Below are 70,996 nucleotides of genomic sequence, written 5' to 3' on the forward strand. Positions count from 1 at the left end.
ATTTTTCCAACCCTACAATTCAAACGAGCCCTTCCTCTTTTATGCGAAAACAAAGCATCTCTTCACCGAAACTATTAGGAAAGGAATCAATTGAAGAGAGGAGTTTTTCGGAGTATTTACAAAGTCAGAGGACTAAAATGAAAAAAAAAGACGAACGCCCCTGATATTTATGAACCCATCCCCAATTTCCCATCGGCGTTCGAAACAATCCATCCGGCCACGGCGAGTCGGTGACGCTCCCCCAGCTCCCCCTCGGCACGGCGGCGGCGGCGCTCCCCCAGCCTCCATCGGCGCGGACGGCGGCGGCGCTCCCCCAGCCTCCATCGGCGACGACGGCAGCGGCGCTCTCCGGTCCTCCCTCGGCAGCGACGGCGGGTGCGTTTCCCCATCCCCTGACGCTTCCTCTTCTCCCTCGGTCCTTCCACCGTGTGGGGGACGACGATTCGTCCGCCACCCCTGACCCTCTCCGTTCCCGGTACGAGGAACGCTGCACCGTCCCGCGATCCTAGTAATAGAGGCCTTGAGTATCTTGCTTTGGCATCGGAAATCCCTAAATTTGATAGGATGAAGCATTTACTTGTGCCCATAGGGGGACACCGTAACAGCAGCTCAAATATGCTATGTCATTCTGGGACTGGATGCTTCAATCTAGGAATTATACTAAGCTGTGTTTATCTTAGCTATGGATAATCAATAAGAGGCATACATAAATTACAAAGTAGAAACAAGATGGAATTATCTCGAAATTTTAGAATGATACGTATTCAGGAATGTAATTTGAATGCTAGATTGACATATTTAAGGAACAAAGGAGTACCTCTATCTATGTATTGCATATGAATTTAAGGCATTGTATGGTTCTGCAGTTTTTGTTACGAATTTGTGTGCTAAAGTCTCTCAACGTGGCATTTTTTCTGAATCGTTATCTTCCTTCTGCTATGTAGATAACATTATGTCTTTTGAAGATAAAGCAATGGCTAGCCGTGTCGCTTCACCCTCACCGAAATCTATGGCTTCAGAATCAGACCCAAGCATGATGTTGGCTATCACTTCGAGTATGGAGCATTCTCAAGCAAATAACCATTCAATTTCAGTCCTTGGTCCAGTCGCTATCTTTTGGGATATTGAGAATTGCCCTGTTCCGAGCGATGTACGACCAGAAGATGTTGCTGGAAATGTCCGGATGGCATTAAGGATGCATCCTGTTGTTAAAGGTGCTGTGACAATGCTCTCTGCGTATGGTGATTTCAATGCCTTCCCAAGAAGACTCAGAGAGGGATGTCAAAGAACTGGAGTCAAGCTTGTTGATGTTCCAAATGGACGGAAAGATGCTGCTGATAAGGCTATACTGGTCGATATGTTCCTATTTGCATTGGACAATCGTCCACCATCATCCATTATGCTTATATCCGGTGATGTGGACTTTGCTCCTGCATTGCATATACTTGGTCAGCGTGGATACACTATTGTCCTTGCCATTCCATCCTCAGTTACTGTATCATCGGCATTGAGCAGTGCTGGGAGTTTCGTCTGGGACTGGCCGAGTCTTGCTCGTGGTGAGGGTATAGTAGCTCCTAGATCCTTAGGACGCCGCCTTGCTGATCCTATAGGATATCTCCATGGTGTGAATTTGGGGCCATTCCCTGACACGCAGAATGAAGAGGAGGCCATTATCTACACAGGAACTTCAAGGAATGAATGCGGTGGCAGATCTACCAGCAACCAAATGTACTGCTATAACTCTTCTCAAACCACTAGAGAACCATGCAAAGCTTTCTATGCTGTTACTGACGGGAATTGTGGCACATCATCAAGGTCAAATAATTTAGCATCTAGTTTGAATGGAAATCCAGACATAGAGCAAGGTTCGTCAGATGATCGATCATGGTGGGTACGTCCTGGTGATCTTCAAGGCTTGAAGGGCCAATTGATACGCTTGTTTGAGTTATCGGGTGGATCTGTTCCACTTGTCCGTGTCCCATCAGAATATCTAAAACTCTTTGGAAGGCACCTCTATGTATCAGAATATGGAGCTGTTAAACTTATTCATCTCTTTGAAAAGCTTGCTGACTCTTTTGTGGTAATAGGGAAAGGTCATAGAAAGGTGATTTGCCTTCGCAATTCTGGTGAAAGGAACCTGAATAAATATCCAAGCACGCCAATCATTTTGAAAAAGGAAAATAGAGGTGGTTCTGTTCTTGATGAAAGCACTATAGGAACATGTCAGCAGTTGGGAAGCTCATCAGATGATTTCTCTGAGGATGAACAAAACATTAACCCTGATGTAGATGGAGCGTATGCCTTTGATAGCCACCTAGACAATTTCAGACAGGAGATTCAGGAGCTTCTGGTTTGTTACTCTTGTCCTGTCCCACTGGGTAATTTCGAGTCTCTCTATGAACAGAGGTACAAGAAGACTCTTGTATATGAGAGCTTTGGTGTTGATGGTCTGGAGGAGCTCGTTGAGAAGTTTAAAGATGTCGTGGAATTGTGTGAGGATCAAACCAGCAAAAGGAAGTTCCTCATAGCCAATTATCGCAGTTAAGCCTTTCTGTTGTCCAAATGTCAGTCACTTGAGTAATTTAGATTTGAGCAAGCTCTTTCGATGCCACTGAATGTTTAGCACTTACCCTTAAATGACATCTGTTGAGAAGGAAAAAGAAGTCGTGGAATGACACAAGGATCAGGCCATCAAAACAAAAGAGCTTTCTGTTGTCCGAATGTCAGTAGTTCAGTAACTTCAGCAATTTAGATTCAATTTCCTTACTAAGAATGTGTTGAGCACAGGCCGGCATTTGTTTTTTTATATCATGTCGGTTGGACAAGTGCAGGGCACAGAAAATGCATGTAATAATTTACCATTGTGCTAATCTACAGTTCTACACAGATAGATGGTTCTTTCGTCTATGCAGAAAGATTGTTGTGAAACAAACCAATGTTAACCATTTTCCAGTTACCTGGGAATTGAATAGAGCTAATTCTGCATTCGGATGTAGCAAGACATAACCTTTGTGTCACGTTGCTAGTGTATGCATTAGGTGTTGTCTCCGCTCATTGATGGTAAATTATTATCATTAATATTCTTCTACAGACAAATTCATTATGTACCCATACTATGTGCATACTTGCCCTGACATTTTCTAAAAGCACACTTTCTTGCCTTAAAATAACAGAACTATTATTGTTCCACTTTTGCATACTTTTATGATGGTATGCATTCTTTTGCCGTGGAGGAATATGAATTTGGTATGTGATTAATAGACAAATCTAATGCACTAAGCAATTTCATTTTGGCAGCTGGCATCAGATCTCTGTAATTTTTTAGCATGCTCCTTTTTTTTGTGAAAAAAACAAAGGCAGGGAGTTCTCAATGTTTCAATTAGAAGAAGAGAGCTGGCTCAATTTATTATGAAAAAAGGGGCTCGAACACCTCAAGATAGCAACAGTTATTTTAAGCAAAAACCAGCAAAACTGTTACACCTAACACGAAAACCCGAGGCGACGCAGTCATCAAATCTGGGAACAACCATACGTGGAGTAAGACCTTCTTTCCATTGGAAACACTACGACAGTGCATCCAAAGAAGAATCTAACACCCTTAGGTGTTGGCATAGTTGGCATCGGCCAGATTTTGAGCAAGGCTTTCGCGTAGAGCCTCCACAAGCTATCTAGCATAACAACTCTTACAATACAACTAAACAAAACAAAGAAAGTGTAATCTTAGCCAAACATGTCATCCTCAGTGACAACTCTAACTTTACTAACACCACAAGTGTATGGCCACAGAGCGATTGTGATTAACACCGCAAACCGATGCACACGTGCCACTACCACCATTGCTAGGAAAAATCAAAGGAGACCTAAGTCATTGTTGCACAACTCGTCACCCCAGATGCAGTAGATCCAACTCCACCTCATCCCCTTGCGGTAGAACGAGAAGTCAGAGGGGCTGACATGTGAGCCCGTGGGTGGTGGGGCCCACGTGTCAACGACTCACGTCCCTCTGACTTAAGTCAGAGGAACCGCGTCCCAGCTGTACCATGGTTGCAGTCACAGCATGCCCTCAAGCAAGTGTCGATCGACACATAACTTTGCCAACCAGCTCCCATCAAGCAAAGCCATTTGTTCCCTTCGGAGAGCTCTACAGGACTAGAAAGGACTAGGGCCAGTCTTAATAGGGGAGGAGTTTCTAAGGGAACAAAGGTAATGTCAATAAGGAAATACGTAAACGTCCAACCAGCCAATTACATGAGCCAACATCTCCAACCTAACACAAAACTGGTCAGATTCCATCGTAGCTTCATCCACAAACTCCAACTATCAACATTATCGGTGCCACCATGGTCCGCTAGTCAATGTGCTCTGTCAGCGCCCACCAGATCTAGCCATAGGAGGCCAAATCGACACCACTGACACACCCCTCAACTTGCCGCCTCTCCACCCTAGGAGCCTCTAGTTTCCACTAGCTCTGGAGGGGGTATCTCCTCCTTCTCGGCCAATGCGCTGCCACCATGGCCAAGCACCTTCTCAAGGTAGCACCGTGGCTAGCCACCTTGCATCGCTGCCTCGACTAGCCACTTTTCGCAACCACTGCAACCAAGGCTCACTTCTCCTCTCGTAGCCATGACGGCTTGCTGCCATTGAGGCCCACCTCTTCTCGCGCATCGTGTCTACTCCACCTTGCGCAGACATGATCATCTTTTAGGATGTACTAAGCACATAGTTTTCAACTTTTCATAAACCTATGGGTTACACACTTACTAGTAGGATGATAAAACGATTGTAGAAGCCACCTTAGGTTGCATTGGCATTGTAGATCGACTTTTAGTGGTAGAAGTGGGCATTGTGCAATGGCAAGGCATGGATTAGAACAAGTGGATAACAGAGTTGTTGATTGTTGTGTGTGTGATGGCAACTTTGGAACCATCGCCCTTCTTGGTCAACAATCCGATTCACTACACAAGAGTGGAATGAGGTGGAGGTCGCCCTTTGATCTGTCTGCAGCCCTAGACTTAGGATCAATAGGTTTTTAGGGTTTTACGGTGACAACGAGGTGAACGTGAGAGCAAGAGAGAGGGTCATCATCCTCTTTCTTATAGTGTAAGGGACTTAAGGGTGATTTCATTGGACTTAATCATGTTTGACCCAATCAACACGTGTGGTACAGGAACGCATGTCTGAGCCCAAAGACTCACACATCTTGTTAGCAAGAGCATGGGCTTATGGTGAGTCTTGTCGTGCCTTCTTTTGGCTCAGTGCCAAGAGATCAATTCCAACATTCTTCTTTAGGGATACATGTAGGCTACAATAACATAAAATAAAACTTTCTACCACGAAATATGGATTGTTAACACATGAGGTGTTATGCAGCAGAAGAAGGCACTAAAAACCTGAAGGAATGTCAGCAATTTGATACGCATCGACATACAGGAAGTAGTCAATCATTATAGCACGTTCATATCCTCCACATGTATACACCTTAGTGTGCAACTGTGTCGATTAGCACTGCAATCTAGTAGTGCATCTACTAGTATTCACACATCTAGGGAAGGAACACCATGCGCGGATGTGCTAGCGTCCGACTGCAGCTAGGGTTTGGCTCGGGAGGATGACGACTAGGGTTTTCTCACGCGCAAAACTTCCCCCAATCCCTTCAACGCCCCTAAGATTTTTCTGATTAGGGATGGCAATTCGGGTACGGGTACTGGGTACCCACCGGGTACCCGACCTGACAGGGAAGGGTACGGGTACGGGTGTAATTTTTTACCCGCAGGTAGTACCGATACCAGACCCGAATGGACGTGGGTATGGGTACGGGTATTTTTCCCACCCGCGGGTAACCCGTCGGGTACCCGAACGTAGCTCACATATTGAATTTTGTCTAAAAACTTATTCATGTAATAATATTTGTGATGTACTCTTTTTTAGCTAAAAACTTTGATATGACATATGTATTATGAGAAATATGTTGTATTTGCTGAACTTTTTATGTGTGATGTAATATTATATTATAAGCAGTATATTTAGTTTGTTGTATATGTTGGAATGGCTATTTTGATGTGCTTTTGACATGTGAAATGGTAGACTTGACGGGTACCCGATACCCGCCCGGTACCCGACGGGTACGGGTATCAAATTTTACCCGTGGATACGGGTACGGGTAGAAAATTTTACCCATAGCCTTTAAATTGGCGGGCGGGTAATTGCTCTAACCGTACCAAACCCGACCCGTTGCCATCCCTATTTCTGATCTCTTGTATACCTCCGAGTTTTTACTTGGATCCCTTATGCTCGTTCCGTTAATTGACCATTAGTTTGACCGTTAATTATTATAGAGATGACTTTAATTTTCTCGGTATATTGTTGTAGGCTAGAAATATTTGATGTGTAAATTATCTGGGTTATGAATAACAATAAGAGATAAATTACTAATATTTTTTAAAAATAAAACATAACTTCAGTAACAATTAAAATATTTATTGTAAACAAATTAAGCTCCACATCAAATTTGAAAATTACTTTTCACCGAATATGCAGTGAAAAAAGATTCATTGTAAAAAAACAAAGGGAATGGAATTATTTCATCACAAACTAAAAAACATATTTAAAATTAATGTGTGGATTTACGCATAATTACTTTAAATTTTTATTTTAAAAATAAGTTTTATTTTTTAAGTTTAGCATTAACTGATTACGTCCCTTTAATTTTTAGTATAAGTTAATTTTTTCATATGAAAATTTATCGAGTAGGTAGCACATAGGTGTAAGAGGGGTAATATAGTTATTTTAAAAATATTTAAGGGCCCTTTGAATCGTAGGAATCGAAAAACAGAGAAATAGAAAAAACATAGCATTTTGACAGGAATGCAAGTGTAAAACAGAGAATTACAAAACACAGGAAAAACGTGCGAATGACCGTTTGATTGGACCACAGTAAAACACAGCAATTTGAGGAGAGATAAAGACTCATAGGATTTTTTCTAAGAGGTTCTATCTCTTGTTATAATTTCTCCAAAAATTTGCATAGGAAGAGGCAATCCATAGAAATTTCATAGGATTTTATAGGGTTCATTCCTTTGATTCAAAGGGTTTTGCAGGAAAAATTCCTATAGGAAGAAAATCCTCTAAAAATCCTATAAGTTTCCTTTAAATCAAAGAGAACCTTAACGGTCAACTAGTGGTTGACTAACGGAAATGATACAGAGAAGATCAAAATAAAAACTCAAAGGATATATAAAGGATGAGGTAAAATTAAGGGATATAAAGGGGATTGAGTAAATTTTTACGGGCGTGTAAGGAATTTTTTCTAAAAAGATTCATGGCAGCGGAATGCAGCACGTCCAGACAGTATTGTTTATTTTCGGGCGCAGCGAGCAGGTGGGAGATAACAGATGTGAAGATTGAAATAAGAGCAAGCGAGGCGAGCAAGAAACAGCTTGCTCCTGCTGGTTCAGAAGTCCACGCCCTCCCGTCGCCGCGGCGGCGAACTCCAGTCTCCAGGAGTCCGGATCCCGAGAGGGGCCGCCGCAGCCTGTCGAGATGGAGATCGCGGTGGGCGCCCTGTCCGGCATGGTGGACGCGCTGCCGGCCAAGCTCGGCGACCTGCTGCAGCAGGAGTTCGCGCTGCTCTCGGGCGTTCGCGGCGACGTCGGCTTCCTCCAGTCCGAGCTCGGCACCATGAACGCCGCCCTCCTCCGCTGCGAGTCCCTCGAGAGCCCCGACGCCCAGACCCGGGCCTGGGTCGCCCAGGTCCGCGACCTCGCCTACGACATCGAGGACTGGATCGACCTCTTCGCCCACCGCGTCGACGGCGGCGCCGCCCCCGCCCACGCCACCGCGGCGGCCACCTCCACCTCCTCCTCTGGGCTCCTCTCGTGGGTGCGCTGCTGCGTCAACAAGGTCGCGACGCTCCCCGCGCGCCACGTCATCGCCAACGAGCTGCAGGACCTCAAGACCCGGGTCGTTGCGCTGAGCGAGCAGCGGAAGCGCTACAGGTTCGATCCGCCGGCGGGTCACGCCGGCGGCCGGAGCGGCCCAGCTGGCGTTGACCCCAGGCTAATTGCTCTCTATCCTGACCCCGGTTCCCTCTTCGGCCTGGACGCGCCAGTGGAGAAGGTGTCCAATATGGTGGTTGACGGCGGCACGACTGGGCTCAGGGTAGTCTCCATCTCCGGGATGCCCGGCTCCGGCAAGACGACACTTGCCACGGCGGTGCACCGCCGTCTCAAGGAGCAGAACTGCTTCGACTGCAGCGCTTTCGTCTCCGTCGGTCAGAAGCCTGACATTGCAGGTAAGACACTGAAGGGCATACTCTCGCATATGGGCGATCTTTACGGAGGAGGTGAAGACGTTGGCCGATTGATTGCGATGCTGAGACAAAATTTGAATGATAAGAGGTAGGCCTAATGAATGAATTGAATTTTTAGCATCTTTGCAATCTTTAGGCCAGTCTTAATGCATAGTTTATGACATAGTTAACAAAACTGTAAATTAGGTAACCGAGCCAGATAAGTTTTATGGAGATGAAACTTTACTCTCGTCTTATGAAACTCTCTTATTTAATTACCATGTAAACTCAGCAATTTGCAATTTTGCTGATGTGACATCCTATTTAATATGTATGGCACCCCCGTAAAACATGCATTAAGACTGGCCTTATGGAGCGAGCTATTTCAGAGTTCAGGATCATGTTATGATGATTTGTTAATCTGCTACATTTTTGCGCCCTGTTTTATTTTCCCAAACAGGTACCTTATCGTCATTGATGATTTATGGAGTAGAACAGATTGGTCAACGCTCAAGTGTTGTTTCCCAGATGACAATCTTGGCAGCAGGATAATGGTCACAACCAGAAATGATGTGCTGGCAAAGGAATGCTCTTCCAGTATGGGTGAATGTGTTTACAAGATTTGTCCCCTTGGTGACGAGGATGCCAAAAAATTATTTTACATCAAAGCTTTCGGCAAAGGGAATGAATGCCCTACACATTTGAAGGATATCTCTGCTCAAATCATGGAACGGTGTGGTGGCTTGCCGCTTGCTATATCTAGCATAGCTGGCGCTCTAGCACATCGGTATTCAAAAGATGAATGGGAGAGGTATGAATCAAACTTGCTACCTTCACATTCAGATGGATTGAACTTGAAGCAAATACTTAATCTAAGTTACAGTGATCTACCTTCACATCTCAAGACATGTATGTTATACCTAAGCATATTTCCAAATAATTATGAGATTGACGTTGAGCGCTTAGTGAGGAGATGGATTGCTGAGGGGTTTATCGCTGATGAACGTCATGCAAGCAAAGAGGAGACAGCAAGAAGCTACCTTGGTGATCTCATTAGCAGAAACCTGATTCAGACATTGCATCTTAGACATGATGGCACCCCGAGCTGCTGCACACTTCACCCAGTAATGCATGATTTCATTGTGGTCAAGTCCATGGAAGAGAACTTTGTCACTCTAGTATATGCTAAGCAAGAGGCTCCCCACAATTCCACAGTCCGGCGGCTTTCTCTTCAGAACAGTGTCAAACAGGACCAGGCTGTTGCACGAACTGATACAATCAAGCATGCTCGCTCAGTGACTGTCTTCGGTCATGCTGGTGGGGTGCCTCGCCTGAATGATATGAGTGTGTTACGTGTTCTGGACCTGGAAGGCTGCAATGGTTCAGTATGCCTCGATGGCCTCTGCAAATTGATACTTTTGAGGTACCTGAGCATCAGGGGAACTGATGTCAGTGAGCTCCCAGCACAAATTGGGGAGCTTAGGTGCCTGGAGACACTGGATGTGAGATCTACGAAGGTCAAAGAGCTGCCTGCCAGCATTGTCAGGTTGGAAAGGCTAATGCATTTGCTTGTTGGAAAGGCTAAGTTGCCCGGCGAGATCAGGAAGATGCAAGGCCTTCTAACATTGTCGTGCACTGATGTCTGGAAGAACACAGCAAGTGTCTTGCCAGAACTTGCTGATCTTGCCAACTTGAGGGAACTGGAATTGTTTTGTGATGCCACTGAAATCTCTGGTAATAAGGAAAGAGCCTCTTTCTCTAGCGATGGATTTAAAAGTCTTAAGCATCTCAGCATCCACGGCAGGTTGCCATCAGTGGCCTTTGCTAACAGATCCTTGCAAGAGGTTGAAGTGCTTGAGCTGAAGTTCGAGAAAGACATTTCAGATGGGTCACGGTCAGGTGGTGTGTCTGGTGTAGAGCATTTGCCAAGCCTGAAGTACATATTCATTGAGTTTTCGCAGAAGGATGCTGGCGCTGCTGCAACGATCGCGTCCGTGAGGAACGCTGCCGAGATGCTCCACCCTAATCATCCACTCGTCTCTTTCAAAGTTGGAGCGGCCAACTGATACACTCGATTTTTGAGTAAATGCCATTCTTTTTCACTTATGTACTATAGAAAAAATATATATATCTTTGTTTCTTCCGTTTTACATATGGAAAACAAATTGTGGAAATATACATGTACTGGGAAGGGGCACGCAGCACCGGCGCCGTGGCGCTGCAGCAATGGCCAACGGCGTCAGCGGAACACACGGCGGTGCCGCTACCCCCACCACACGGCACCAACGCAGTGTGGCGTCACCTCTTCGTGGTATATGCATATTTCTGCAATTTATCTTCCCATAATATGTATATTTATGTAAAGTTGAAGACAAAATTATATTTAAAAAATTCTATGTATGACCTTATTGACCTTGTATCTTCGTGGTTGTTTGGGTTGAACTTAGTCTTCTTAGCACGTGTCCCACTAGGCGTGCTAAAAATGTATTAACATTAAAATATGAACGATGACATGTCACACACGTAGACCTAGGAGTCATTTCTCAGAACGCTATAGTGCAGAACCTAAATTTTTAGAAACCAGGCGTGCTAATCAGTTTGATACTATAACTGACAAGATATGAAAAAAAATTGTTAAACCCAAAGATTCTATCGGTCGGATAGCTTTAGGACCCAAGTCGATACGTTAAACAATCCTCATGACATCATGTGGCCTTATCGGCTAACACTAAATATTTCAGCCGATTCATTTATCTTAAAAGATTGGACCTAACCAAGACAATTTTAAGAATAACCAACCGATCAGACCAATTTAGTTCTATCGTATATGCAGTCAGCAGCTGATGGGACATTGAACGTGTAAACCAAAGTAAAACTGGATTGCTAGACTAATTACCAGCATAAAACAATAATAAACACCCGCATACATATTCATGTTAAATCTAAAAGATCGAACTAAACCAAACCAGTTCAGCTTTAAACATAACTATGCATGAAATCAATGTAATATTGTGATGTGTAGGAAATTAACTATCAAACCAACGTAATACATCGACTCAACCATTAAATCTAGTAGATCGGACAAGCTTCTATAGGCGGATCGGACCGAACTTACATAGACTGGACCAAACAGAGACAATATGCAGTCTGATTCAATACAACTATAGAAAGCATGAAGATCTATAAACTTAGCAAATAAACCGATGAATTACTTAAGACAATGTTGGCTAGAACTCCGGCAATAAGATCTCATGAGTACTTGATCCGATCTGCTAATACGAACCTAGCCGACTACATTGATCGGACTAAACTGAGACAGAATCAAGTCGACCAAACCCACATGTCAGAATGAGTTCGTCACGGAAGATCACATGTGTTGTAGTGATCGGCTGGCTCAACATAAGCAACCAAGGAACAACTTAGTTCAGATATATGAAGGTTTGCACATGGAGCAAATTCAAATTACTATTGACATACTTGTCAAGATAGAGTTCAAATAAGTATAAAACCAATTAAAAATTAAAGCATGGAGTTGTAACATAAAGGCAGAATCGGACTCTTGTTCTAAGCTCTCTAGAGGGGCACCACCAGTTCTAAGTGCATGGGACCCACCAGTTCTAAGGACATGTCCATCAGTCTAGGCACATGTCTATTTGACATATACAGACAATTAAATAGACAAGTTTTAAAATAAATTATCTATTTTGTTGTTTGTAATATATTTAATACATCATTTTTTATATTTTCTATTTCTTGCATGCACACCAAGATCATTGCATGAAATTTTTCTGTAAAACAGGTTACACATAGCCTAGGAGCACGTACGCAAGCAATAGACGATCGAATAAATGGCGACCAAGTTTTTTTTGTTGAGTTAAAAATATCACGTGGGATAATTAATCTGACATACATGCAGACTAGGGTTGTATCACCGATTTATATGCCCCTGTTGCATGGCAACAGTAGAATAGGCAAGTAATGACTAATCAGCGGTTAAGCCGGTTGATGATCACAAATACCCTGTAGTTACAATGGGTGAGGCGGGAGAAACGTCTTCTATAACCAGTGCCATATGGATCGGGCTAAATGGACCTCGGCAGAGGTAGGCGCCCGGCCGGGCATGCAGATGCAGTTAGTCCGAGCACGCAATATATGCAGGCGTGTGTGCGTGGGAGCACAGTACGTGCCCAATCGAAGTTTTTCATCGTGTCGCTCGCTAGCAGACGACGAATTAACCGCGACGATCGATGGATGTACCGTGCATCGATCATTGATTGGCCGGCCAAAGCGATCGCCGTCGCCACATGTTTTTAATGTTGGTGCGCCGAGTGAGGATCTCATCTCAGGCAAAAGACGATCAATGGACTGCACTACTACTGTACGTAGACTACACTCCCCGTACCACAAATGAATACAGGTCACATGGGAATTGCTTGGCCTACGTCCGGGCCGGTTATTTTTATTTGACTTCGTTGTTTTCTAGATTTATTTACCTGTTTATATTTTTTAAGAATTTTATACAAATATATATAAATCAAATCACAATAAAATATTTTATAATTTTTTAAATTTTTTAACAAAAAATAATTAAACATAGATAAAAATTAACTGCGTCAGATAAGCAAAACTAGCTGATAGCCTACAGGGCAAGTCACCGACGTTCGCACGCAGGAGAGGTCGATCGATCGAGCGCCTGTGAGCCGTGTCGGAATGGCCGGCTGATTGAGCGCACCAATCTAGTAAGTAGCTTTCGATCGCTATTAACCTCTAACCCACCTTTTGACAAAGAGACGACAGATATATGTACATGGACACCAACTAAAACGGCCTATCATCCACACGTGTCGTCAGCGCTCTGTCTTCCCGTTGAACGCCGCTTGACCAGCCACCCAGGCGGCATATATGCGTTGACACGCCTACGACCGTCCTGTGACTTACTGCCTTCGTTTTATATTAGAAGATTTTTTATCCTTACTTGAATTTATATATATGTCTAAATTCATTAGCATCTATATAAATCCTAATTGCAAAACATAGGGAGTAGCTTATACCCGTTTTTTCTTTGGAACTTAACGGTTAAATGTCGCACTTTATAAGAAACTTTATTTATATAAAAGTTCTCGTAAAAATCAAATAATTTTTTTATGTTTTTAAGTATCTTTGGACGTGGATATTAAGATCTTCTTTAGAGAGCTTACGATTCTGAGAAGCAGCCATAAAATCTAGAAAAACTAGGTTTTCCATCTTTATAACTCGAGATTCTCATAAGCTAAGAGTTATTTAAGAGAACTTATGGCTTCTAGAGATTCTATGAGAAATTATGGCTAACAGATCGCAAGACAATACGCGAACATGATAGAGAAAGGTAGTGATAGGTTTGAAATAGAATATATGTGAAAAAATAAATGATTAATAAGATTGACATAAGATGATTGAGGAAAAATAAGTACATTTTAACGTAAATAGCATGTTGTACAAATTTTTATCTTTCACTATATTCTATATTGTAAGACATTTTTACTACGAGATTTATCTATATATATCATAAAACGGAGATAGCACACACGTGCGTACATAGAGACTTATACAAGTAGAGTATACATGAACCTGCAGCAGGCTGAAACTTAACTACTCATGCATGTCTACGTGTCGTGGATCACTCTCGTACTAAAGTTTCAAGCTATAGTCTGCATCTGTCATGCGCCTCCGGTTGGAACTGGAACATGCAAAGTACGACGGGCAACAATTAATTGGTAACTAACACTACTTAAAGATAATCTCTGAAAACGACCACTCTCTAAAGTCCAGAGACGGACTGTTCGATTTGTAATGTGCTTAGTGGTGATGCGAGGATACGGCCCGGATACGAAAACATATTACCGCACATAGACCAACAAGAGCATCGGCATCGCTAGGAAAAAAACGATACTTCCTCTACCTAATCTAAAACTTTCTAAATTCATATAGATACCAATGAATCTAGACATATATATAAATTATATATAATTACTGAATTTAGGTATAGTCAAAAAATCTTACAATATAAATGAAGGTAGGTAGTAGTATTTGTCAAAGATACTTAAGAGAATCTCTTTCCGTTGCCTTCCGGGATGACACCAGAGAAGAGGACCATAACCGACACCGGATGTTTTCACGAGCCAAAAGTCAAAATAAAATATGATCTTTGTATTCTAGTATATGATATTTTGAATTTTAGACTTGGTCTTTGACCATTAAATATTAACATTAAAAATATATATTGTGTTTAAATTACTTTTAGGAATAAAAAAGTCACAAAAATAAATAATGTTTCTAAAGAAATTAAATAAAGATGATGTTCAAACTTCATGTCCAGAAGTTAAGCCGTTGTACATTTAAATACGGCGAGAATATTTTGTTAAGTAGCTAGCTGGAGTAAAGCCATCTAATAATTTATAGATTAAATATGCAATTAATTAATAGTTTGTATTATTAAAAATATGTAGTCTGTCAAAATAGTATCACGATGATTCAACTACTCCTGTTGTTATACCACTAAATATAAAAAACACCTATATAATGTAAATTGCAATTTTCCTCAAAAAACAATGTAAATTGCATGAAAGATGATCTTATGAAGTGTTCAATGTACTATTGTATATGTGCTACCTTGATTAAAAACTAATTACGTATCTATATATACACATGTAAATATTAGATCAATGCCTGTTCAACGGTTCTGATTTATTGATAATATAGGAGCTTATAGGCAGAATGCAAATTTTAATGGGAGATAACTGCTTAGTACACTACTACCCAAATGATCTTTGTAGATAACCTCTGACTAAATTTCAAGCAGACCATGAGAGTGTGACCATCTGCGATAATGTGATTAATTACCACGAGTGGAGGACACAGCCTATCTGTGAATACTCGTTATCGCAGGCGAAGCAGTAAGACGATCACCTAAAAACATGATGGTATTTTCGTAATATAAGTGAAGGTGGTTAATAAAATTTGTTTTTTCTTTCACTAAAAATCTACAAAACTTCACTTATGTACTGACCACGCCTGCTAAAACGAGTCATTACTCATGGCTTGTTCCATAAGTCATGGTCTAAAAATATATCAAATAACCTTCATATTTTGATTTATATGTCTTAATAAATTTTTCATATCAAAATTTTATAGCATGCAAAAAAATTTTATTAGTTTGGAAGATTTTTAAGTATTTTTAAGATTTTAAAATGATACCTAAAACATTGATTATTTTATTAATATTATATAATCACTTTTAAAAATCTCAAAAAAATACTAAAAATATCCAGAAATTAAAAAAATGTGCTATAAGATATTGATATGGAGAATTTATTGAGTCATATAAATCGAATTTGAAGATGATCTGATATGTTTTTAAATCTGAACTTACAGATCAACCTATAAGTTAACCTATAAGTTAAGACTCACCGTAGCTAAAATATGTGTGTGAAGCTAGGCGGGGGTGCTCAGCTCACCTGGAAAATGAGTTTGGCGGTGTATAAGAGCAAATATCGTAGCAGTGGTAAAAATAGGATTCGATGTTCTAACTTTATTTTTCTTTCAAGTTTCAATGGTGAAAAGCAGCGAGCGTTATCAAGGCTTTTCCTCTTCTTTCTTTTTTCCCTTCTGAGAAGTTGTTGTCAAGCTTAGCAGCCATTTCCCAGAGTTGAACCTGATTGACCATACACCACGCGTCATTATCGAGCCGATCCTATATATATCCAGCTACGTACCATTACTCGATCACCTACACACACCACAACCATACATCATACAGGAAATAATATTCGGATAGATATATAAGATTATGGACAAGGCCGTGCCAACAGCACTGCCTGATCGGCCTCCCAACGGCGAGGGGCAGAGGAGGTCTCCCGACTTCCATCCGAGCCTTTGGGGTGATTTCTTTCTCAACTATGAGCCGCCGTCTAAATCACAGGTACGTACGTACACACGTATATATATATATAAGTGACAACACCTTCCCTCTGTTTTCATTTACTTATCAACGATGACTATTGCCTTTAATTTTAACTATTATTAGCAACGTTTAAACCATTAGTATATATAGACATATATACTAACATTTTAGAAAAGGCAAGCATCAAAATTATGGATAAATAAGTAACTATTGATAATTATTTAAAACCGAAGGTAGGTATACATACATACGTAAAAATTAAGATGGCACTATAAGGAATATGTAGTAAATTAAGTGACATCGTGCGGCATTACATGGTGGCTGAATGGTGGCTGATTCTACGTAAAAATCGTCAGAAGATAAAAAAATTGTGATACATCCTTCCTCCGTTCTATTTTAGAGGATCTATAAGTTTACACAGGGATACATACACGTGGGTGGACATGTGCCACAATTTCTTCTGGATTTGTCCCCTAAACATACCGATCCATGCATAAATTACTCCTATATATCCTTCTCCCATAGCTCACCCATGCTAGTTCGTGGAGTGGATATAAAGTGTTCCATGCAACCATTAGTATATGCAAAGTAGAAGGGCACATTAGGAATAATATCACCCGAAATCACACTAACACCTATACTTTGGAACACCAAAAAACACTTATAGGCCTCCAAAATGGGACAGAAGGGAATAGAGGAAATGAATGCAGTTAGATGTGTGAAGGGAAGGGAGAGTGATCGATTTGGGCTTTGGGCTGTGTGGTTAGTTTTTAAACTATAATTAGGTCGTGTTCTTAAGTTGGGGTTAGGAACCGACGCGAAAAAATAATAGTAGATTGACATATGATTAATTAATTATTAGCTATAAAAACTTAAAAAGTGGATTAATATGATTTTTAAATAACATTTATATAGATTTTTTTAGAAAAAAAGTATTGTTTAGTAACTCGGAAAATGTGCACGTGAAAAAACATGAAATCTCGGTAATAATCCTTACGGACAAACATGGCCTTAGTATGTGACTATAAGGGGATGGTTTTTGAATTGTTAGATATAGATCCAGAGGCTAAAAAGAGTGGTTGTGATTTAAGGGAACTTTACTAAGCTGAGTAATATGTCCCTAAATAATACTAATACTTTTACAGATAAATTGACTAACACTTCTCCTTTATGTACAGCACGCATGCATGAAATTAAGGGCTGAGATGTTGAGAGAAGAAGTTAGAACCATAATAAAGAGTTCAAAGGAAGTACCAAAAATATTGGACCTTATATTGGCAATACAACGGTTGGGACTGGATATCTACTACAAGAATGAGATTAATGACCTGTTGCACTTTGTTTATAGCTCTGATTACAACGACAAAGACCTGAATTTAGTTTCACTTCGCTTTTATCTTCTGCGGAAGAATGGCTACAATATATCATCCGGTAAGCCCTTATGTTGGAGTTGATTAATTAACAGCTTGTTTTTCTGATATGTATTGTTCCTCTGATAATGTGTATTAGTTGTTTGATTGTGGTCACACGTAGAGATTGTGTCCTTATATTGTGGTACTCCTTACCCTTCGTTTAGAAATCAAACGAACTCCACCCACACAAAAATATATAAAAGGAAACTATTTCCAAACTTTAGTAATGAACCAAACAGTAAAGCCATCATATAATCATTGCATGTTTCCTAGCTAGAACCATCTCAAAGCTACATCTATTTTTGATTAATCTATTGTAAAAATTATACTCCCTCCATTTCATAATGTAAGACTTTCTAGCTTTGCTTAAATTCATATGGATGCTAATAAATCTAAATATATATATAAATTATATACATTCATCAATTGATGAATTTAGGAAGACTAGAAAGTCTTATAATATAAAACGGAGGTAGTATATATATTACACTGAGTTATCACAAAATTACAGATTTAGTATAATCATGAAACTATAGGCTTTTAGAGCTTATTCCTAACATTAACGTTCTACTATAGTTAAAATCATAGTTTTGTGACAATTTCGGTTCTAAATCTCTAACTTTGTAAGGTCAATCTCAATGGAGGTTTCGTGAAGGTCTCATGCACATTAATTAGGTGACACATCAGCACAGAAGAGAATATTTGCATGAAACTATGAGGAGAGAGAGGGAATTCGTTTCAGGCCATCAAATATTTTGGCACTGTTACCAAGTCCTTGGTAACGCAGTGAAACTCACATTGAGCAGCTTGAAGCGTTTCGTGCAATCAAACACTCTCTCCATGCAATTAAACTTTTTGCAATAATTATATGTTTTATTTAGCTTTGGAAATGATATAATGAAACGTTGCACTATGAATAGTTGTTTCATGCATCGTTTCATCGAGTTAGCTATTTTAGAAACTGAGGATTGAGACTGGTCTAATAGTAGTGTCTTAAATGTGTGGTTATGTGATGAATTTATTACTAAATCAACAGTTTTCTAAAAGCAAATTTTACTTTGAGACATCTTTAACAACCAAATTTTCACAATGAGCTAACCCCTTTAGCTCATATTTTCGCTTAAACCGCACGTAATTACCAACTTTTGCACTTTGGATTGGGCGCAGCTGCCACGTTATATCTTGGTCCAAGGCATGTGAGCAGCAGCCGTTGGACTATGTCCCAAGGGAGGAGGGAAAATCGTCAGGTCCATGTGTGTATAAGACTAGTGTACGGATGAAGATAGGGACTAGCGTGGGCACGCAATATACAAGCATCACCCACAGGTCATCATGCTTCAGCATCTATATTTTGTTTATCCATAGAGAAAGGAGGAGGAGGAGGAGAAACACACAATACACAAAAGTGTGTGTGTATGTTGAATGGTTTTGGACAACAATTTCAGCTAGTAATGCATTTGATTACCTTCGAATCGTTGCAAGAATTAAGCAAGATGGAGTCAGATGCTTAAAGGGTCATCTTTGGCAATTCCTTTAAGAAAAGGTGAAAGACGTATTTATAAGCAAAAATAATTTATAAATAAATTTTCTATACGTGTTTTAGCGATCTAAAAGCAATAGATGAAAAATAAATTATGACAAAAAATTTAAAAATAAACTTAAAATTTATAGTAGAAATTTAATTTTTGGTATATAAGTATAAGCATGAGAAAAAAAATTGAAAAAAAGAGAAGCTAAGCAACTCGAGGCGGTTGGATGTGCACAGCTCTTGTTCCTCCTGTCGCAGGGACGGCTAGCAAATGAACCAGCTGCCATCGGCTCATCACTGAGTGGGCACATTATTTCTCGATTTTTACACACCTACTATTTAAACTTTTAGATTGAGTGTTTTATGTAGATATTTAGAGTAGTTTTTTGACTTTCTACTAATTAATTCTTATTGTTTATATCATTAATAGTTACCAAAAAATCAAATAATATTTTATCACCGATAGAACACTGCTCTAGTCCTCACACCCACACCATCTCTTTTAAGGTCCAACTAGCGATGGACAGAAAGCTCGTGGCTCGTTAGCTCGCTCGACTCGTGACAAGCTCGGCTCGGCTCGGCTTGTTTTATTTTTCTAACGAGCCGAGCTAGCATTTTAGCTCGTTAGAGATAACGAGCCAGCTCGAGCTGGCTTGTGACCTACTCGCGAGCCTAACGAGCTAGACCAAAGATACACGATTCGCCGGCATTCGTTGATTCCACCCCGAAAAGTATATGTTCAATACTTTATAGGTTCTCCATGTGATTTGTTGGTTCAAACTTTAATATTTAGATACAATTTCATATGATTTGCATGTTTGAACTGAAAATTTGCTTGTATAATTTATTAAAAAATTATTTAAGTTAACTTTTCATGCACAGCTCGCGAGCCTAACGAGCCAGCTCGAGCTTTGTAACGAGCCGAGCCGAGCTGGGTTTTTAGCTCGTTATCTTAACGAGCCAGACCGAGCCGAGCTGGCTCCTTATCCACTCCTAGGTCCAACTGCTACTATCCTGACTTGGGCCAAGTAGCCGATCGATCTTGGTCCAAAATACAACTAATGGTGATTATATGTGGTGCTACGCCTAAATATATGAGCTTTAGCCCCGGTCAATTGTGAAACTCTGGTTGCTAAAACTGGTGCAAGGTGAAAATTACTCTTTTTATATATGCTCCCTTAAACCTGTTGTTTTGCAATGGCTTGATGAAAGCATATGTAGTTTTATTACATTTGCACTACAAGAAAAACATTAGTTAATGCTATTGCAAAGCAAAACAATGCAGTTTATTTCATGTTAGACTAACAAAGCAAAAAAAGAAACTAATGTACGTAATATCCCCAGTTATATTTTGAAATGAACGATCAATATATTTACATATAATTAGCATGTTTAACCATTTATTTGGAAGTATATTGTAGCTTAGCATATGTCTAGAAAACACAATTTATCAACTATTTTCTTGTGCGTCATGTACGTATGTTTTGGAAATATTATTGCTCGATCAGTGTTCTTTACTACATGAACGTTGCAGGTGTTTTTCTATGTTTTAAAGATAACGAAGGGAATTTCGCTGTTGATGACACAAGAAGTCTGTTGAGCTTATATAATGCAGCAGCACTTAGGGTTCATGGAGAGAGAGTGCTGGATGAGGCTGCAACTTTCAGTATTAATCGCCTTAAGCGTGTGTTCGAACCATCAGGCTCAATGTTATCAATGGAAGTATTATTAGCCATTGAAGAACCAATATTCCGTAGGGCACGGATTGTAGAAATGAGAAACTATATTCCTATTTATGAAATTGATGCTACAAGAAATGAGACCATACTGGAGTTTGCAAAACTCAATTTCAACCTCCTTCAACTTCTTTATTGCGGGGAATTAAATAACATCACATTGTGAGTTTCTTCACATTCTTTTTTTTTTACAGTTTTAACTTTTGCCTGTACTTTATTACCTAGGGCTCTTTTAAGTAATATACCATAGAATTAGTGTTAATTTTATAGATTTGCATTGCAGGTGGTGGAAGGAGCTTAAATCCAAATCAAACTTGAGTTTTTCTAGAGATAGGATAGTGGAAATGTATTTTTGGATGAATGGAGCACTATATGAACCTCATTACTCTCACTCCCGGATTATACTTACAAGGGTCACAGCAATAATGACGATAATAGATGATATCTTTGACACATATGGTACAACAGGAGAGAGTATGCTACTTGCTGAAGCAATTAATAGGTCATTCTCGTACATCTCCACTGATTTTTAATTATTTTTATCTAATCAAAAATTAATTCATTGGTATTTTGCATCAATCATTCGTACAATTGTATCAATATAGATTTACATACATTAGCAAATAAAGATACTCCCTCTATATTTTAATATAATAGATGATACCGTTAACCTTTTGTCACATGTTTGACCATTCGTTTTATTTAAATTTTGTGCAAACATGCAAAAACAATTATGTTATAATTAGAATCCAATCATAACAAAATAAATAGTAATTATATATTTTTAATAAGGTGAATGGTCAAACGTATATCAAAAGGTTAACACGTTATCTATTAAAATACGGAGAGATTTATTATTTATGTGCATAGTCATTGCTCAGCTTCGAGCCCCGATGCCCACATAATGTGCCTGTATATGTTTAAAGGTAATAAAAAATGAATTCATTATTATTTGTGGGAGTACTAAATATTAACTTATGATTTGTATAAATCCATTACTTGTATTTGTAGAAACACTTATTAGAATAATTTACATATTTATTTATCATGAAAATTTTATCGAAAATGTTACAATTAATGCAGGTGGGATGAAAGTGCAATTGGACTACTCCCAGAGTACATTAAGGGGTTCTACGCATATTTATTGAATACATTTGATTCATTTGAGGAAGAGCTTGGACATGAGAAGAGATACCGTGTATCTTATCTAAAAGAACTGGCATGTACTCTACTTGCTTTTTACCAAACCACAAATCTGCCATAAGAAACTAATATGTATAATGCATCTTTGGGATAATCTTCATTATAGTACGTATTTTAACAACATTTAGAGTTGCTACCTTATTTCTATATATACACTAAGGCCGCGTTCAGCGGGAGGGGGGAGGTGCGCTAGTTATCTAGCATGAAAAACGTAGTAATAGATTAGTATATGATTAATTAATTATTAAAAAATATAAAATAGATTAATATGACTTTTTAAAAACAACTTTTCTATAGAAAATTTTCGTAAAAAATATACCGTTAACAGTTTGGAAAACGTGCGCGCGAAAAATGAGAGAATGTGGGTTACTTAGTTGGATTACCGAATGCGGCCGAAATATGAATTGGTGTGAAAATTCATTTATGAAGTAAAAATGGTTTTAAACTGGTGAAACTAAATGTAAATATAACACAAAAGTGGGTAGTCAGAATTAACTTTGTTGGGTGAACAGATATCATGTATACAACTACATACTCTGAGCTTCTTACCATTTGGAAAATAACAAAAGCAAACTAGTATTACTGTTTGAAGCAATAATTACTATTGTCTGTTCATCTCTTGCTTCATAAATGAGAATTCATCTTTCTTGTTATGCATGATTTTCATTAGTCGCAACATTTATCCCATTACTTTATATTATTTTATCCATGCATGTGGATTTTGAGCTTTTGTGCCAAATAATTTCCATATTTCTGTGTAAGAAGTTTCTCACATATGGGAAACTATCTAATAGCTTTACAATATCTAAATAAATATTATACCCCTGGGAATCCATAACTTTTTGCATTTATGTGTATATACTCAATAAATGCAGCTAAAACAGTTAGTTCAAGCCTACACCAAGGAGCTAAAATGGCGTGATGACAACTATATGCCAAAAACACTGGATGAACATTTTGAGGTTTCAATGAGAAGTAGTGGTGGCTTTACATTAGCAGGTGCTTCATTTGTCGGAATGGATGATATAGAAACCAAAGACATTCTTGAATGGCTTTTGAGTTACCCATCACTTTTCAAGTCATTTGATAGATTTGTGCGGCTCTCCAATGATATTGTATCAAATAAGGTCCTTCTCTATTGATCTTTACATGTTTGGACATTCTATTCCTTGTTGATTCGGATGCATTTTAACACCAACACAATACACAAACACAAAGTTAAGGTATTCGTGTGATGGTGAATATGTTCTAACTCTCCTAATATAGTTTTCCCTATCACATATACATGTTGCAGCGTGAGCAAACCGGAGATCACTATGCCTCTACAATTCAATGCTACATGAAGGAGCATGGAACAACAATTGATGACACCTGCCGAAAGTTAAAAGAACTCATCGAGGACTCTTGGAAGGACATGATAGAACATTGCACTAACCCAACTTATGAGCAACCATTGATCGTGCCTCAGACAGTAGTGAACTTCGCAAGAACAGTGACCACCATGTATAGGCATGGTGATGCATTCACTTCTTCACACACAATCAAGGAAATGATAGCATCACTCTATGTGGTGCCAATACAGGTGCAAGTTTTGCATTTTTAAAAAAAAGTAAAACCATGAAAAAGGTTCGATGGTAGCCAGAGAAAAAGAGGTATATGTATTTTACTTTAAAAATTAAAGAAGAACTTGGAGGCATGTCCAAGAAATGACAATAGGAGGAGGGGGGGCTGCACTGTGAAGCTTATAATTATAAAAGGGGTGTATATATATAACTTGTGATTACCCGAAGGGTATCTAAATTGTATTTTATTTGTGTAATACTAATGATTTTGTCAATTGTCACAACGCATATACACACAACTAGACATGCATATCATACTCACAAACTCATGAATATACCTCTTGACAACATATTTAAAGAGATGGACACTAACAACAACAATCACGGAAAACACTAAATCTACATTGCAATAACAGTGTTGGGGCAGGGATCACCTTGCCTCCTATTCGGCTAAAACTCGGATATAACCATAGTGTTGAGCATTAGCCTATGTGCAGGATGGAAAGGTATGGGGCATACAGAAAATAGACAATAAAGATAATCTTAGGTAGTTGTAATCACTTCCTGGAATGAAGGGCAAGCAAGAAGCCAAGATAAACATCATCACTGAAGGGTAAATACAAAGCTAAGATGAACATCATCACTGTAGGACAAGTAGGAAGCAAGGATGACTGAAGGGCAAGTATGAAGCCAAGATAAACTTTGCCACTACAAGGGCAAGTAGGAAAGCAACATGAACATTGCCACTACAAGGCAAGTAGGTAGGCAAGATGAGTTGTTGCTCATGGGTATGTTATGTTGTTGGTGCAGGTGTCGTCTTACCCTCTATTCGACCAAAACTTAGTTATGAGCACATAGGGAATATGCACCTTGCCATTATGCAAGTAGGCAAGCTAGTTGCACCTTGACATTAGGCAGTGTGACAAGTCGACAAGGTAGTTTCTATTAGGCAAGTGGATCTAGATGAACGCTATTTTTACGGTGCATGAAAGATGACAAGATGAACTACTTGAGTGAAAGTAGTTCCTCAAAGTATGAATTCAATCAAGAACATGGTGAATCATATCGGTCACACTACCAAGAAAGAACATTGTGTCAAGATGTCTGGGGACTAGTACTCAAGTGCAACTGCCAACTCATGATATGGTCCAAAATGTCATCCAAATTATATACCATTAGGTCCATGTGGTACTTTAGTCTTTCGAGGGGTAATCTTGTAACTTCCTTATGTAACATTTGGGATATAAAAGCCCTTCACAGAGATGACATGAAAAATTATAATATAGTGGTACTTAGACCGCGCGCGTTTGTTATCTCCCTCAAGTTAACTTATCTCTCTCTTTTTCGCGCGCACGCTTCCCAAACTGCTAAACGTGTATTTTTTACAAAAATTTTCTATAGAAAAGTTGTTTAAAAAATCATATTAATTTATTTTATATTTTTTAATAATTAATAATTAATTTATCATGTATTAATCTATTACTACGTTTTTCGTGCCGAGGATAAGTTAACCTACCCCTCCATCCGAACGCGGCCTTAAACATTCCAAACATCAAATCACATTCAATTAGAATAGACAGGGGAAGTTGTCTTCCGCTGCCTATTCTTATTCTTATTCACGACAAACAACGATCTTGACTCTATGAGCTCGTGGCCAGTAAAAAAAAACAAATACTATCCACAAGCTAATTACTTTGTCTAATAAATTATAGAGTTAATTAGATCTCTGCCATTATAAATTTGCCAGTTTAGAAAAATGTCATTGCTATTCGACTAATTGTAAGGATGCCATTGTAATTTCAAAACTATTCGAAATATGTCACTCCATACCCTTTCGGTGCATTTTTTTAAAAAAAATTAGACCATATTTCCCCTATGCTATTCATTACACCCTTTGTAAGTGCAAAGGTCAATTTGGTCAAAAAATGGCATATCTTAAATGGTTGTAAAATTATAATTGCATTCTTATAATTAATCGAATAGTAATGATATTTTTCTAAATTGGTATATTTGTAATTGCATGGATCTAACTAACCCTAAATTATATGTGCTAACCAGCTCCACATGTCTATTGTTTTTCTTTTCCTTCTTGCCAGGGACGTCTATTGTTTTTCGTAAAAGGAAATAAAGAAAAAGTTTATTTTTCTCTAGCATATAAGTCGGACAATTTAACGTATAAAGTAAAGAAGGTGTAAAAAAATAATGGAGGGAAAGCACGAGTGGGCTGGCGTTGAAGAGTAGGGTCGCTTTCGGCGGTTCCCGTTAGGTAACTTATCCCACTCGTTTTCTGCGGATACGTTTCTCAAACTGCTAAATGGTGTATTTTTTAAAAAAAAAATTTATAGAAAAGTTGTTTTAAAAATCATATTAATCTATTTTATATTTTCTAATAATTAATAATTAATTAATTATATACTAATCTATTACTATGTTTTCCATACTAGGATAAGTTAACTTATCCTCCCCACTTCGAACGCGGCCTAGGTGGTCTAAGTACTCCCTCCAGTTTAATAATACTGGTCATTTTGGATAATAACACTTTGTTTTTTAAATGTACCGTTTACTATGATTTTTTATTAACTAGTAACATACACATAGGTCCATATAACTACTAATGTACTGCATAAGCCCAAAAAGAAAAGAAATAGTTTTCTTAAAGAAAACACTTGATTTTTTTCCGACTTTTGAAGCAATGGTTTTTACGTGACATGGGTAGAGCGGTGGACGAACAACTCCACTTTTAAGTAATATACATAAATATATGAAAAATAAATAAAATTTACTTTTATTAAATACTTTTATGGCTCATTTATACATGTTGTTCTATTGTTTTTAAACTAATTATTTTAAAAATTATTTATAGTTAAAGGGTTAATTAGATGTATGCCATTATAAATTTCCTAGTTTTGAAATATGTCTTTACTATTCAACTAATTGTAAGGATGTTGTTACAATTTCAGAACTATTCGAAATATGCCACTCCATACCTTTTCGATGTATTTTTTACAAAAATTTGGACCATATTGCTCCTCTGTTATTCACCACGCTCTTGGTACGTGCAAAGGGCAATTTGGTCAAAAATAGCATATCTGAAATAGTTCTAAAATTATAGTGGCATCCTGTTAACACCAGATTTTGGCAAATAACAGTTATTGATTGAAACATAGCTAGAGACCGAATCGGATAGGAAAAGGTGAATCGGACCACCCGCCTACGAAAACCTTTTCCCTATATAAGCGCCCGCCCCCTGCCCTAGAATTTTCAAGTTCGAGCACCTTAAATTTTTGGCGCCGTGAGGCTGCCAAATTTTTTCACCGCCGCACGCCGTCCTCCGTCGTCACCCGCCTACGCCATCACCCTCTGGCCTCCGCCGCCGCACTTCGACGTCCGGCGGCCGTAGCCGAAACATCCACCGCGCCGCCGGCCTCCAACGTCGTCATCGCACCCCATGCGCCAGCCTCCACCGCCGCTCTTCCACCGCCTCTTCCACCGCCGCCTCTGCTAGCCGCTCGCACGGGCGCAAGCTCCGACGCCGCTCCATCCACCGGTCTCCACCGCCCCCTCGCAGCCCCAGTCGCTGGCCCGTCGATCGCCACCTCTGCCGGCCGCAAGCTCCGACGCCGCCCCATCCACCGGTCTCCACCTCCCCCTCGTAGCCCCAGCCACTGGCCTCCACCGCTGGCCCGTCGACCGCTGCCTTTGCCGGCCTCCATCGACCGCCGCCCGCTAGCCTATCGACCGGCGCCCTCGCACCGTCGCCTCTGCCCGGCCTCCACCGGCCCTCTACCATGCCGTCGTCCCTCCACCGCCACCGGCCCCTCGACCGCCGCCTCTGCCGGCCTCTCCAACGCGCGCACGAACGAAGACATGATCGGCCGGTCGTCGTCCACGAACATGTGTGCATGTGGGTGTTTGCTTTTTATATGTGTGTGCATGTGGGTGTGAATGGGAATGAGGGGTGGGTAATTTGTGAATGTGACTTTGAGGATATCGGTGATATGTGAATGAAATTGGGAGGGAATGTTCAATTTTTGCAGGATATGTGAATTTCATCAAAATTATCAAATAGGGAGAATATGTGAATTTTTGCAGGATATGGTCACCTTATTTATTTTTGAGCCAATTAGATTGTACTAATGTAGCAAATTAGTTTGTACTAATTTTTGTTTGTACTACCTCCGTTTCATAATATACAATGTTTGACTTTGTTGGTTGCAACATTTGATCATTTGTCATATTCAAAATTTAAGATATTTCTATTAGAGGCAAAAAAGTCAAACATCGTACATTATGAAACAAAGGGATTACTAATTTGTTTGTACTAATTTATATGTTAATTGTGAATGTGAATTTGGGAATGTGAGTGATACGACAATGAAATTAGGAGGCTATGTTCAAATTTTGCACGATATCTGAATTTGTCAAAAAAATTTATAACATGTGGAGTATATGGTCACCTTATTAGTTTTTTAGAAAATAAGTTTGTACTAATTTATCAGCTTAGTTTATACTTGTTTATTATAATTTAATATACAATTTATTACAGTTTAATATACGGCCGGTTTATTATAATTTAGTATATAGTTTTTTATGTTAGAAGTTTGAAAAGATGGCCGATAATACTAAAGGGACCGAAGAGAAGGGTTTAGGGGTGGAAGAGCCGTCCTTTGCTATTGTGGTTGCTCCGGAACAAACGGTCCCACCGGAAGATAGTTCCGACAGCGACGTAGCTGACGATGAGTACTCATCGCCAAGCGATCCTTGTCCAAGCCCGAAGAGAAGCAGAAAGGGCGACGGTGAAGAAGGCGACAAGGACTGTGTTCCCCCTAAAGAAGGGGTAAGTGAACTTCATATGTGAACTGATCACTGTGATAAATATTAGACAGAGCTAATTCGAAACTTTGATATATACATTCTCATAGGAAACGGCGCCACGACGATCGAAACGGTAGCCAAAGAAAAAGGATCCGTCGAAAGACAACAAGGTCCTAGCTGACACAACCGGCTCAAAGAAAACCGAGCAGTCATCAAAGGCAAAGAAAAGGAGGGGTGAGAGAAGCGTGAATAAAAAGAACGAAGGGTTCCATGTTGTTACAAATGTTTCGCCGAAAGGAGAGCCACTCGCCCCTAGGACGGCACGTGCGAAATTCAGTTCGCAATGTGGCGTAATAGCAAGGGAAAAGATTCCCATCACAGTCAAGGACTGAGAGCATGTATCGAACGGGGAGAAGGAAGTCCTATGGAAAGAGTTGAAGAAAATCTTCCGGTTCCCAGATGGATCAGAGGCAGCAGTGAGAAATTGTGTACTGCATACAATGGCCAAGTCTTGGCGTGGTTGGAAAACCATCTTGAACAATAAATTTCTGAAGACGGGGGCCGTACACCATTTTCGACGTATGGCAACATAACCCCGAATCAGTGGGACGACTTTCTAAAGTTGAAGAAATCCTCGAAAGAAATGGAAAGGAGCCTAAAGTTTTCAGCTTTGGCCAAGAAGAACAAATTTCCTCGTCACTTAGGCTCCACGGGATACGCACCAAAGGCGGGGTGGCTGGTACCAATGGAGGAATGGACAGAGAGAGCAGGGAACTGGGTAAAAGCTAGAACTCCAAAGATCACGGATGAAGGCAAAGTATCGTTCGAAGATCCGGAGCTGCAGGGCGTTGCCGATAAAATAAATAAGTTATGCAGTTCACAGAAAGAAGGATCTTTCAAGTCTACGAGGGAGAAAGATGTGCTAAGTACGGTGCTGGGTAATCCTGAGCATGGGGGTAGGGTTCGAGGTGTGTCGTCGAAGATGAGTTGGAAGGAAGGGTTCAAACATGACCCCCACAAGAAGCATGAAGCGAACAAGGATAAACTTAGAGATAAAGGGGCTACGGATTTTGAAAGGCAAATGATGGATTTCTGCGTCAAGCACATGATTTTGCCTCCCCCCGCAACCAAAAAAACCTAAGCCAGATTACCCCTTTGATGACCTCGAGGAGAATACACCCTGCAGATTGCACGTTCCTATTGGACGCTCCGGGAAAACTCTTGAGTTCGCTACAGCGATTGCTATCCCTGGGAGAACATATGGTGAAGAGTCCATAACCGATGTGTATGCCAAAGTGCAGCCACAAGTGGTGCACGAAGGGTTTGAGTCATACGACATAGACTTCCCTACTGTAGATGGTGTATCCGTACTTGGGGATGCTGTCGATGTTGTAATTCTCTGGCACAATAATGACATATCCTTTGGATTGGGCACCAACGCCACGCGAAAACCTCCGATACCTTTGCCGAGGAAGGTGAATGATAAGGCGGATGAACCCAAGATGCATAAGGAAAATCTAATGCCGGAAGTGCCACCGAAGATTGAAGGGCCAGAGATTGAAGGGCCAGAAGTCCAAATGGAAATTGAAGTAGCAGAACCAGAGGTGCAAATTGTGGCGTCAGTTGGGCCATGTATAGAATAAGTACCAAGATTGGAATGGGATGGTAAAGAGCCAGAAATTTCTGAAGACTCTTCTCGTGCGAAAGACTCCGAGGTGCCTAGAGTGCTTAGGAGCCACGACTCCAAGTCCAAAGATGAGAACAAGGAGAAGTTCATGATAACCACCTTTAGAGGGGTAAGGAACGTGCCAAACTTAGAGATGATGACTCCCAGAAGGCCGCAGAACTAGCAGGTCCAATATACTAGCCAACTGATGATTGCCCAAAAAGTACGAACACGAGAAAGCACTCTTGCCGAATTGGGCACTAAACGAAGGACCATGGGAGATGAGAAGATTACATACCTTCTACATGGAAGCCAGCAAGAAAGGCTTGGGCAGTATAATAGCTCGATCACTGGCAGATTGTTTCGGCGACGAAGGTTACGCATGGCTCGATTTCGCAGATCTCCACGCCATATATTGTCGGGACAAGATGGACGTCAACTATGTTGCTGTTTGGTGCATGTGGGTATGAGTTGTACTTAATTACCTTAAAAATATGTACAATACAAATCTGTGTGATTGTTACTAACCAATTTCTTTTGTAGGATGCAATACATGGATGCTAAGAAGAAAAAAGAACCTATCGGCTTCTTGGATCCAACTCAAATTTGTAAAGCACAACATACCGTGAGGCTAGCACCAGGGTCAGACCAGCTAAAGTGCAAGACTCCAAAACAAATAGCTGAATACAAGAAGGGCTTGCACCAGTAGAAATTGATTATTGTCGCACAATACATTGGACGAGCCTTCTTGCACTTTCAAGATAAGAGAGTTGTCATGGCCGCTTATAATTTTAAGTAAGTCCGGTACATTTTTCTTCTACAGTGTCTTATTTATCTGGTACTAACTATACTGTTGTTAATATGTAGCGATCATTATATCTATTTACTCATCCACCCTAAAGATGGAACCGTGGTAGTCTTGGACCCTCTCGATTACAGACACCAACAATACAAAGAATTTCTAACAATCTTACAATAGTAAGTGATTATGACTCTTGTATTTTTATATGAATGTATTATAAATAAATATACTCCTTAACGTGAAACGGTACGACATCCATACAATGTGTACCAATACTACAAGTTTAAGGGTGGAGAACAGACCCGACCAAGGGAGAAGATGCTAGTACGTACCTATTGGCCGATAAGACTCCACTCACTTAATGTATTTCAATATACATTCACTAATTGAAAATTTTAACTATTTTTTCTATGATATGTTTTGAAGTGTCACAAGCAACCTAGAGGGTTTGTCCTTTGCGGGTATTACACATGTGAATTTTTTAGGGTTAGTGGGAGGTACAGGACTAACGCAGAGGATGTAGGTCTCTATACTATGTACTATTAGACAGCTTCACATATTTATGGTACTAATATAATGTTTATCTTCAATGCATGCAGTTGCCAAGATTAGAATATCGAACAAGCTTTGACAATATAGGCATCACAAATGTCCAGCGTGATCTATGTCACATCATCCACCGTGAGTGCTGTCATGTGAAAGGACATTTATTTGACCCAAAGGGTTTCCTAGTGACAAGTGACGAATTTAAGAATCTTCTGGAGTGGAACAATGCTATGCCATAATGTTACTAGATGGCGTATTTGAAGTAACAATGTACAAAAATATTGTAATATATATATTTTGGAAACACTTTTGAGTTCTGCAATATATGTAAATTTCTCAATACCAAATGCTTGATAATCTTCTAATATATGTACATAATAGTCTACCTGCAAGAATATCTATTAACGGGCAAATTATTATTAAATATAAAAAATTTCTACCTATCTTCGCAGGCGGCAGTTTTCTATTTTCTCAGGCGGACCAGACTAGCCAACGCCCGCCTGCGAAAATTATCTTCGCGGGCGGATGGCCGCACCGCCTGCGAAGATCGGTGATCTTCACAGTCCTATTCGTACAGGCGGACGGCCGCCCCGCCTGAGAAGATCATTTTCGGCCACTTGCGATAATGCTTTTTCGAGTAGTGCGGAGCAGATTTTCTAAAGAATGACTTGGTAATGTTGGGGAGGTGTGCTTCACTTTTAAACAATTACTCTTTTATTCCTTTTTTAAAATGTGTGTGTGGAGGAAACAGGACCGACGACTTCACTTTTATGTAATATTCTCTACGTTTCAGATTATAAGACTTTCTGGTCTTACCTAGATTCATATGTGTGCTAATGAATCTAGACATATATATATATAACATATACATTAAGACATGGATGAATCTAAGTAAAACTAGAAAGTCTTACGGTCTAAAACGGAGGCAATATATACTACTAGTAATATACCCGTACATTACAACATACTGACACAAAGAAAATAGAAGCACATACCTACTTTGTAACATGCATGAGACTGAAAATGGACTTCACATACGTATCATAGGAAAAGGGGAGCAATATTTTGTAACCAATGAGTTGGTTTCTTGGGACGCGGTGCTCATGCTTTGCACGACCCAACTTTTAAGTAAAGTAATAGAGATTAAGGGTCTATTTGGGAGTACTCCAATTCTTGAAAATCAACTTCAGGATCAGCAAATTCAGGATTCGCAACTCTACGATTAGCAAATCTAGGATTCTGAGTACATGTTTGGCAAATTCGTATATCTAGCTCTAGGAAAAGGAGAGCTTGATGAGATATGACTTTTTTGCTCTTTTATTATATCAAGTACTTATATTGGAGGGATCACGAAGATTGGGGAGACCCATTCCGCCATCCATGGAGGGCCACTGACAACGGAAGGGGCGGCGGCGTCCTAGGGTTGGGCGGATAGGGAGGTGCAACGGCACTACTGTTCACAATAAACAGTACCTGTGAACAGTACCGGCATGGAGGGGAGTCGGGTTTTTTTTTGCGAAGGGGTACGTGTGTAATGGGTGGTATTGGTGGGTGGTAATTATCCCTCAACTCCATGTTTAGGTTGATAAGATTGGTTTTTGGAGCACCCCTTGAGTAGCTCTAGGAAAAATGTGGAGTTGGCCTCCAACGCTATGATTTTTTTTAGATTCAGAGTTTCTAGAGCGCGTTTGGCAGGAAAAATTTGGACTAGTGTTAAAAATGTTAGAGTGAAGTTATGCCAAACAAGCCCTAATGTGCTTGAACAACGGTATTTCTACTCCTACTTGCACGTATATTTTGTTTAGTTTAAACCTAATCATTTGGTCACTCCCACAAAGACAATATAATTTGAACACGTACACGAGGGTAGTTGCTGCTGTGATTTGTCTCTCTCCCTTAAAACACTCAATCAACGTGTCTTTTCATTTCTGTTTATGATTATAATTTTAAATTTTAAATTTTAACTTTAAATTTAGAGTTGATTTTTATTTTTTTTACCGAAGTTTATTTTCCAACGTTAGAATTTAGATCGTCAAAAATACATATATATATATATATATATATAAATTTTTTATTCATGAATTAATTTTTATTTTAAATATGTCGTTTGATCAACCCAACCAACTATACCGCCGCAGTATATATATGTGGCCCGCTGTCACCACGTTCAAACCAAAAACCTAGGCGGCTCTCCATCTCTCTCTTCTGCCGTCGCCCTCGATCGCCGGGGCGGTTGGCGACGCGTACGAATTCGATGGCCGGCTCCGCGGCGGACGCCGTGATACCGGCTTGCGCGGTGGTCGGCATTGCGTTCGCGGCCTGGCAGTGGTTCGTCGTGTGCCGGACCAAGGTCCCCTACGCCACGACGGCGGCGGCCAGGAACGGCGTCCAGGCGGCGGCGCCCGTGTTCCGGCCGGAGGGCGAGGCCGACGTCGCCGTCGACGGGTACGGCGACGAGGAGGAGGGCGACGGGGACCGCGACGGCGCCGCGGCCGTGGTGAGGTGCGCCGAGATCCAGAACGCCATTTCGGTCGGTGAGTTTGATCAAATATCTCCCCTGTCGATCAGCGCTGAGCCCGGAGTTCTTCGGTAGAATCGGTCTTGCCGTTCGGCATTTGGGCTCTGTCAACTTTTCTTCGCTTGGTTTGCTGTGCTAAAACAGCAATCCTTTTCCATATTCCTGGAAGATTTTTATTTTCATTATTGTTTTCCTGTGCTAATAAGCGCGTTAGAAGTGGAATTTGATCTCTCAAGAACAAAAGCTGCTAACAGTTTGACGCCTTCTTCCTATTTTTCATGCTTGAAATCCAGATCATGGCATGTTTTTCCTACGTATATGTATATCTATGTTTAGAACTTTAGATATAAGAAAAATATATCTCCTTTTAGGGATAATATCAGAAAGAGATGTGAAGATTAAATATGATTCAATTCTGTTAAGTTCAGGCAAATCTTTTTTTTTACTCGATGCATATTACAGTTTCTACACTGTGTCTAGCAATAAAATTAAGCTTGATAAGATTAGATCTAATTGCTGTGCAACTTTCTATTTCGTAAGATATGAAGATGAAGTCATCCATGATCTTGCAATTAGCCAGGCCGAAGCAAAGGTGTCATCTGGTCAAAGCTTTGACTTAGTAATTAGCACAGGTTGTGAAAACACGCCCCCTGCTACTAGTCTTGTGCCTCCAGTTTCTTCTCCGTTTCCTTTGGAAGAGGTCTTTCCGTTTTCTTAGATAAGAAGCACAAGACCCTTTTTTTTTTGAATTATTTGACCTTGTTGTCTTGTATGACCCGCTATTAGTTAGTCTGGTAGTATTAGTATGTTGCTAGCAGCCTAGAATCGAAACACAATCAGTATAGCCATTCCCACTAGTTTGTTCTTAAATTTGAATTTCTATATTTAGTACAATGAAAAATATTTAAGGAGAAACCGTGCATGCACAGTACATACTTATCCCTACAGCTCCCCATTGAGGGCTCCTTTGGAATGGAGGATTTTCATATAAATTTCAAAGGATTCTAATCCTAAGTATTTTTTTTTCTAATTAGATTGTTTGGAATATAGGATTGAAGCTAGCTAAATTCCTTTGGATTGCAATCCTATGCCCCAATTCCATAGGAATTTTGCACATGAGCACTAACCTCATTTTAATTTTTCTTTAAGAATTCCAACGCTTCTTCCCCCTTTATCATCTTCTCTATCTCTAGAAGCAACCCAAATTCTTGTGTTATTTTTATAGGAATTATCCAAACACAATATCTTGCAAATTCATATGTTTTGCATCCCACGGGATTTGCTTATACATAACATCTCAATCTTATGTTTCTCTTCCTATTCTCATGTTTCTAAAATGCTGCATTCCAAAGGAGCCTTGAATATGTATGATCCCAGTGTCAATTCTATATTGAATTCTTGTAAGGGAAATCTATTATTGTAGCATGGATGTTCAGTCAAGATGGTGTATCTTTCAGAAATTTAGTCCATAACCCCATTTGCGTTGTGAGAATGATTAAACTCAACCAGTAAAATATGATAAAAAGTTTAAAAAATTCTGTGAAAATTCTGTACTATATCAATAATCATCAATGTACTATGGTCTGTGACTTCTAGTATTCTCATGCATGTCCTATTACTAGCTGAGTTCAAGAACCTTTCATGTATATCGCTAGCAAAGCTTATAAATAGATAGTTATGTATTAGATGTGTTGCTGCTGCCCAATGATCAATGTAATGTTTAGCACTTGAGCAAAGCAAAGTAAAACAAGTCCAAGAAACTAGCTTTTCTCCTCTGCTTCAACCAAGATCTTTTCCAATATTGCTATGTTCCTTGCTTAATACTTATTTAAACACCAACACAAATGGGGTTGTGGACTAAATTTTTGAAAAATATACCATCTTGACTGAACATCCATGCTCTGATAATGGGGATATATAACACACACTCTCTCTCTTGTCGCCTGGGACAAAAGGTGGCTTTCTAAGAGTCTTTATGTATGTTCAATGGTGCCGAATATACATACGAAAATGAAGTGAATAAAACACTCTTAAAGGCACCATTTTCCAATAGATTTACGTGCCAATTCGAACCAACTAATCCATGCCTGATCGTTCTCTTTTTTTTTTAACAATTAACCGTGACAAATGTTTCATGTTTGCAGGAGCAAACTCGTTCTTGCTCACGCAATACAAGTACCTCGCCGCCTTCACCGCCGTGTTCGCCGTGATCATCTTCCTCTTCCTGGGCTCCGTCCACCGGTTCAGCACGGACAGCCGGCCCTGCCAGTACACCAGGGGCAGGACCTGCAAGCCGGCGCTGGCCAACGCGGCGTTCAGCACCGCCGCCTTCCTCCTCGGCGCCGCCACCTCCGCCGCGTCGGGCTTCGCCGGCATGCGGGTCGCCACGGCGGCGAACGCGAGGACCACCCTGGAGGCGAGGCGGGGCGTCGGCGAGGCGTTCGCCGCCGCGTTCCGGGCGGGCGCCGTCATCGGGTTCCTCCTGGCGTCCATGGCCCTCCTGGTGCTCTACGCCGCCGTCAAGCTGTTCGGCCTCTACTACGGCGACGACTGGGAAGGGCTGTACGAGTCGATCACCGGCTACGGGCTCGGCGGGTCGTCGGTGGCGCTGTTTGGGAGGGTCGGAGGCGGGATCTACACCAAGGCGGCGGATGTCGGCGCGGACCTTGTCGGAAAAGTCGAGAGGAACATCCCCGAGGATGACCCAAGAAACCCCGCGGTGAGTAGCACTCTCCTGAGTTTGAGTTTCATGTGCCAATCAGTTGGTCTAAAAGATTTTTAATTGTTACTCCCTATTATAAGTAACTATGGATTTGTCTTAATTCAAATCTCTTCGAATTTAATCAAGTTTATAAAAAAAATATAGCAATAGTTTCAACACTATAGATATATTTTAAAAATATGTGGATTTGGTGAAACTCATTTGATGTATATGTTAGTAGAGTTTTTTTACCGTCCTTGAAAAGTATCATAAGGTATCAAAAATTTTAATGCAAAATTATGATAACTCAAGCTACTACATTGTATCATAAGATACCAAAGTTTTATATTGAAAAATATGGTATATCGAGATAATTTTTCAAAGATGTTAAAAAAAGCTCACGTGAATAATATTTACCTTGTGACAAACTCAAAATAATTTATAATGTGATGAAATTGAGGGGGTAGAAACACTATTGAAGAAAAGAAAAGATTATTAACACAGAAAATGTGGTCGTTAAATTAGTAAATTTGTTTTAAAGGTATGTGCATTGTGATTTGTTGCTGTAGGTGATCGCTGACAACGTGGGCGACAACGTCGGCGACATCGCCGGGATGGGCTCCGACCTGTTCGGCTCCTACGCCGAGTCCACCTGCGCGGCGCTGTTCGTCGCGTCCATCTCGTCGTTCGGCGCCGACCACGACTTCGCGGCGGTGGCCTACCCTCTGCTGATCAGCTCGGCCGGCCTCATCGCCTGCCTCATCACCACGCTCTTCGCCACCGACTTCCACAGGGTCAAGACCGACGGCGCCGTCGCGCCGGCGCTGAAGCTGCAGCTGCTCATCTCCACCGCGCTGATGACCGTCGCCGCCCTCGCCGTCACCTTCGCCGCCCTCCCCACCGAGTTCACCATGTTCGACTTCGGAGAGGTGAAGCGGGTCAAGAACTGGTAAGGCGCCCCAGCCGTGTCTCCGACACCACCTTGCTCCATTTTTTTTGTTTTTGCATAGTTTCAACATTTGGAAATGGGCGATGGATGTGTCAGGCATCTGTTCTTCTGCGTCGCGATCGGGCTTTGGGCAGGTCTCGCGATCGGGTTCACCACCGAGTACTTCACCAGCAACGCTTACAGGTAATTTCGGAGCGTGCCGGATTTTCTACAGTGGAAATGTACCAACCTTCTACGGGCTTTTCTAACATTCTTGTAAAACACCTTTAAGGTATCATATTTTTTAACATAAAAATTTAGTATCTCGAGATACAATATACATTAAGTAAGGTGTAAAAAAGCCTTTCGTTGAAAGGTTTTTTTCCATGCTTGATAAGTACGCTGAAGTACTAAAAATTTTAGTATAAAATTCTCTTATCTTAAGATACAATATACTAAAATTTTAAACTAAAAATAAAGATAATAAAAAAGCTCTTCGTATCGTACAATGTTATTAAAGTTTTACAGTTGTTGACTCCGCCCAATTTTGGTAATGCAGCCCGGTGAGGGACGTCGCCGACTCCTGCCGGACCGGCGCGGCGACGAACGTCATCTTCGGGCTCGCCCTCGGGTACAAGTCGGTCATCGTGCCGGTGTTCGCCATGGCCGTCTCCATCTATGTCAGCTTCACGCTTGCCTCCATCTATGGCATTGCCGTCGCCGCGCTTGGGATGCTCAGCACGGTCGCCACCGGGCTCACCATCGACGCCTACGGGCCGATAAGCGACAACGCCGGCGGGATCGCCGAGATGGCCTGCATGAGCCACCGGATCCGGCAAAGAACCGACGCCCTGGACGCCGCCGGAAACACCACCGCTGCAATCGGCAAGGTAGACGACGACGACGCAGCAAGCCTTTCTTTTTTTGTGATCAAGATGCCTGAATCAATTTGATCGTGATCACGTTTCAATTTTTGTGCAGGGGTTCGCCATCGGATCGGCGGCGCTGGTGTCGCTGGCGCTGTTCGGCGCGTTCGTGAGCCGGGCGGGGCTGACGGCGATCAACGTGCTGAGCCCCAAGGTGTTCGTGGGGCTGATCGTCGGCGCGATGCTCCCCTACTGGTTCTCGGCGATGACGATGAGGAGCGTCGGCAGCGCGGCGCTGAAGATGGTGGAGGAGGTGCGCCGGCAGTTCGCCGCCGTCCCGGGGCTGGCGGAGGGGCTCGCCACGCCGGACTATGCCAGGTGCGTCGGCATCTCCACCGACGCGTCGCTCAGGGAGATGATGCCCCCCGGGGCGCTCGTGCTGCTGGCGCCGCTGCTCGCCGGCACCTTCTTCGGCGTCCAGACGCTCGCCGGCCTCCTCGCCGGCGCCCTCGTCTCCGGCGTGCAGGCACGTTACTGTGTATACTCGCTACCAAGACAGTGCACTCTTCCCTAGTGCATTGACACTGAACTGAACTTTGTTACGTTTTGGTCTCCTCTTTTTTGGTTCTACGTAGGTCGCCATATCTGCTTCCAACAGTGGTGGAGCCTGGGACAACGCCAAGAAATATATCGAGGTTCGTAAGCTGATCACCGTCAACTTCAGTCACTTCTCAAGAGTGTTTGGGACTGCTGTACATACGACCGTGTTGTATGATTTAGGTACAACTAGAAACACCTAAACATAAATAAATCAAAGGAGTGACCATTGATATGCACGGTAGTCGTTGATTAATTCTAGTCATACATAGATCGTACAAATGGACCGTATGCATAGTAATTCTATTCAATTGAAGTATTTTGAATGCACGTATTTATCGAGATATTTGCATCTAAAATTGTACCTTTTTTGTTGTTGTTTGTTGTCCCCAATCGGGCAAAATGCAGGCAGGTGCATCGGACCATGCCAAGTCGCTGGGTCCCAAGGGATCGGAAGCTCACAAGGCGGCGGTGATCGGCGACACGATCGGCGACCCGCTCAAGGACACATCCGGGCCGTCGCTCAACATCCTGATCAAGCTCATGGCCGTGGAGTCTCTCGTCTTCGCGCCCTTCTTCGCTGCTCATGGAGGATTGATATTCAGGTGAACGGAGAAAGAACAGTTTGTAGCACTCGCATACGCACGTCTATATGGTCATAGAGAACGAACAATGTTATATGACAAATCATTTCAGTCGTCCGTATTTATTCAGGCTAGCAACAAACCGAGAGTTCCTCACCAAAACCAAACCCAAAAAGAAAAAAGAAAAAATCTAACGAATACCATTGACAAGCACTATATTCTAAGAAATGTTATCGATAAGCACAAATTCTACAAAATGTCATCATACAAACAAAATTGTCTAATAAATGTCATCGTCATTAGGATTCTATCAACATTTCTTCATTACGTGCTATATTATAAATAGTGTATTTAACGGCAATCAACATTTCTTCATTATGTGCTATATTATAAACAGTGTATTTAACGATAGAAATGAACAAAAACCTAACAAAGATAGCATTTATCAGACAAAGCCGTTTGTAAAATGACATTTCATATAACTCGCACTCGTTAATAACATCTCTTAGACTTGTTTGTTAATGGCAGTTTTTCTCAAAAAAAAAATGAATGGTGGAAACAAAGAAACAAAACATAAACAAAAACATAAACAAAAGCACAAGATGCACATGAGCAAGGAATGACTAGAAGTGTTTATTTTGGAAGAACAGTCACAAGACAGCATTAGTCTGGGCAAAGGAATATGAACGGTAATCGACAAGGTAGGTGCAACAGCCAATGAGAACACCCGCCAAATCTCGGTAAGAATACTACATAGCACAGTATAGGCAAAACAATGTACCCATTGGCCAGATTCAAGACATGGCTGTCGATTGAGTGCAAAATCATCCCCTTTTGGACACCAAGAATAAATATTTAACATCCAAGAGAAGTATCCCTGCAAAACTATGAATAAACGAATTACAACTGTGTATGATACCGATATGAGGGCACAAACTGCTGCAAAACGGAGCTCAATAAAAAAAACTATTCCTTCCTATTTGTTTTACAACAGTAACATTTCAGCCAATGACACTAGGAAGAAATAATGAAGAATAGCACATATTCACTTCTCCATAAGCTCATATGTATAGAAATAATTATGCATCATCAGGAGCTTGGCCCGTGCCAATGCTGAACCGAACGGCGAAGGGCATGCCAACTCAGTTTTTCAGATCTATCCTTGTGGACAATTAACTTTACAGGCTCACAAATGGTAGCTGCAATTTCACGCAACATATACAGGTAAGAGCGATCTACATCACCTCGAACCATTTGCTTCAGGTTTGAGATTTACTCTATTTGGCCTTCTCTGGAGCACTGTATTTGGCCTTCTCTGGAACTAAGCATATCATGGTTCCTTGTTGGCAAGCATTGATGATTTGGGTTAGGGATAAACCATTTCTTGAAATCTATGTCATCTCACTGAATAAGGCTCTGAATCATTCGTACTTGTGGTATTGACTGTCTTCTCAGTGGACAAATTGCCCATGGCCTTGACACAGTCAACGCCAGCTTGCCGTGATGTTTCAGCAGTGTCTGCAGAACGTTGATGCTCCTCAGAATGAACACTATGCTCCCCGAAAACACCATTGGCTTCAGAACTTGGTGAAGTTGTGGCAGGTGAACGGGGTTCCTGTTTCTGTAAATCATCCATGTGTTTACTAGCCAGGTTAGTAGAAGCCCCAATCTTAACACTAGTAATTCTTGTTTCTATCTTTTGTCTCTTTTGGAACTCCCCATCTGACTGTTTGCCATCCACTTTATTATTCATTAACTTCCGCTTCAATTTGGTTATTGTTAGGGGTTCATCATCCTCTGCAGGCCTGTCAGGCTCCTTACTTGGAGGATTGAAATCCTCATCATCATCGTCAGCATAATCCACAAGACCGCCAGATTTAGGCCTGCAATTTAAACAAGTTAAACTTCAGAACTTTGGAAGTTTGCAGATAAGATTCCATGGTTGCCGTTGATAAAAGGGAAAGAAATAGAATAAGCACATAGGTGGGGATTTATCATCGTTTCAAACTATGTACATAGGCATAATACCTTGAGGAAACATCATCAGCTTCACTGCCATTGGACCCCTTAGCCCTACTTTCTTGTTTCTGAGCACTTTTTGTCCGCTGGACTGAATCTTCTTCATCACTACCAAAGAATAATTTGATATCATTTTAAAGATCACAATGCAATTCCTGAACCTTAAAAGGACACTGAAATGGGACCCTCTAGCGCAATGGCAAGAGTATAGCTTTCCTATGTAGCAAAATAACGAAGCATTTGATGACAGAAGTCAAAAAAAAAGGCAGCAAACCTGTCCTCATTGAAATAGTCTTCCTCTTCCTTCTCAAGGCCTCTTTCTTCCGCCTTCTTTCTAATGTCAGGCACACTAGCACCTAATTTTGTTTCAACACTCTCCAAGTACTTGCAATAACAAATTTTAAATAAAAACAACTCATTTCACAGCAAATATGATGATGAAATAGTGAGCAGATCAGCAGAAAATTAGTAATCAGATAGCAATACAACCAATGGTTCCCTATCTGCAACTGCAAGAAAATTAACCAAACATCACAAACCAAATGAATGAGCTGAAAGGCCTGCAGCACAGGGAACAGAAAACTAGCATTGATATTTATGTTTTCAGATACTTAAGTTGCATATTCAAGATTTTCCAATAGCTCATATTTGAGAAACACTAACTTCAGTGTTGAACAAATAAATCTAGATTGCTTTCATACTGCTCCAGATATTAAAAAAATAAATCTCAGATTGCTTTCATTCTGTTCCAGATCTAAAATCTCAAGTCACATTTTTCCCTTTTTTAATGATTAAATTGGAACTGTTCAAGCAAAGGAAAACTTAATTGGTGCTTCGGCCCATGGTGCCGCATCAAGACAGTGTACACAAGAAAAGGCTCAACCTGTTGATACTTAAGCCTAAAGGCCTGAATACTCCCAAAGTGTTCAAACTTCATAAGTTGGTCCCAAAAGGACTCGTTGGCATATATAATAAGTTGTTTTAGACCTTCCTGCACAAGAAAGAATTCTGAGTAAATAAGAAACTCATTATCAATTACCAGGTAGTTCTGAACATGTACCTTCCGTATGTATTCCAACAATTCGAGTACTCCCGACTGTAACATGTTATATCTATCCCCATTTTCAACAAAGGCATCAATTATTGGTTTGAATAAGTTCAACTTGACAACATGACGAATAAGAAAATCATCCTACAAGAAAAAAGAAATATTAAGTGTGATCAGAATAATTATATCAAGGTGTTTGAATTTACTCTTGTCCCTTGGAATCAGGATACACTTGCTGGTCTAAGTAATACAGGTCTAAAATATAAAATGCAACAAATCTAATATCCTGAAATGATTATATACAAAAAGACCAATTTATCCTGAACTCTTTATATATATGCCCATAAGATTACCCAACTAGTATTACTGATAATCTACCATGTAAAGAGGTAATCAGACCATGATAACTATTTTCTATCGGACTAGTGTTATTAAGGAACAAGCTGTAAATTTGGCACAGAAGTAGCATGCTGTAAATTTGGCGCAGAATCACAGGCATGCTGACTATATCAAATGGTAACAATTATGCATAAAGACAAGATGAAAATACTGAGATAGCATCTTTGCAGGTAGGAAACATGCAATAGTGCACAATAAGTACTGAAAGGTGGAAAGCACATGCAACTAGCACCATTGAAGCCATTGTTTTCTCTGTTCGTGAGGTGTTTAATGCATTAAGGATTGGATGATTAAGAACTTTCAGCCAAGCCATACATTTCATAAATGCAGGGCATAACTGAGGGAACTTTACATTTTTCCAGTGCTCAATTTCCTTCACAGGTCAAAACAAGTGCAAACTAGATTCTAAGGTCAATAACACCTTACATTTCTTGATATAGTAGTTCGCATAAATCTAACTGCTGCAACAACCAAAAACTTCTCCCTCCGTCGAGTCAAGGCAAGGATTTTCTCTACTGCATTGTTCATTAGAAAGTGGCACCTACAAGATTATATGACGCCCATTTAGCAAGTGCACAAAAATCAGAACAGAAGTACTGTGAAGCATATTTGCGTGGGATATTACTTAATTTTGTAGGGATGATGAACTATGCAAAAGCATAGTAGTTCACAAACATTTAACAAAATTTCAGGCTTAGTGCGATTCACTTCAGTTTCAGTTTTTCCAGCTGAGTTAGATGCTCTGGAAATGTTCCTCAGAGGGCAGGATGATGCTATTACATCAACCAAATAGTCAAGATGCTTTTCATAGAAAATCTCAATAACAGCATCTCTCTGCACAAGAGGGAATAAGAGTTAGTACCAGCTAATTCTGATAAAAAAAACAGTAGCAATTTTTGTCATTTCGAATTGGCTTTACTACAACCAGATAATGATGACAGAAAAATACCATGAAAAAATGTAAATCATCCACCAAAAGTAGGTGCATGAGAATATTGGTAGGTGATGTCCACGACCATTTTTTTCCCAGTTTTGATAACATCATAGCCAAGATAAATAATGCACATTTTCTTTATGTGAGGAATGCAGACAGCATATGACTTTCACACCTACTTCAAAAGAATTACAACTTACATGTGCTCCAGACATTGTGAAAGAATCCATCAAAATACGAAGAATTTCCAGAAATTGGCAGTGCATGGCCTCACCAAAGTCAGTTACCATGCCTTTGACCTGAAATTGAGTGACCAAAAACACACTTTAGTAGGATAGTTATGATTGAATATGGTTCGGTTTCAGCCAGGTTGTTTCCAATGCCTAGGTAAAACCAACAGCCCTAGTTGTGTCCAGCAGTGAACAGTGTGTATGATCCGATAGTAAACCATGTCAGATAGAATGTTGTCTGCTAGCCCAATAGCCCATCCCAATTACAGATAAGGGGTGGTTTTAAGGGTTTTAAGGATAAGTGTATCTTTTACAAGGTTTTAGGATAAGTATATTTAAATATAAGTTTGCTGTATACCGTAAGATTTATTGTCTTTAGAAACACCCTGCTATATGTCTATATATACAGGACGATGTGTAATTCAGAGCAAAGTACTTTTTTTCACATATCGAAATACAATAGATGAAATATATGTTATCCAACTTTTCACATCTTCCCTAATTGTTTCATATTTTCAGTCAGTAATATTACTATAATTTACAAGGTGGCGTAAAAGCAAAGTTTGCTAAATACCAAAATGTCTAAAAGCTGTTACATCAAACGAAATTATCATAGTCTACCGCAATATCAAACAGAGCCTTACCAGAAGTCCAAGAAGAGAATTCCCTTCTTGTTGGACAATATATGACCTCAGTAGGTTGGGGTCCTGATTAAGAAAAAGTATGAGGATATCTGTCCTGCATTTGCCAAATAAAAATGCAGGTATTGGTTAGAACGAATCAAACAGCATAACAGCAATTTGAAAACTGTTTGGTAAGTACCCAGCTGAAACAATTTTTCTATCTTGACTCTGCAAGACATCAGAAATGATATCAAATACGCCTTCACCTGAAAGATCCCTGAAGAAAGTAGGTGTTAATTCAAAAGTTCAGCTACAAAAATACATGGCAAAATGGAGAGCTCGCATTTATTTAACTAAGGAAAATAAAACAGCAACAGTTTTGGCTTCAGATTAGTTTGGTGGAATGGATAGATCACATGCATTCTATCACATGGAATGACCATATTGTATAGCTAATGTGAGTAAACATATGAAAAATGCATATAATAAGCCCTATATACCTAATTACAAGATATCCTTTAGCAAATCTGAGGCTAAATGATAGCGAGACAAAGCATAGGGCTGCCAGATAGTGAACACAATGGCACCACCACCTCAGGCACACCAATATCATAGGCTCTATTTCAAAGAAGACAGGACAAGAGAGTTAAAACTTAAACACAAAGAGCTAGGTTACAGATAATAAGTGGTGCTCATTATAGTATTTTCCTCAACAATTTAGCAAATAGTCAACAAAGATCATGTACTGTTCATGCTGTGAAGTGTAAAATGCATAAAGCCAAAATTTGCGTAAATTAAGTGCCCTGAAATTATGTCCTTAAGCTGTTTGTCAGCAGGTAGCATCCCCTCTGTTATGCAATCACGAAATGTTCAAATCAATAGATTTAACCCAATGAAATAGTAAAGGGGTTCATTATGCATATTAATGACTCACAGTTATACCACTGTATAGTCAGCTGGTGTAAAAAAGTATAAAACTGTCATCTTTTGTAGAAATAAGATGCACTAGATCTGTGTGTTCCCACTATACGGATTTACCTATGTGTTGTAAGTTCCTAATGATAAAACAATATACAAGCAACAGTACAATATCCAGAGCAATTCTAGTATTACAATGGGGTGACCGGACGAGAAAAAGATTTTTAAACATTGATTGCAAACAAAAATGTTATGGATGACGATTCGGTATGTAAAGGTCTGAAGACCGAGATAAATGCGAGATCGCTCTCATCAGCAACGGGCTTCTCCTGATCGACAGGAGACTCTGATCAAATTAAACCTAACTTTATGATTCTTTATTGCTTGATCACAATGAGTTATATGGGTCCATTATGTAGGGGAATCATCGTACTACAGTACCCACATGTACCATTTGTGTGAATAGTAACTTGCCCCTTAATCTCTACTTTCCTAGCAGACCATATCTCTAACTCCTAACATAGCTATATCTTCCCAACTAAAAGACAAGATATCAAATGCCTGATCCCCCTACTATAGGATTTAACTAATTATTTAGGTAAATATATTAGGAAGATAAATCCTCCCCTAATCCAATGCTAAAGTGCCAAGTACCACAGTACTAATGTTCATAACAAAAAAAATCAGGTTTTATTATTATTTCTCATTCAGTAAGTTCAGCTAGCTGCTATCATTCTCACAGCCACAAGGCTTCAAGATGCAATATCTCCATTACAGGTTATAGTTTTAGAATTATCTTCAAATTATAGAAGTACAACATTACGAAAATAGTTTATATAACAAACTTACGAGCATAATTTCCATTAACCGAGTCTGTTAAAGAAATTGTTTTTCATGGACCAGATTTTTTATTACAAGACCCAAAGGTGATACAAATTTGTGATTGAAGGGAGTAGGTTGTTTAGTAACTAGTATCAAATTAACTTGTCATGCTGCTCAGTAATCTGCATGACTTACAGTGCAAAAGGAATAGTGTACCTTAGTGTGTAAAGGAATATCGTTTCTAGATGGTTTCAATCTATGAACATCGTTTCACACAATAACGAAGAACAGAAATGAAAAGATGGAATATTTACTATAAGTTTTCCCAACGAATGAAAATGCCTAGTGCTGGCAAAGAAATAACTGCAAGAAATCAATTGTTATGGCCACTGCTAGACCTATTGACAAGTAAATGAGAATATGATATGCTCTGGTTTAATTAATGCTTGAAACTTCAGATACAAGTAAGTTCTCCAAAAGAAATTAAAGAGAACCAGATAGGCATGGTTTGCCCAACTGTGCATGAATATGAGTTAATAAGTTATTTCCTTTTGTTACAAGTTGTACATCTGCTTGACCTTCACAAAACAATGACACTTAGAAAACCAAATACTAGAAAACTAGTAAAAAAGACCAACACATCATTGAAAAACAGCCAAAAGTTTCAGCTAAACTCTAAGTAGCAAATGCAAATGGCCGAACAAAGATTGGTTTGGTCCACATGTCAAACAATTGAATTTCTATTACAGCTTAGCAGAATTTCCTACTGGTGCACCAGATCACCAGTGTTATCATGATGTCAGGATGCTATGTAAATAAGGAACAAGGGCACTATTCCTCATGACAAACAATGCAAATGTGCCACTGTTGCCACTTCAGAAAATTGATGCATCACCATGTTTATGGTGTGTTCTTGCTTATTAAGCCTGTGAAGCCTAGTCACAGGCCATAGGACAAAAAGATAAGGACCAAAACAAATACCTACCGAAACAGACGTAATTGTTGAACAAGTGGCAAACTCTTACTGAGAGTGCAAAATTCATGCAAGAACAGCACCTGCAAACACCAACAACACTCTTAGCATTGTCACCAAGGTAACGAATAGCACTAAGCACTTCCAGCTTCTGGATCATCTCAACAAGCAAACAATGCAAATTTTAGTTTTTTTTATAGCTTTGAATGTGAGTCTCACATGCAACATCTTTGTGAATTTTCTTAACGGTATTTCAAGACCTAAAGTTTCAACAACCCATAGAGAAACAACTAATCTCTTTAAAGAATCATATTACTAGTGCAACAGGAAATTCGTCAAGAATATAGCAGCTTTCAGGTTTAAGGAGGCAACTATATCTGCCACCTATATCTACTGAACTTCCTAACTAACTTTCAATGTTGTAATGCCAACGAATTTATTATAATCACCAAAAACAAAACAGCTGCAGTTCACTGAAAAGGATACTACATATTATGAAGCTATCAACCTATCATGAACAAAAAGATACAAGTGTTTGCTCACCAATTCTCTTTTTGATTCCATAGAAATACTTGGTAATCTCATCCTAGCAAACAATTCTTGGATAAAGCAAGAATCATCCTTTAGTAAGGAAATTACCTACACAGAAATCATTAAGTCATAAGTGACGAAAAGTAGGAAATTTTAAGATCCAAAAGACCAAAACTAAGTGCAGGCTGGAACACTAACAGCAGCATTGTTCGAATGTATCATCGTGTTAAGACTAGCTAGAGTGGCATCATCCAACACTCGTGGTAATATAACATCCTGCAAATAACAACAAAAGGAGTCAATCTATCAAATATGCATTCAAAAATAATATCAGCAGAATTCTATCATGCAGAGCACTAAGAACAAAATGGCACTGACCTTTAGATAGCCTATTCTATATGTTTGATGTATTCTTGACACCACAGAAGCATTTTTAATAGGTATGGCCTGCGGGAAAGAACAAAGCTCTACATTAGGTATTCATTTCTTGATCCGGCTAAGGTGTGCAATGATCAGCATACCTCTTTAAAGACTACATGATCCTTCAGAAAAGCACGATGCTTTTGTACTTTAGGAACATCTGGGTCATCTGAATAGAATATAGCTCAATATAAGAAAAATGTGGAAGCAATCTCACAGGCATTTCAGTTAAAACCATAGCATATATAATTTCATGATACAAAAAAGAAATGGGAGAAACAAGAGGGGACAAAGGAGAAAACATACATTCAAGGGCACCTATGATGTCAAGAATAAACTCATCAGAGAAAATCTTGTCAAAGATTGATGAACTGTTCAACAATACTGCAGAATGATAAACAGTAAATACAGGTCTGAGATTTCAGGAAGCAAAACTTTCATATAGATATGCACTTACTGATTCCCCTGACTAATTTGAAGATCATGTGAAGATCATCTAAGTTCTCTAAATCCTCGCATATTCGAAAAATGTCCAGTAACTTTGGGAAAAAGTCACGCTGCAAGAATTTGTTGGTACAGTAGTTAAACATATCTAGCCAAACAGGACTAATCAAGTACTATCACAAAATAACAAGTACTCCCGTTCCACATTATATGTTTTGTATATATGTTAATATCCAAATTCATCAGCATTCGTATGAATCTAGGCAAGGCTAGAAAGTCTTATAATCATCATGTGTAACTTCCAAGTGTGCCACTGTGTTGCCTCCTCCATGGCAAGTACAACAAAAAAAGATCTAAATATGGAATGTCAACAGGAAAGCACCACATACCGGTTATCTAACTGTTCTTGTTACGCATGTAAAGTTTCTATAGTAGGGATAAGTCCAGAGAGCATCACGGAGCTATCTAAAACATCAGTATGTTCAGCCAAACGAAAACAGGAGGTAATTCCATAAATCAGAAGCACAATTGCCAAAATCACTAATACATACACAAGACCAGCATTGTGGCTACCGCCTGACCCACATCATCAACGCTGCTAACGAACCCTACCACGAGAGCCATCAACTACACCCCAACCTCTGTTGGCACTGAGGGATTTTCCTTAAGTGACCACAGGAATTAAGGATCAGGCATATCCTGAGCTTGCACCAAGATTCTAATTTCTAAAGGGCATATCAAATTTAGGATAGAATTGGTTCTGCTGCCTATCACCTCAAGCTTCCTCCTAGGGCTTGGGTTCATAATATTTTTCATGTAGCTAGTGGCTTTGCTCAAGAAATTTGAAGGTGTGCATCCTACAGTCCTACCAATCATACCAAACTTCCTGACAACATGCATAGTTATGTTTTCACTGCACCAGCTGCTGCCATCAAAGCTCAATGGAATCATGGTGTTTACATCAAGAATATCCAAATTTTCTGATGGATGACCAAATGTTTAATCGCAAGGAGGGAAATGTTATGGACCTGCTTTATTGGTTTAAGTATTAGCGGTAGATGAAGTTGCTCTCAGGCCCAGCTGGCCTCACAGCCTATTAACATGTACTTATTATTTACTAGTACAATGTGTTCTTTTCCCTAATTATTCTCAGAGCCAAATCACCGCCTGCGCGCCGACTAATTCTGATTTTTAGAACTCTGTGCTTGTATTAGATCTAAGAAATCATTCATTCATTCAATAAAGTAGAAAAGGGCCTTTACCCATCAAACTCATGATTAAAACCTTCAGCCGTGACAGGAGAAACTTGCGCGACCCAAGTTGCCTTGTGTCATATTGCAAACAGAAACATACAAAACAGTATGGTAATCATGGAAAAGGAAGTTATGTCCTTCAACATGAAGTCAAGAGTCAATGTTGCTCCATCCCACATCCTTACCAAGGGGTAAGGATATGTTTGGCTTTGATGGTTCAATTAATTTCTAGTTATACATGAGATATGGCACACAAGCGAACATGAGAATTAATATAATACATGTAACCATTCCAGGACAAAGATGAGGACTTACCTCTTGTGTTATCAACTCAGCCACACGCATCTGATCTGTAATGCCACCTTCCAATATAGTCTGCAATTTTTTTATCAATAATATTTAAGGTTCTCAAATTTGTAGCAGAAAAAGCACAGGTCAGACAAACAGCTAACTGTAAAGTGAATGTCAAAATTTCCAGAATGACACATGCAAATCACTCTGCACGCATTCTGTTGAGGCTTCCACAGCACTCAAAAAACTTCTCAAAAATTAATATGCATAAGTAGATTGTCAGAAGAATAGCAAAGGCTTATAGGTTGAACACAAGGTTCGTGATTTTTTACATGTACCGATCAAGGAGATGAGACTTCAAAAACATGGCCAGGCAAAGCAACAATACTTGCAGAAAAATAATACTAAAAGAGTTGTTGCCATAAAGCATGAAAGGAAGGGTAAAAAAAAATGATTTTATATGGGAATAGAAAAAATCCGAACCTTTAAAATTAAAGGAAGATTGGATAACTCAACAGGTGGAAGCTCCCTGAGCTCACCATTAACAGCCCGGAAGGATTCATCTGCAAAGAAACCTACAATTAGTTACAACAGTAATATCAATGGCACAAAAGGTGCATAGCTAGGCAAGGTGCTCCCCACAATGAAGCAACAGCACATCAATTGGGAAAATGCCTCGCAGCCACAGTAAATGCATTTAGCACTGAGGATAAATGATAATTCAAGAAGAAGACCAAATAAACAGGTCAGTGGACTAATGGGGCCCAATAAGGCATTAAGGCCCCAGAGTGATCCTTCAAAGCTCTCAAAATTTAATGGATTGTCAGGGTCACATTTTAAGATTTAACAGTGGACAGATAAGCTCATTCATGGTTTTCTGTTGTAGTAACACATTTGATAACTGCCTTGCATGTGAGTTTGTTCTAACCATTTCCTTAATGCATTAAGTGAGTTTTTCACCTTTCACTGCATTGACAAGTGTGAAATACTAGATGGCTACAGGGATAGGTGCAATCCAATGTACGCTAGAAACGTGTCTAAAGAACAACACAGCTTTGACAGTTTAATTGCATATTTAGGACTTACGATATCATCAAGTCATTCAAATATGTATTCCTGTGGGCTCCCATGTCATAGGTTAATCAGTTAGTAGGAAGGAACCAAATGATGACAGGAAACTCTTTAGTTAGCAAATATAGAAAATTATTAGGGAAATAAGACAGATCGGTTGAGTTTCCATAATCTTTACTACTATAAAAGCCTCTAGTAATATTACAATTTACCTCCTTAACTTCGTAATATTAAAAATCAATCAAATCTAGATGGATATCCACATAAAATCAAATTGATATTGATATTTCCTATATAAAAAAGATGGTCACATATTTCATGAAAAATATTGTTTTATTTATTCTAGGAATAACATAATATGTTTTTATCCTTTGCAAAGCACAGTCATTCAGCTAGTAATATTAGAGATTAGTCTGTTAGGGATCAAGTAAGCTCCCCTATATATAAAGGAGCCCCATACATGAAACAAGAGATGAAAATATCAAGTTAGTCCATGAGTCTCAGAGCATTACTAGCAAGGGTAAATCCCTGCCGATCTAAAGAAGGCCAGTGCCCCCATTCACTGGTCTCCAAACCCTAACCTCAAGCCAATGCATAACATACAATACCACAGTCCTAATTGAGTAATTGCCAAACTAATGCTGCAAGATTGACTAATGCAGTAACACAGCTAGTAACCTACACCACTAATGTAGGACAGATTTAAGTTATAGCAACAGTAAGGCCCTTTTCAATAACATAATGCTCAGGAAGAAATGGATAATTTGGTTACAAAATTAAGCACTGCAGCACGCATTTAGCAAAGTGGGATCTACCATTTGAATGCAATACTCTAGAGGCTTCTAGAGAAACCGAAGTTGGACGAGGACCGACTTCAAGAGCTGCAGGAAATAGTTAAAAGTAAAACAAGGAGGGAATCAAATAAGCAGCAATAGGCTTTGAACAACTCACCACCAAGGTTCCTAAACTGAATATTTCGCTGAATATCACAAATGTTGTCCCTGCATAGAACCACCAAAAGCCAACGGCAAAAAATAAGACATCAGTGCACAATTGAAGAAAATGGTAGTTACGTAATTATATCATACATCATTTATTGCAATACCATATGTAGGAGCACCCAGCAGCTTCCTGAAAGCTCAGTGCTAATTCCGTTGCAGCATCTGGATCCCTCCATGAGATAATTGTTTCTAATGAAGAAAATGGTTACAGAAAGATAAGGAATTAAGGATATATATGGTAAAGTTGTAAAAGACAAGTTCAGTAGTTCACCCTCTTGCTTTCTGTAGATATCTTCAGAAGTAATGTTGTGGATGAGCAATGTTTCATTGTCCTCTTCATCCAAAACAGTCAAACCAAGTTCTTTAGAACCCTGGAATCGACCCCAAAAAATGCCCGTGTAAGATCCGAAAATGTTAAGGCCACATATTGAGAAGGTAACACACAAACAGAACACCATGTTACCATATAGCAGGACTGGTTATCAACTTAACTCCAGCTCATGTATTTAAATTTAAATGGACATATCTTACAGATCTTATGTTCTATAATCAGTTAACCATATAGCTAGGGTGAGTTAACAAGGTAATTGTAGTTCACAGACGTACAGACCCAATTTGTGGTCGACCATCTCCCCTGAAGATACTGGTAAGCTTATTGCAATAGTTTAAATAGTTTATTAGTTTGGACAGCATATGAACTTAAAAGAACCAGAAAATCCCAAGTTAACACCATTCAACGAAGCAAGGACTATAGCTCAACTAAGATGCTATGTAACCTCCCATGGTTTTGAACGGAGTTTCACAAATTTGGATCTTGTGTGGTTACAGTAGTACCATGAGATAAATCTAAGTTATCTAAGGGTGCATTCGAATCAGACCTTTGGGCTGAGCTGCTACCTAGTTTCCATGAACAAGCTTCTCAAACAGCTAAACGGTGCATTACGAACAATATATATATAAGTTGTTTTAAAAAAATCAAACAAATATACTTTTCAAGTTTATAATAGTTAAAACTTAATTAATCATACACCAATGAGCTTTCTCATTTTTCGTGCCTCATAAAAGCTTAAGCTTTGAGTTGATTCGAACAGGGCTTAAGTGTGGCTTCTAATGTATAAGGTTCCACAAGGCAGCAAATCATTGGCATAAAATAGACTATACTATTTCTACTAGTTTTGATATAAATATAAACACTTTGACCAACAACGAAGTATAGTGATCCACGACTTTTCACATTGAATAAAACTAGAAAAGTTGTTAACAATGTAGTTGATCATTCATAATGGCATGAGGAATGACTGCATGTTGTCAAAGAATAAACAGGAAACTAAATGTACAGTTGCGTAAGAGTAAACAAACTATGCTTGCTGCACAGCTGTTAACACAAATATAGTAGAACCATTAACAACACAGAACAGTACCTCAAGCAAGTCAATGTTTACATGCCCTGTGCCCTGATCATCCCACTTCCCTCCATCGGTCAAACGGTACACTTTCACACGCTGGAACAATAACCAGATACTGATATCACTATTGATTTGATTTGATTTGATTTGTAACAATATAAATGGGAGAATCTTGGCTATGAATAGAAAAATATGAAGGACTTTCTCAATAACAGATGAAGAATGATAGTGCAATATAAAGTACAATAGAAAAAAGAGACAGAATCCCTGAGTGGCATGTACCACTTTATAACATGTTAATATCAGGAGTAGGTAATAAACAAGCTAAATCTGTTATTTAAAATGTTGTGGAGTATTCAATTTGTCAACATATAAACCAGAAATTGATCCAAAATAATGTGAAGTGCCCAGAATTTTGTTTTCATTGAACCAAATAATGACAACATGCCATATGGTCAAACTCCATCCATTGTAAAATAGATTTGTTTTAGAATGCACACAGTCAAAACTTTTATTTATTATATTCACAAAAGAATATTATAATTTATGACGTGAAAACTATATTAGTAGATCTGTCACGACAAATACTTTTTCAAACACATTATTAGAAAAATAAAATAAATGGTCAAAGGTTTGCGTCGGCAATCATGCATCTGTCCTAAAGTGGTGTTATAAATTATAAGCTGATTGTAGCCCTTGGGTGTGATGAAGAAATTATCTTGGGCATCAATGTTCACCAAAGAGTGAAGTGGACAAAACATGATCATTGAGCCATTTTAACTTTAGCTTCAAAAATCATGGCTACCATTTTTTGCTTAAGCATTCACTGACGAGGCACGTCTTTCTCTTCCACTCCCAAGCTCCAAAGAAGCACCAGACTTTTTTCCCATGCATATTACAGTATCAGACTGCTGTGATGAATGCTATGTGGATTGTGGGGTTACTACCCTAGTAATCTATTTCTATTGTAGGATTATTGACTAATTGAAATAACAGGATTGTTAAACAGTGAAAGCATGCATGCAGTCATCAACATCACCACCCCTCAACTGATAGTAATTACATGCTGCTTCGGGTAGTGCCTCAACACAGGAAATCATGACCAAAGGGCTTGAAGCATTTCAAAGGAAATAAGATATAAGATATCCACGTTTTGGAACCTAACCTATCCCACTAGCCACCAATGACCAACCAATGATAACAAAATCCCAGCATGATGATCAAATCACTCAGGAAGTAACAGTTTAGAAGTACTATGTTTGATGGCAATAACTCAAGCAGCGCTTAGGTGGTGAAAGGACCCTCAACAAACAGCGGTGTTCAAATTTATTCAATTTTCTCAACCCAGTACACCAACAGTGCTCGGATTTATACTCAGTTTTCTCAACCCAGTACACTTCTCCCAGCTAATACAAAGTGGATTTCCATGATCACCATGAATGCACCAGCATCGTTGGTTCGTATGATCAGTACAATACATTACTTTGGTGTTGGTTCATATGAAAATAACCAGTGCCTTTGTTCAGTCTCAAGATGAAGGGGAGAAAAGAGAGAGAGATGGCACTTTTTTCTTAATATGCAAATACACTACGCTAGAAAGTAAAGATTATGCCCTCACTTAGCATGATTAGGTTCATCGAAAGAAACTAGGTCAAGAAGAGCAGCACTAAAGTTAAGCCTATCTAATTAGTTCCAAACCTGCTGCTACAGGTATTGCAGGCAAGTGGATCGAGCAAAGCATCAAAAGCTTCTTTCTCGCCTTGCTCACACCATCGAAAAAACTTCCCCTCATCCTCGTTACCAGACTAAACACACAACAACACACTCAATACGTGTTACTTGTTACTTATTAGGTGCCAAATCTCAATACTTGTTACTTGTTACTTATTAGGTGCCAAATCCTTGGTAAAAACACCGAAGTTCCCACCTTAAAGCATCAAATTTGGATCTAGACAAGCGCTATTCCAGACACTACCACCTCCACCAAGCTGAACTCGAACCCAGGACCGACTGCTCCATATACCTAGGAATGAGGATTCGGAGAATCGCCACACGCAAGTACGCGAAGGCTCGGCTAGCAGCCACGCGAGTGGATCTAGCTCACCAACAACACACCAACAATAGAAGGCCCCCAGGACCCTACAAAGAGCATCCGAGAAGCGGGTTGGCGCCCTCACCTGCATGCCGCTGTTGTTCGCCGCCGCGGCCTCGCCGCCACCCTCCGCCTCACGCCGCTCCTGCTCCCCCATCTGCCGCCGGGGTCCCCCCCCCCCCCGCCCGCCCGCCCGCCCGCCCGCCGCGGAGCCGCCCAAGAGAACGAGACAGTTCCCTGTCCCGCCGCCGGAGCCGGAACCGCTCGCGGAGGCGCTTCTTCAGTGGGTGGAGGTCGCGGGCAGCGAAACCCTAGCCACCATGAACCGCGCGCGCGCGAGAGAGAGAGAGCTCACCGAGCCGAGCCCTTGCGCTCCGCGGCCTTTTTCCCCTTCTTTGCCCTCCCCCTCTCTCTCTCTCTCTCTCTCGTTTTCCTTTTATCGAATATATTTATTTTTCTTCGCGTCCGCGTGTTTGTCCCGTTTTCTGCCTACCAGATTCGGGCTTTCCAAGACGCTGGCGACGGACACGGCAGTTGGACGGGGCATTACGGTTAGGAAACGTTAGGCCGTGCATGTGCATGTTTTTAACGACGGAGTGAACAACCGATAAAGGGCTCTTACGCGGTTATTAGGTTGCAAACGGTAGGGATGGCAATAGGTATGGTCGGACGTTGAGTAAGTCCATGCCTGAGAGGATCTCAGGCAGTCTAGTCATCATACTTTTCAAGCTATAAAATAGTAAACATATAACAAAAACAAGGTCCAACAGACTTTTCATTTGAATGGTTAAGTCATCTCAGTATCTCACTGGCCAAATGACTAGCAGGGTTGCTAAATCTAGCTAGCCACTTTCACTGGTCAAACAGGCAAACAACCCAAGCTGTCCACCCTACCTTGCCCAGTACACGCACATCGTCGAGGACAACCACTCCGCCACGCCGTCGACCTCCGCTGCTCACCGCCTCCGTCCGTCCCGCACGCCCGGTCCGCCCTGCCGCCGGCCTCCGCTCGGCCACCGTCGTTGGCCTCCACACGCCCACCCCAACCCGTCCCCGTCATCAACCTCTGCCCGCCGCCCCGCACGCCCGCTGCCGTCGTCGGCCTCCGCCTATCCCGCACACCCGCCGCCGACCTCCGCCCACCTTGCTTCTGGCCTCCCACCCCGTCCCGCCACTCGTTGTGCTGCTGTTGGTTGGTGTGTCGTTGTGCTGCTGTTGGTTGGTGTGAGTGAGTGAGTCTGCTTAGTATGACATGTGGGTTCCTTTATCATTTTGGAGGTGTAAATAGAGATACTATTAGAGTGAATACCTAGTTTGACTACCTAAATCAGTTGGAGAGTTGGCTATATGAGTATTTGGAGAGTCAAAATTGGAGATGTTGCTGGAGATGCTCTAACCCGATACTCAGTTTTTGCTCGCCCGATTGATGCTCGATAGGATTGGCCGATATAACTCCATACCCGTGCCCGTCGGGCAGGGATATACCAGGTGGATACCCAATGGATTTCACATGATTAATATTCCAATAGAAATTTAATTAAACAAAGAGCAACAAAATCAATAAATCGTAATTCTACTGAAGTTCGAAATTTTAATGGGTTAATAGAAAATAGGTAGGAGAGATAGGCCAAAATCGACATCTACATGAATTTCGGGCTGGGTGTGGGGTTATCAAGGGTAAAATATAAAACCCGGCTAGTATCAATTAGATTTTTAGGCAAAGAGCGGGCATACATGCATGCAAAAATTAACCGTATACCCATACCTATCGGGTAAGGTATCCATAGATACCCAAACCTGTGAGAAAAATTATCGTCCCTATAGCCAAACCAACAAACCAACCCAAACCGAACCCGTGAAAGCGGGTTGGGCTAGCTTTTCGGTTTTTACATCAAAACTCGTATGACTTAGCGTTGCACTGGGCTGAGTTATTTTACAAGGGAAACAGATGTAACCCATTCCCAATTCACACGGTGCATGATTGCTCCTAGTCTTGCGGCAGCGGAGACTCTTCTTCTTGCAGTGATGTCGAGGTCCTGGGTCTCGACTTCCTCGCAGCGCCCATCTCATTATAGCTACAACTTGCCTCTACCATGTGAACGATGCTTTCATTTTTCATCACCATCGCCTCCATGTCATCATTGTTGGCGTGCTACTTACTCGCACGTCTTGCCACGGTGCCACGTCATATGCACACATGTGTCCACACACCACTGCAACTCCACTCTCAGAGTCTCCATCCCATCTCGATTGAGAATGATATCTAACTTGCCACCACACACATTCTTGACAACAGTGTATGTCATTAGTCATGAACAATGAGCTCAAATACAAGTGATTGGTATATCATCCATCGTGTGTAGCTAGCTTGTTCCTGTGGCATGTCTGCCTTGGACATTACATTTTGAATAGAAACCGCAAATTTCTCAATGTATTGTACGCTGAGGCGGCGATGATTAGGACAAGGTACAATTGCATCATGGAAAAGCAAAGCAAGTGAACACTAGGTCATTCATACAAATGGAATGTGAAATGAGGCAAACATTGGTCACAATCCGTCTAAACCACATAGGCAGCCCAAACCAACCTGTTTACATGGGCCCATGAAAACTATTGAAACTGGCCCAAAGTAGCTAAATAGTTTACTAGTGGCTGGGTTGAAAGACTAGTTGAATCCAATCCACATAGTAGATTAACATGCCTAGCATCAATGTCTCGTTGAAATTAAGCATAAGTGAAATGACTTGTTAACAATTAAAAAAAATTATGGATAAAACTTTTATATACATGTTCTTATCTATGTAAAAATAAAAAATAAAAATAAATTGTGATGAAAACCCCAAACTTAAGCTTTAAAATTCAAATTTTGTCTTATAAACATAAGCATAAGAAAAAGATGGGGCATTTTGGTTTGCTTAGGTGAAGCCACAATTTCTCTATTACTTTGTCTTCATCCATACCTCAGGTGCACAATCACTCTATCATCAAGAAAACCAAGAAAAATCAACCTATTGGTTAAACTGTAAAAAAATAATCGGTTGGATCATGTCTAGCTATGAACCCATACAACTCATTTTCATAAGTCTGTCACAACGCATGGACATATTACTAGATTGCATATATGACCCATTGTTTGGAATGGAAAAATATCAAAACTCTAGAGACTAGGTTTTTTTTATCGTGGAGAGTCAACATTAGAAACATTGGTTATAATATGCATACTACTAATCATATTAGAGGCGTCAAATAAGTTTGATAGGATTAGTTTCACATTAGTCCAAGCAAGCTCTATGTATCCTATTTTTCTCAAGTTATTGTAGATAGTACCCATGTCATGTTTGCTATGTACCTCTACATCAAAACTGGAAACATATGCGTTATTTTTGTATTGTGTACATATTGTATCAAACTAACACAAATAAAATATGGTAATGCTTTATTCACTACCATTATATGGATGATGAGGTGCGAAAGTGCATCACAAATGATAAGAGATGTATAATGCCATTGCAAAGTAAATGCAATGCAGAAAATAACATGCCTACCTTGTCCCTATTAAAAGATCAGAAAATTGCTCTTATGACAAGTAGTTGAGTGGCATAATCTATTTTGCCAACAAGATTATAGCCTTCCCTAAACCGTCACATAGCACGCAATCATTTCTTTGTGTGTTGCCATACCAACAACTATGCCCTTTTTTTCTCCATGGTTCCATTTCTAAATTTCATTGCAGCATGGTCCACTAGAGGCTCCATTAAGCATGACCGATGTAGCTTAGGGTCATAGGGGCTATGAGCATGGCCGACTTTCGTCTAATTGATGCGGTCAAAGCTCAAGGTCCCGCAGAGTAAGTGGAGCAACCATTGCGCGTCCAACGAAGGTCGGGGTAACATGGGGTTGATGGACTAGCAACATGATTCAAGGCCATGTGGGGTTAGAAAAATTGAAGTCCCACGGAGATAGCCTAGAGGGGGGTGAATAGGTGTCCTGAAAAATTCTTCGATTCGCAGTGATTGGTAGGGCCGGACCATCCGGTTCAGGGGTCTGACCGTCCGGTTGGGGCTTTCGGGTTGGGCCGAGAGCTCTGACCAAACCTTCTAGGTATGAACACCGGACCGTTCATCAGTGAAAGGAGAGACTTTTCAGTCCTCCTTTTTTGGTGAAGTTCATGGGAACGTGTAGTGTGTGTAGAAAATAAACTCAGGAAGATCACAGGAACAATAGGAAACTAAGGAAAGCACAAAAATGGACACGGGTGATTTTTACCCGAAGTTCGGATCTTTCAATCCTACTCTCCGTTGAGGTGCTCCACTGAGCAGGATCTCTCTCGATCCTTTTTCTCTCTTGGTTTCTACACACAAGATCAACACGGGTCTCCGAGTTCACCCCTAGGCGCTAGCAAGCCCTTGATCGACCACCAAGGTCAAGGTCAAGACGTCTTGCCTAGCCCTAAGATGCAACTCGCTCTACCCGGCAATCTTCTAAGAAGAAGCACAAGAATCCACTAGAGAACTTGCTTTTTTCCTTGCGGAGGTTAGGTTTCAACCTTCACAAACTTGATCCCGGGCGATCCACAAAGCTTGGAGGCTCACGGGCAACGCCTACCTATCTAGGAGCGTGAACTCTAAGAGTAATAGGTCTCCACGTCTCCACATGCATCCATCGGTCGCTCAAGATCACTCAACAACTCACAAGAATGCTCAAGATCACTCAAAGTCACTCACTAATCCTCAACCTCACAACCTAGGCTTGATTCTTGCTTTAATCACTCTAGGGAGTGTTATGATTAGTGGGAGAGGCTTGGAGAGGGCTAGAACGCAACTAGGAACCCTACTATTTGAACTGGAAGCCTCACCAACAGCTAGAATCCCGAGGTGGGTTATATAGTGTTGTCAAACATCAGCTATCCGTTGGATAAAATTACATGGGTCGGACTGTCTGGGCCTAGGGGCCAAACCGTCCGGCCTATACTTAAGCTTTGGCTGAAGTCTGGGGCCAGACTGTCCGGTCCTCACCGGCGGTCCAGGCTCTCTGGAATTTAACTTAACCAAGCCTCTAACACTCATTACTCACTCATGGATGCATGTATGGACTTGGTGACCCCTCTTAATAGTACGGATTGTCCTACGACTCAAAGCAGAAAAGAAAAATGCTTTCTATCGCTTCGACTCCGTTCGCTTTTCGCTTTAGGAATCACTTCTTGTTTAAATTGAAATTGCACATTCCGAGCATGAGTCAAAACATTTCTAATTTCTCCGCAACCACAAAATGTTAGCGCACACATGCATTGACTAGAATTGTCATTAATCATCCAAAACCCACTTTAGAGGCTAGATGCACTTTCAAAAATGACTAGCGGAGCTCAAGGCCATGAGCCACAAGAGGGTCATTGCAGTGGTTGGCGAAGCTTGATGGTTGATACTAGGTTGAGAGAGTGAGCGTTGGAGCTTGAGGGTGTGTGTAGTTGATAGAGTAGCACACAATGGCAGGTCTATCTAAATTAAACCAAGTTGAACTAGCTTGAGGCATGTTGAAAATGGAGAAAAGATATAAGTGAAATAAGTAAATGAGTAAAAGAAAAAAAGATAGGGGCAAATATGTCATCCACATGCGTGGCTTGGCATAAGAGTATTGCACATTCAACACTATAGTAATTTAGCAAAGGTGACACAATTTGCAGCGAAAAGGATAATGCCACTCAACTATATAGTACAAGAACAACTTTTGCTAAACAACCATTTTGTTTTTTTTAAGAGCAAGTTGTGCCAATGTGCAACCTTTTGATTCTCCCCCCATAAGCTTAATGCTCGTGGACTATAATCAATTTGGCATTAAGCCTTTTTGTAGACCATGTTGTGGAACAATGCTCTTCTCTATATTATGTAGTGATTACAGACAATATTGGAAGCATGTAAATAATTGCAATGGTACTATAACATTTTTTCCATTGATATATGGGTACATAAAACACTATGGTTTCATAAATACAATAAACATATCTTTAACTTGCCCATTGCCACCACCATGGCACTTAACCTCACTATTGTCCTAGCTAATAGCAACTTTTGTATCCTAATATCATTGTGTTCTTTTCCTACACATTGACGTTTTGGATTTTTGGCTTTAGCAAAATAGATATTATGTCCTGTTTTTTTTTGTTGCCATTTTGAACTTTCAAGCATACCCTATTTTTGCAATACCAAGATGCAACAAACAAAGGAAACTTAATACATTCCTATCTTTACTAATATGTCAGCATTTGTAGAGGGTTAAATAAATCCCAACACGATCAAAGGTTGATTTGGACATTAAATTAAACAAGCCCTTAGATTCAAAAAAATTCACATCAAGTTATTGCGGAATTTAATTACAGATCATAATACCATTATAGCCTTGCAAGCATCTAATATATTACATTCTATACTTTATAAAAAAAATTAATGTAGAGGACTGCTTAGCAAGATTCTAGGAAAAAATGGAATGGCTAACCTTCATTCAACCGAAGATTCCCCCAACATCTTGTAGATTTTTGACCCTTTTGTCTCTCCCCGCTTTGGCAAACTCGTTGCTCTAGCAATGACCCTAACTAGTGAAGTATCAAGGTTGGGAAGGGAGGGGATGCATTGGGGGAGAGAAAAGTGAGAGTATTCCTTGGATATAGAGGTATTGGCGGTAGCCTAGCGCCGACGAAGCGGTGGCGAGGCTATTGGAGCCATAGGGGCATAGGAGGGCATGGGAAGTTCATCTAACCACTAAGTGGTTGGATGGTCAAGGGGTTGGCGCATCCGGGGGTGGGGATCCACTGGAGATGGGAAGATTGTGAGCTGATGTTCGGCTTAAGGAGGAGAGGTGTGAGGTAGGTTTGGTGGGTCTCGATGGCACCATTGATGACTTCTAGTGGTAGGGCAGCGCACACGCTAGTGCGATGGCCATGGGAGAGGTAGGGTCAAGCTCGAGAAAGTCTAGCGTGGAGGTGGCGGCGGCAGAGGGAAGAAGAAGAGGAGGAGGCAAGGGTTAGGGTTTGGATGTTTATATTAATCTTAAAATGATCCAACGGCCCAAAAACCACAACATATGAATATATGGAGTTCAGTGTCTAGTGTGAGAAAATTACCATTATGTCATCATTAACACAAATTTCTCAAATATACCATAGTACATTTTGGCTTAGCTAAATTACTACTCTCAAATAGGGGTGAAAACGGTTCGGAATTTTTCCAGAATCTGGACCGGTTTTCGGATACGGAACTAATCGGTTGGAATTTTTTCGGAAATTTTCGGAAACGGTATCGGAATTGGAATTTTTTTTCGGAAATGGAAACATATACGATAAGCGTACTATCCGCCGGAATGCGAAATCGGTCTGAAAAATTCTGGAAAAATTTTCGGAATTCCTAAAGTTTATATGACTTAATTTTTTGCCCAGCCCAAATGACCCAGGCAGTCCAAAGAGGGGTGGTTGGCCGGCTGGCTAGGCTAACCCAAGTCGCCACCACCACCACTCGCACACAGATAGGCAGTCGGGCAGGGAGTGACACACCGGCGGGCGGCGGCTCATCGCACCGGAGCAGCTGAGCGTGCAGGCGGAGGGGGCTGCCCGCGGTGCCGCCCTGCGTCGCTGGCGTCGACGCTTTCTTCCAGCGGCGCCGGCTCGCCGTCCGTATCTAGCCCCACCATCCCTTCCCATCCTCGTCGCCCTCTGTCAGGCCCAGCACCGGCGAGATCTTGCTCCACCCGTCGGCTGCCTCCAGCTCCCTCCAGCCGCCTCGTGGCCGACGGCCCCCACCCGCCAGCCGTCGACTTCACCGTCGTCGACCCCACCTGGCCTCAGTGCTGCCTCCAGCCCTCAGTGCCGCCTCCAGACGGCCTCGGACCTCGCCGGACGTTTCGATGCACGCCACCTCCCTCCACCTCCAACACTGGCCACTACCCTCTGCTCAATTTTATTCTACCGTATAATATGAGTTATGAATGTTTCTTCTTGTGACATGGTGTTTTAGAATTTATGATATGTTGTTCTCTTAGTTACTTTGAGAAGTTGATATGTTGTTTTAGAAAAGATTTACATACACATTTTGAGGTATTTCTATATTCCGGTAAATTTTCGATACCGTATTCGTTCCGCTCTGTATTTGATCCGTTATCGTTTCTGATATTACCCGATTCCGTTTTCGTATCCGTGGTTTCTGTTTCTGGTTCCGATTCCGAAAAAAATATGGAAACGGAAATGGTAGAGGTTGTTTTTGTTCGTTTCCGATCCGTTTTCATCCCTACTCTCAAATAGAGATAGTATGCTGAAATGCCATTTGTCATCTCAACACATTGAAATACCCTCATATTCTCTTTCAACTCCGATAGCCTCGAACACCATCACATGTGGTCAAGGGAGAGGATGTCCTCACCTCGCCGAGATGGTGGACATCTCATCCAAACCAACTCGCCGTTGGCACCTCAACATCTCTATGCATATCAACTCTTCTATCTCTCATGTTCTCTTGTCTTGTTGCTTGCTTACCTATGCTCTAGCCATACCACTAGCAATATCCTAAGTTGCCCCTTTTGGATTGATACGATTTTAGGCACCAAAGACACATTATTTATGAATCACTGGAAAGGGGCATGAACGAAAGATTACGATAAATGATAGAGTTGCGACAATGATGGCTTGGGGGTAGGAGGTGCATATGAGATTTGGATGTGGGGGCAACAATGGCTTTGGGTAGGAGGTGCATATGCGAGTGTCTCCAGCATGTTAGAGGAAGGGAGAAGATGAGTCAAGGATATTTTTGTCCAAGATGGTGTTATAGTGCATAGATCAATTCTTAGCAATTTAATCTTTTGTTTTTTTCCAAACGAATAGGCCGTCGACTTACGCTTGTCTCCTTTAGGAAACAATCGAAAGAATTGGTATTTTTTTTGTTTACCTTTTTTGTGTTGATCATTCCAGCCAGCTGGCATTTGTATCTCGGACGGTCGTCTCGTCTCACTCCACTCGGCAACTTCGAATCCTCCGCCCGTCGTCGTCTCCAAAACCCCCTCAACCCCCTCACGCCCACACCACCCCAACCTCCTCGACCTCTCCGCCACCGCCTCCGCCACTCGACTCGCCTCAATACGCCTAAGCACCCGCCGCCCTGTGCGCTGCCCCCCGACGCGACTCCTCCCCCCGCCGCCATGTACTCCACGGCCATCTCGCTCTCCGCCGCGGCCGCCGCCGCTGTCGCCGGCGGCGGCGCCACCCGGCCGGGCGCGATCCGGCCGGCGGAGCTCCGGTTCTGCGGCCTCCGCCGCGAGGCCCTCGGGATCCGGTCGCTGCGGGCCCCGCCGCAAGCGGCCGCCAGGCGGAAGGCGGCGGCGGCGGCTACTGGGAATGGCGCGGCCGGGAGCGGCGGGTTCGACTACGACCTCGTGATCATCGGCGCAGGCGTCGGCGGGCACGGCGCCGCTCTTCACGCCGTCGAGAAGGTATAGCTTGGCTGAGCAGGGCTTCCCGGATTTGTTCGGGCCTCGGGGGTGTGCGGCGCGTGCTTATGGTGGATGCGTCGTGCTCGTGCCGTCATAGTATAGTGGTCACGATCTTTCCGATCAAATATGAACTGAGGAGTGTTGGTGCTGAAGCTCGAGATTTGTCTGTATGTAGTAGGACGAGAAATGGTAGAATCGTAGGATTTTTTTTGTTTGCATCCTTCTAAGAAACCAGGTGATTAGTTTGGATAAGGTAGAAGCTGCAGGTCTGCTATGGCTGGAATTTGACAAGACATATCCTTTTCCCCTGGAGATACTATAAGTAGGTTGTCCTAAGAAACTATTTCCTGTTGCGGTAGTTAATAACAATGCTGTAGTGATCGATGTTCAGTGGTGTGGCATGAATTCCCCTAAAAATATGAAATGTGGTTAACAATTTGCGTTTTACGCATCTAGGTGTAGCATGTCAAGTGGATTAATTCATTAATGTCCTAACATAGTCGCCATGAGATGTCCTAAGTTAAGGAATCCCTCTTGTTTCCATGTTGAAGGTCTTAAATATAATGTTGATTGGCTACATCTGCCTAATGTAGGTGGTAAAATTTCATGATTTTCTGCTAGTTCCATACTAGAAATTATAGCATTATTGGGGCTAGTGGTGTTTTGAATTCTTTTGATATTGGCTGCTAACAAGGTGGCAAAGATTGATTATGTTTTTATGGATTCTAAATTGGCATATCTTTATTATTACTCGGCAGTTCTTATTTCCCTTGAAGATAAGTAAGCTCCATTCGGTATTTCATTGTTTATTTACATTTTCAGTTATTCAGCCTAGCCATGTGGAATGATAACATTGGTTCTTACATTTAGAATTATGCTGTTATCTTGCCACCAGAGTCGGGCATTCCATTTTTATATTTCAGTAATTTTGTGCTTCTTTGCTAGTATCAATTGCTGGAGTCTAGTCTGTAGTATTCCAATAAAATGCTACAGTTACCTTTGATGCCAGTGGACATCTTTCACCCTACCAATTGCTTGCTTGATTTTTGTGAGCTATTCTTTGAATGAATTGATGACATATCCATGAAATGGAGAAAATTCACATATTTTGGATATTGAGCTTTTTCTAGACTGCCAGCAATTGAAGTATGAAGATTTCAGGAAGGATTGTTAATGAAAATGAGAAAATGGACTCATGCAGGGTCTGAAAACTGCCATAATTGAGGGGGATGTTGTAGGTGGAACTTGTGTGAACAGAGGTTGTGTTCCGTCAAAGGCACTTCTCGCTGTCAGCGGTCGGATGAGGGAACTTCAAGATGAACACCACATGAAGTCATTGGGCCTACAGGTGATATATTAACCATATTATTTCTGTGTATGAGTTGATGTACTAAAAATCGCAGAAATACACAAAATTTCAATGCATAGTCATATTAACCATGCTGTCTTTGTTTAACTGAGGCTAACCTATTTGACCCACCAACGACCAATCAAACAAGTAAGAAAGATTGTATCATAAATGAACGAGGAACCGGCACTAATGGTTCAGCCTGTTATCATGGCAATTTAGTTTAATATTTAGAAATATAGTATTGAGCTCATCTAACTCTATGCAAGTAACTTTATTTCTCTTGGCTCTTTGATAGTCAAGACGCCATCCTTCATGGGCCATTAGTGCATGTTTTCGGTGGTCCTAACTCACTAATCATTTATCATGTTTGTAACAGGTTTCATCAGCAGGATATGACAGGCAGTCTGTTGCAGATCATGCGAATAATCTTGCCTCTAAAATTCGTAGCAACCTGACTAATTCGATGAAAGCTTTGGGTGTGGATATATTGACTGGTTTTGGAACCATTGTGGTAGGTCATCTATACCTTCTCTTTTTTGTCTTGAAAGCAGACAATTTATTATCATGGGTGTCACATATTTTGCAAGAATGAGGATTGACATATCGTAACTGTGTACAAACATCACTTCCGCTTGCAATTCTTAGCGTTTGATTGATCATTCTTGACTGAAGTAACGGAATTTACCCTGCGACGTAAAAGCAGGTGCCTCCCTAATTGTCAATGGACTCTTTAACACCATTTACCATTAGGACTAAGGCTAGTCAATATTCCTGCATATACATAAGAAGGATTCAATTGTTAATTCTTTCCTAGTTATCATATTCATTGAAAAGACTAGTGTTAGAGTAAATGTATGTACTGTAATGAGTTCTAACTGTATTGTGCATGGTTAGCATGCGTTGCATATTATAGTTACAGGAATTAAAATTTGCCCATTTTCTGATGTGTGCAGGGCAAGCAAAAAGTGAGATACGGAAAAGTTGGTTTTCCAGACAATGAAATCACGGCTAGAAATATCATTATTGCAACGGGGTCTGTTCCTTTTGTCCCCAAGGGCATTGAAATAGATGGTAATTACTGTTCATTTCTGCAGTTTTGTACCTCCCAACATATTTAGCCTACTGAAGTAAAAAGAAAGATTTATCATCAAGGCATGCCTGAAGTAATTGATATTTTATATATTGTTTGGCATAGCTCCGGCCTAGGTATTTTGTAGTTGGGAGCTAGAGTTGTGCCAAACAGACCCTTATTTGTGATGTTAGTTTTGGCAACTCCCTTCGTGGAGAGGTAGTATTTGTTAAGTGACTTGAGGTATATGCCCCTCCATGTATAGTAGAAAACCTCAATACACAATTAATGTAGGGACCGTCCATGATTAGAATATGTGGTGTGAATGATGGGTAGCAATTTATGGTCATCTATAGTAATATTTAGCAGTTTTGGAAATGATTCCACCATGGAGTACATAATTTCTTTTGCCGCTAGATTGTAATTTTTAAGGGGTGTTGCGTATTGTGGTACCTCTGTAATTTATATATCATTTTCTGTCCATATATTAAAAGAGGAAACTACTTAACATACAGGAGCTACAAATGTAATTAACTACAACAATTATGTAATTCACGTGTATAGTTCCTTTTCTAATACCATTTACAATTATTTTTGGGAGAAACATGTGTTACATATGCACATTGAAAGTTTTTACAGAGTTTGCTGAATGATTTTATGCAGGTAAAACTGTATTTACTAGTGATCATGCACTAAAACTTGAGACAGTTCCAGACTGGATTGCTATTGTTGGAAGTGGTTACATTGGACTTGAATTCAGTGATGTATACACAGCTCTGGGAAGTGAGGTACATGAACTGTTCCTAGGATGCATCATTACCTAACACATTCACAGAAAGACATGTTTCGGCTGTGCATAATTGTTCTGCAGGTGTCTTTTATTCACTTGATTATTAAATAGACATGTTTTGCATGCATTGTTGTAAATACATGTTAAACAGATGAATAGTCATTGACTAGTGATTAGTCTTAATGCGGAAGATGGTATGGAACGGAAGAAACAACTATGTAATCCTAATAGCCTATATAGCAATGGAATTTTTCCTTGGAATTCTCTCTATCCTGGATATGCTACTGGAATTTCCCTGTCCCGAAAATGGCATTGGAATTTCCCTTCTTCTTATATGCCACTCCAGTCATGCCTATTTGTGCTATCCTTATTGTTTTTTCCTATAAATGATGATCCTACCTCTTCTCTCTGTTTTCTAGTTCTGAGAAAGAAGGGAAACCTCGACCTCCAATTTTCCCTGCAAGTTCTCATCACTATAAGGCTAGACCTGTAGGACGTGCATCAGAGAGTGTGCATGATGGTGAAGGGAATGCCATCGAGTGGCAAGAAAATTAAATGGGATGGTACACAGGCCATTGTGTGGCAGCAGATGGCCTTTGCAGGGTGGCTCAGCGAGCAACTAGCATTAGATCTTATCCGTCCCATGCTTGTTGTCCTTATCCAAGCAGAGTTACAAGGTGCAAAAGGATGCATATGCTAGTTGCTAGCTCTGATGACACTCCTTACCAGCTGCTTAACCAATAAAAAATAATCTCATTTAAATTAATACAACTATCTTAAGGGTTTTAACCCTTATCCAAGGAGTGAGTACCGCAAAAGGATGCTTGTGGTAATTGCTAGCTCTGACAACATGCTTTAGCAGCTGCATAACCAATGGAAAATTGATCTTAACTAACGATATATATCCAAGATCTGCAAAATAGTGGCTCCACAAGTGTTGTTTTTTCATGCGGCGCATAAAAGAGATCCAAAAAGCTGGCATAATGGAAAAGATGGAATTTTTTACCTCCCTCTTGCAACAAATATATTCAAGGATAGAACTATCATTTCATCATTATTTAACAACTTGATTGACACTAGTTGATCACCAATGGCATATTCAGCCATGGGCTTAAAAAGTGATGCTGTTAAGAATTCAAGATGATACATATTACAGGAAGTCAGGAACTATTATGCTGAGCTTTTACAAACTCATGAATATTTTTAGCACAGGCATAATTGGCTCTATGATGTCTAAACACATCCTGTTGTAAATGCCTGTTAAGGCTGGCTAATAGCTTAATTATATTATCAGTATAATACATCCAAAGTGAATTTAACACCTTGAACAATTTGTTGGATTTTGTCCCAATGCAGTTATCAGCGAAGTGTATTTTTCTTTCATTAACTAGAGTCATTGATGTTCTTTATAGATGATAAACTATGCAAACCTTTCTTATAATGTATTAACACTTCTATGTTGACAATGACATAAAACTTATGTATTAGTTATTACATATTTATAATCTTAATACATATGTTGAAATTCTGGTTAGTCATTGGCACGATAATAAGTCTGGTGACATGTCTTTTGTTAAATACATAACTTTTTTACTACACTGCTGTATGATTGAAGTCTGTTTCATTAGATGATATTTCACCTGCATTTACCTAAATTTCACTTGGACAGGTTACTTTTGTTGAAGCTCTTGATCAATTAATGCCTGGTTTTGATCCTGAGATTGCCAAGTTGGCACAGAGGATTCTTATCAATCCTCGTAAAATTGACTATCATACCGGTGTCTTTGCAAGCAAGGTTTGCCTTTAGATTCAATTCAAACTTTCTACATAATATGAAATATTTTCACATTATTATAACCTTGGAACATCTATATCTCTAGATTACCCCAGCAAAGGATGGCAAACCCGTGTTGATTGAGTTAATTGATGCTAAAACAAAGGAACACAAGGAAACACTTGAGGTAATTTATGGGATAATCTTCCTTTCCCCTTATTTTTTACTGTAGATTATTTATGCTCTTCTTGTTAAAAGAAAGTTAAGACTTGACTTTCCAGGATTCACAAGCTTTGACAATTTGTAAGAATGTTGTCTTGAACTGAATGAAGTGAATGAACTATTGAAAAGTTGCTATGTATTACACACTGTTGTCAAATGC

At 40.5% G+C, this 70,996-nt stretch overlaps 6 protein-coding genes across 6 annotated transcripts in view; 5 read left to right on the forward strand and 1 right to left on the reverse strand.

The window, feature by feature from the left end:
- Positions 1-340: 340 nt before the first annotated feature.
- On the forward strand, positions 341-3,142 carry LOC102710632. Its single transcript, XM_040529995.1, has 2 exons — positions 341-375; positions 945-3,142. Exon 2 carries the CDS (start codon positions 953-955, stop codon positions 2,543-2,545), a length of 1,593 nt encoding a protein of 530 aa, XP_040385929.1. The 5' UTR covers positions 341-375; positions 945-952; the 3' UTR covers positions 2,546-3,142.
- A 4,264-nt stretch (positions 3,143-7,406) lies between these two features.
- On the forward strand, positions 7,407-10,730 carry LOC102710917 (disease resistance protein Pik-2-like). Its single transcript, XM_006644077.3, has 2 exons — positions 7,407-8,396; positions 8,748-10,730. The coding sequence occupies exons 1-2, from the start codon at positions 7,540-7,542 to the stop codon at positions 10,351-10,353; spliced, it is 2,463 nt and encodes an 820-aa protein (XP_006644140.1). The 5' UTR covers positions 7,407-7,539; the 3' UTR covers positions 10,354-10,730.
- A 5,382-nt stretch (positions 10,731-16,112) lies between these two features.
- On the forward strand, positions 16,113-24,218 carry LOC102711489 (beta-sesquiphellandrene synthase-like). The gene is made up of 8 exons (XM_040519988.1): positions 16,113-16,244; positions 17,405-17,657; positions 20,701-21,064; positions 21,186-21,413; positions 21,986-22,121; positions 22,981-23,232; positions 23,400-23,687; positions 24,165-24,218. The coding sequence occupies exons 1-8, from the start codon at positions 16,113-16,115 to the stop codon at positions 24,216-24,218; spliced, it is 1,707 nt and encodes a 568-aa protein (XP_040375922.1).
- A 4,058-nt stretch (positions 24,219-28,276) lies between these two features.
- On the forward strand, positions 28,277-39,879 carry LOC102712041 (pyrophosphate-energized vacuolar membrane proton pump-like). Its single transcript, XM_040519992.1, has 14 exons — positions 28,277-28,504; positions 29,087-29,559; positions 29,669-30,114; positions 30,190-30,278; positions 30,373-30,602; positions 30,692-30,853; positions 33,681-34,030; positions 36,159-36,733; positions 37,285-37,664; positions 37,761-37,847; positions 38,203-38,533; positions 38,625-39,035; positions 39,145-39,204; positions 39,515-39,879. Exons 1-14 carry the CDS (start codon positions 28,277-28,279, stop codon positions 39,713-39,715), a joined length of 4,023 nt encoding a protein of 1,340 aa, XP_040375926.1. The 3' UTR covers positions 39,716-39,879.
- Positions 39,880-40,544: 665 nt separating this feature from the next.
- LOC102711196 (serine/threonine-protein phosphatase 4 regulatory subunit 3) lies at positions 40,545-56,564 on the reverse strand. Its single transcript, XM_006644078.3, has 25 exons — positions 56,251-56,564; positions 54,089-54,169; positions 52,939-53,038; positions 52,772-52,856; positions 52,618-52,667; positions 52,482-52,547; positions 51,079-51,158; positions 50,620-50,679; positions 49,065-49,164; positions 48,914-48,991; positions 48,709-48,776; positions 48,566-48,634; positions 48,386-48,463; positions 48,200-48,295; positions 47,669-47,739; positions 45,143-45,220; positions 44,965-45,058; positions 44,291-44,389; positions 43,782-43,990; positions 43,583-43,697; positions 42,770-42,901; positions 42,593-42,700; positions 41,984-42,093; positions 41,719-41,817; positions 40,545-41,573 (listed from the first exon to the last, which is right to left on the reverse strand). Exons 1-25 carry the CDS (start codon positions 56,320-56,322, stop codon positions 41,087-41,089), a joined length of 2,685 nt encoding a protein of 894 aa, XP_006644141.2. The 5' UTR covers positions 56,323-56,564; the 3' UTR covers positions 40,545-41,086.
- Positions 56,565-65,157: 8,593 nt separating this feature from the next.
- LOC102712318 (dihydrolipoyl dehydrogenase 1, chloroplastic) overlaps positions 65,158-70,996 on the forward strand; it is an 8,785-nt gene continuing 2,946 nt past the window's right edge. Inside the window, exons 1-7 of the mRNA XM_006645791.3 lie at positions 65,158-65,630; positions 66,832-66,978; positions 67,358-67,492; positions 67,935-68,052; positions 68,714-68,838; positions 70,510-70,635; positions 70,721-70,801. Coding sequence (XP_006645854.2) covers positions 65,340-65,630; positions 66,832-66,978; positions 67,358-67,492; positions 67,935-68,052; positions 68,714-68,838; positions 70,510-70,635; positions 70,721-70,801 — 1,023 coding nt within the window. The 5' untranslated portion in view covers positions 65,158-65,339. The remainder of the gene's footprint in view (positions 65,631-66,831; positions 66,979-67,357; positions 67,493-67,934; positions 68,053-68,713; positions 68,839-70,509; positions 70,636-70,720; positions 70,802-70,996) is intronic.

Source organism: Oryza brachyantha, chromosome 1 (assembly GCF_000231095.2).
Source record: "Oryza brachyantha chromosome 1, ObraRS2, whole genome shotgun sequence".
NCBI lineage: Eukaryota > Viridiplantae > Streptophyta > Magnoliopsida > Poales > Poaceae > Oryza > Oryza brachyantha.

What these genes read in the sequence shown, in the direction of transcription:
- LOC102710917 (XM_006644077.3), top strand. Translation starts at nt 7,540, where the DNA reads ATGGAGATCGCGGTGGGCGCCCTGTCCGGCATGGTGGACGCGCTGCCG. An exon ending in CAAAATTTGAATGATAAGAG is followed by an intron (nt 8,397 to 8,747) that starts GTAGGCCTAATG and finishes TTTCCCAAACAG; the next exon opens with GTACCTTATCGTCATTGATG.
- LOC102712041 (XM_040519992.1), top strand. Translation starts at nt 28,277, where the DNA reads ATGGCCGATAATACTAAAGGGACCGAAGAGAAGGGTTTAGGGGTGGAA. An exon ending in TGATAACCACCTTTAGAGGG is followed by an intron (nt 30,279 to 30,372) that starts GTAAGGAACGTG and finishes TTGCCCAAAAAG; the next exon opens with TACGAACACGAGAAAGCACT. An exon ending in ACGCCAAGAAATATATCGAG is followed by an intron (nt 39,205 to 39,514) that starts GTTCGTAAGCTG and finishes GGCAAAATGCAG; the next exon opens with GCAGGTGCATCGGACCATGC.
- LOC102710632 (XM_040529995.1), top strand. Translation starts at nt 953, where the DNA reads ATGTCTTTTGAAGATAAAGCAATGGCTAGCCGTGTCGCTTCACCCTCA.
- LOC102711489 (XM_040519988.1), top strand. Translation starts at nt 16,113, where the DNA reads ATGGACAAGGCCGTGCCAACAGCACTGCCTGATCGGCCTCCCAACGGC. An exon ending in TGGCTACAATATATCATCCG is followed by an intron (nt 17,658 to 20,700) that starts GTAAGCCCTTAT and finishes TGAACGTTGCAG; the next exon opens with GTGTTTTTCTATGTTTTAAA. An exon ending in TATCTTATCTAAAAGAACTG is followed by an intron (nt 22,122 to 22,980) that starts GCATGTACTCTA and finishes CAATAAATGCAG; the next exon opens with CTAAAACAGTTAGTTCAAGC.
- LOC102711196 (XM_006644078.3), bottom strand. Translation starts at nt 56,322, where the DNA reads ATGGGGGAGCAGGAGCGGCGTGAGGCGGAGGGTGGCGGCGAGGCCGCG. An exon ending in CATCATAGGTGCCCTTGAAT is followed by an intron (nt 48,777 to 48,913) that starts GTATGTTTTCTC and finishes TATTCTATTCAG; the next exon opens with ATGACCCAGATGTTCCTAAA. An exon ending in TCACAATGTCTGGAGCACAT is followed by an intron (nt 43,991 to 44,290) that starts GTAAGTTGTAAT and finishes CCTCTTGTGCAG; the next exon opens with AGAGATGCTGTTATTGAGAT.